Here is a 72,089-nt window from a genome sequence, read left to right on the forward strand (position 1 = left end):
TAGCTTCTTTATGCTATCGCAGGTAAGGGAAAGGAAAAGGCTACCGAATGAGAGACTTGAAAGTAGTATTTTGGTATTGTTTGTGGGTATTTACGTTAGGTATACCCTTGTGATTCCTTTGGATGTATTTTGTACCTATATGTATGGATGTACGGACATTGAGCAGTTTGTATTTAAAAGCATTGCATCGCTATCACATTTTGAATTTGTAACTATTTTGTATTTTACTTTGAGACTTATGAAAATGTAATTTTTGCAATATTTAGTCTATCATTATTTTTCAATGAATGTTTACATGGAATTTTAACTATTCTCATGCAGTTTTCTGCAAATGAATTGATAAGATAAAAAGTTATGGTTTGTTTTAAAATCCTTTATAGCATAAATAATGTATTATCGGTAGGTGGAGTTCAGTAATTCATTAGGTATGCTACGGGAACATGTTGTGTGCAACACCCCTCACTCAACTACAGTTTAGCCGAGCAAAGTGTGCTACAATTGGTGCCGGAGCATCCTATCTTATCTTACTTTATTCCTTTAATAATTTGATCTCGTTATATTTTAATATCAATTATTTTTAGATGGAGAAACCAGCAGAATTTCTCCTATTTTATTATCAGTTGGCATACTTTACTATTCACCTGCTTGAAATTTTCAATAATATTTTACAATAAAAATCTCATCAATTATCCTCATAACCATCTCATAATTCACATCTTATTCATATATCTCAATTTCATATTCATTTCCATGCATTTCCATTCATGCACAATTTATATATATAAATTCTCAAGTTTCATTAATTTACATGATTTACAGACTGATTACATAAATTCATAATTTACATGATTTATAAATTAATTACAGTTTCATAATCTATATTTCAACATACAATTCATAGTTTACATTACAAATAATAACTAATTATAATGTACAAAATACATAATATGTTTACATGGGCCCTATCTATATGCATTGCTGAGGAGGTGACAACCTTGAACACTCTGCAGATCAGACTCCAAAAATTTCTTTTTAGTATTCGTTGGGCTTTAACTTCAGTACCTACGCGAGGAAACAAATCCATCGTGCTAAGCATTGCTGCTTAGTGGTGCAATAATATAATAAGAAATAATGTATACAAATAAAAATAATTGGAGCATATTTTCTATACTCAAGAATTTTACTGGGTTCATATGAAATTTGCCATACAGTATATTTTTCATCATTTATGTTGCTCTCTAGAATCTCTTTTGTCATAAGTTTACAATAATCATCTATATAATGTAACACCCTTATTTGTATAGCCTGGTATATTTCACTGTTCCGGTGATCAGAGTCGGTCCGGACAATTAAGGAGATTAGAACCACACTTAAGACAATTAGATAAGCCATAAACACAAATAATTAGTAATTATCAATTAGTTAAGTATAAATAAGAAAAACAGAACATAAGAAGTTAAACGAGCTGAGAGTCACAGCGAAGGGTGACCTTCTTGGGAAGGATTGCGAAGTCGATTTAGACTCGAATTTTGAACCGTAAAATGTGATGCTGCAGTCCTTAAGACTATTGCAAACACAGTGGAAAAGAAAAAATCACGAAAAAAAATTGTTAAGCCAGTTAAATAATTAGGTCAGGGAGCCAGAAAAAATATTAAATTATTTGCAAACCAGGTCGAACCGGCGAGGGGCAAATTGGTCAATTGACCGCTGGAGCTGACTCCTGACCTGACTGTCAAATAAAATCAGAGAAAAGAAAATTTCATAATCGAGAATTAAATTAAAAGAACTAAAGAAAAATAAAAAAAAATGAAAAAAGAAAGTTAAAGCAACTGATGACATCATCATAATGATGCAACTATGACTTTATAATTAATTTTAATTTAAATAACTAATTGAGTAAGTCAAATTAAAGAATAAAAACAAAATTAAAAAGCCAAATTTTTATCTTCTTCTTCTTCTTTTTTTCTGTAGCTTCTCATCTCTCTCCCTTTTCTCATTAAATCCTCCATAGCTACTTAATTTCAAGCTTTTAAAGCTTGAATCAACCCTATAAATCCCACAATTTTCCTAAATAAAACTTGTTCTTGGATCCTGAAAAGCCTATTGAGAAGGAAATTTGAAGGAAAATAAAGGGAAATTGAAGCTTTGGGAAACTTCACAAGAGGTTAGTGACAAATTCTTCAAATTATCTATTGAACTCTTGTTTAAGTAATTGATGTAAGTTAGAAATTAACTTTAAATGAAAAGAAAACAATTATTGAGGGACTATATATGAATTCAACCAGCTAGGGTTTATGTTTGAAATGGGTAATTTGATGCAAATTAGAAAGTAGTTAAGTGAGAATAAGTGAATGAGAACTAAATATGCATTTATAATTCAACAAATGAACTAAACATGGAAGTTAGGGTATTAGACCTTGGGTTTGGGAGACAAAATTTGGAGAAATGGTGAAATGATGTGTTTGACCTAGTTTGAGGTGAGAAATGGTCATTTGTGACCAAATGAAGTGTGTTGGAAGTGTTGGAATTGAGTTCAAATTCGGATTGAATGTGGTCATGCTGCAGGTAGCAGGACCAAGGTCCCTTTGAGGGATAAAAACTGAAAATTTACAAGTCCAATTGGCATTAGACCAATTGGGAATGAAAATAGACACAAAATGACATAATTTTCATTTGGGAATCATGGCCAAAAAGTGACCAAAACCTAGTGAACAAATTGACCAAATACGGATTTTCTCAGTCTGACCTGTACAAAAATGACCAAATGAATAGTGTCTGTTCATTTAGCCATAACTTGAGTTAGGCAGGTCTAAATGACTTGAAATTTTACCAGTGGACAGATAAGATATAGACCTAAAACTTTCATGAAGAACACAAACCCAAATTATGCCATTAACCAAGTCATTTGGCCACTAAAAATTGGTGACCTAAAACCGCCTGAACCAAAATTTGCCCAGAAAATCTGGGTTAAGTCTAATCCAGCAGCCATGATTCAAATGGCTATAACTTGAACTACAAAACTCCAATTGGAGTGATCCAAAAATGAGAATAAAGTTAAGACAATAGGGAACATTTTCTATGAAGGAAGTTTTGCCAAATTCTAAAAGAAAAATGACCAATGGAACAGTCCAACTTAAGACACCAAAACTAAAAATTTACAAATTTGCCTAAAAGACTTAGAATTTGAGTAAACAACCAAAACCAACAAATTTAGTGACCAAAATGTGATATGTGCGCGAAGTTGGAATTCCTATACCTATTAATCCTTAGAAAGTCAACAAATTAACTTGAATAGTATAGTGAATAGTAACATCGAAACACAAAAATTTAAAGAACGTCAAGTTTAGCACATTAGAACTAGGTAAAAGTGAATTTAAATTTATTTTTTGATTTATTCTAAGTTATGATACTGAAACACTATGAAACTGTGTGTTTCAGTGGAAAAGAACATCGGGAAAGAACCCGAGGAATCGAGTTAAGGCCAAGAGGCAACTCGCTTAAGGTTTGTGCACAACGTATAATTTTTGTAAATTATCTTCTGCATATTGTTTTGAATAATTTTAACTATTGAATTGTGACATTACTATGATGAAGTATTTATGATGTTTTTGATTTAAATTGTTGAAAGTTATTTGTGTATATTTAAAATGGCAATGTTTAGTAAATTGTTAAGATAAGTTTTGAAACCACAGTGTCATGACCATATATTTGAACACCTCACTAGCATCACTAATGGGGGTAATCAATTTCGAATTTTGATTCCTTCTCTGGCTGAAGTGTTGAGGTGTGTGCCAGTAGAAGAAGAAATTGAATGGATATCCATATATTTGAGCTAGCTAGCCTTGTGATGTGACTTCTCTTTAGCCTCTGGCTATTGAGATTATATTTGTTTCGAATGGCATGACATAACTATGGGTTTTATGAAATGTGTTTTGATACTTTGAAATGAAATTGTTTGGATTAAAATCTCATAATTCATGTTTTGTATTTAATTATCATGTTTAGTCCAATTTTTGAATAAATATGATTTAAAATCTGCATAAAGATTATTTTAGTATGTTGTACACTGCTCAGTCCTAGTACTCAGCGATGGCTATTATTGCTGTCGCAGATATAGAGACTAGAGGAGCAGCAGACTGAGCTGTTGAGGATTGAGGACCTACCTACTTGAAGTTATCGGGTATAATTTATACTCTGACTGTAAATATTTATTTTGATGTATGTAATGTACATAAATGTATGGACATGTAAAATTGGTCTTGAGCAGCTTGTATAAAGTTTGTATAAAGTTTGTAATAAATTTTAGTTTGGATTTTCCTAATGTAAATTTTTAGTATGAAGTATATAGATTGTCTATCTTTAATGAAATATGAATGAATGATAATTGATAGTATTTTTATGATTATTGGAATTTTTGGAAATTGAGAAATGAGGATTGTTGAATTTTGAAAGATGAGAAATTGGTTGAGATTGATTGTGAATTTGAAGAAGTTGTTGAGAAAAATTATTGGAAGTGTTTTTTTTTTACAGGTATTTAAAGAACTGTTTTCTCAAAATACAGACGGCACTCTGCCGAAATTTTTATAAAATTTGTGAAAAAATAAAATGGGACAAAAATTTTAACAAGTTTTCAACTTTAATTAAATGTTTTAACACCTATTAGAAAATGCTCACCACTTATCAAAAGTAAAAAAATTGTTTTAAAATCCCTTATAGGGTACTTAATGAGTTATCGGTAGGTGAAGTTCGGTAGTTCATTAGGTATTCTACGGGATCATGTTATGCCTTGCAGTGGGGTAAGGTGTAATATGTTTTAGTGCTATCAGAGCAAAATTTTTTATGTATGTTTTAACTTGAGAATTTGTGTCTTTCCTTGTTAAGTACAACTGTTCAATGTCTATATTTGTTACATACAGTGCATTACATCATGAATATGAACTAACGGAGAGAAATCTCCATGTGTTACTTGTTCAGGAGATACCCTAACTTCAGACTGAAATGGAAGAAGGGGATCACTCAGTCGAGCAATCTATTGAAGCTGAGGCACAAGGGGAAGCCCCAGCTCTACAGAATGTCAGTGGATTAGTAGCACCAGCCCCACAAATGCCGCAGTTCCCTGCACAGTTCACACAACAGATGGCTGCGATGTTTCAACAAATGGCTGGGGGTATGCCTGCTCAAGCTCCACCCCAGACACCTATGGCACAACCACTACCTCCAGCCAAACAGTATGATAAGTTATTGAAGTATGGAGCTACTGAATTTAAGGGTATAGTAGATCCGCTTGAGGTAGAACAATGGCTTAAAAGGATGGATAGAGTATTTAAGAAGCTGCATTGCCAAGATGAACTGAAGTTTGAATATTCTGTGTCATTACTGCAAGGGGATGCATATGATTGGTAGAAGACCATCCCCCACAGTTTAGCTGAACCACCAGTACTGACCTGGGATGACTTCATAAGAGAATTCAGATAAAAATATGTCCCAGACGCATATGTGGATCAAAAGTTGCAAGAATTTCTGAGTCTGAAGCAAGGGAGTAAATCAATGGCAGAGTATGTGAGGGAGTTCTCCCGTTTAAGCCATTATGCAGGGAGTCTCCTTTCTACCAGCAAGGAAAGGTGCAAAAGATTTAAGACTGGTTTGAAGCCCAGTTTGAGGATGCAAGTTGTGGGATTCAGACACGGCAACTTTTCAGAACTCGTGTCTCAAGCACTTGAGCTAGAAAAGATTGAATCAGAAGAGACCCCAACAAAAGAAAAATCAGAAAAAGTTGAAAAATCAGAGAAAGGCAAAGGGCAAAAATCAGTTAAACAAAGTTCTAGTGGTACTTCTGGGAAGAGAAAAAAATTTAGTGGACTTAGTAGAGGTTGAAGTGGAAGATTTGGAAGGGACCGGTTCTCTGGACAGAGACCCCCTAGGTCTGGTCAACAGTCGAGCAGGGGTTCATATCCTGCCCGGCCCTGTGAGACTTGTGGCAAGATTCATGGGGGAGAATGCTACTGGGCCACTGGAGCCTGCTTTAACTATGGAGGCAAGGGCCATTTAGCTAAAGACTGCACTAGTGCTCCTAGATACGGTCCAGCTCCTACGACTGCAGAAGGATCTATTCAAAGTCCTGCTCCCAAAGGTTCACAATCAATTGGCAGAGGAAGAGGCAGAGGTAGAGGCACTACTTCTGGTAGTCAAGGCACTGTTGGTCAGTCAACACAAGGAAGTGCGTCAGCCAGAGTCTACACAATGAGACAGCGAGAAGAGGTTGAGACTTCTAATGTTATTGCTAGTACATTTTCTATCTCTAATCAAGAAGTATTTGTGTTGTTTGATCCGGGTTCAACCCATTCATATGTTAGTGCTAGCATAGTCGGTTCACTTGCTATTCCATGTGTCCAAATGGGTTTTGAAGTGCTAGTAACTAGTCCGTTAGGACAAGAGGTCTGAGTCAACAGAATTTATAGAGATTGTCCTTTGGTGATCCAAGGACATGTTTTTCTGTCAGATTTGATTGAAATGCCCTTCAGAGATTATGATATCATCTTGGGCATGGATTGGTTAGCCAGGCATCACGCCATGATTGACTGTAGACTGAAGATAGTCACTTTTGGTCTCCCTCTGTACGGTGATGTGGTAATACATGGGGAGAGGCATTTACTGTAATCAAACATTATTTCGGCTGCACTAGCCAGAAGAATGATTAGAAAGGGGTGTGAAGCATACTTGGCACATGTGATAGACACCTAAGTGGGAAGTCCAGCGCTGAGGGACATCCCTACTGTATGTGACTTTTCGGATGTGTTTCCTGATGAATTGCTATGATTACCTCCAGAAAGAGAGGTGCAGTTTGAGATTGATGTTATGCCTGGTGTGGACCCAATCTCCATAACGCCATATAGAATGGCACCAGCAGAATTGAAAGAGTTGAAAGTACAGTTGCAAGAGCTACTTGACAAGGGCTTTATCCGCCCCAGTGTGTCACCTTGGGGAGCGCCAGTATTGTTTGTTAAGAAGAAAGATGGCACTCTTCACTTATGTATTGACTACCAACAGTTGAATAAGGTGACAATAAAGAATAGATATCCATTAACCTGCATTGATAACTTGTTTGATCAGTTGAGGGGTGCAGCTGTGTTCTCCAAAATTGACCTGAGATCAGGTTATTATCAGTTGAAAGTACAGGAGCAGAGTATTTCTAAAACTGCCTTCAGAACCCGCTATGGCCATTATGAATTCTTGGTCATGCCATTTGGGTTAACTAATGCTCCGGCTGCTTTTATGGATCTGATGAACACTATCTTTAGACCATACCTCGATCAGTTTGTTGTGGTATTCATAGATGATATATTAGTCTATTCAAGGAGTGCAGAAGAGCATGATAGACATCTGCGGATTGTACTACAGACTTTGAGGGAGAAACAGCTATACGCCAAATTGTCGAAATGTGAATTTAGGCTGAAGGAAATATCTTTCTTGGGGCATGTAGTATCAAAAGAGGGCATCAAGGTAGATCCAAGTAAGATAGAAGCTGTCCTTAATTGGAGGCCACCCAGAAATATCAAGGAGATTCGTAGTTTTATGGGTTTAGCTGGATACTACCATCGGTTTGTGAAGGGATTTTCAATGTTGGCATCTCCATTAACCAAGCTGCTTAGAAAAGATGTGAAATTTCAGTGGACGGATAAATGCCAACAGAGTTTTGATGAATTAAAGAGATGTTTGACTGAAGCAACAGTCCTTACTTTACCTACTCCGAGTAAAGAATATACAGTTTATAGTAATGCTTCTCACAATGGGTTAGGTTGTGTATTGATGCAAGATCGAAATGTCATTGCCTATGCATCACGCCAGCTAAAACCGCATGAGAGGAATTATCCGACACATGATTTGGAGCTTATAGCTATAGTGTTTGCTCTTAAGATTTGGAGACACTATTTGTATTGGGAAAAGCGTTACATCTACACAGATCATAAGAGTTTGAAGTATTTAGGCACTCAGAAGGAGCTGAATTTGAGACAGAGGAGATGGTTAGAGTTGATAAAAGACTATGATTGTTTAATAGACTATCAGCCAGGGAAAGCTAATATTGTGGCTGACGTCTTAAGTCGCAAGACTATGGTAAGTCTACGGGTTACTTCTTTGTCAATGGTACATGAGTTAAGATCATTCGATGCCAACTTAGAGATTAATGATGACGGGCAAACAGTAGTTGAATGGCATGTACAGCCAGTGTTGATTGATCAAATCAAAATGGCTGCTCAGAATGATAAAAGGTATCAGAAGCTGTTGGAAGAAGTCCGGCAGGGCAAGAAACCAAAATTCTCAATAAAAAATGATGGTCTATTGCTATACTAGGGCAGAATATGTGTTCCTAATGATGTCCTTTTGAGGTAAATCATTTTGACGGAAGCACATGAGTCTCCTTTTGCCATGCACCCTGGTGGTACAAAAATGTATAGAGAGCTAAAGGAGCATTACTGGTGGATGGGTATGAAAAGAGATGTGGCAGAGTTTATTTCCAAATGCCTAACTTGTCAGCAAGTGAAGGCAGAGCATCAAGTACCCACTAGGTTATTACATCCACTACCAGTACCAGAATGGAAATAGGAGAGAATAACGATGGATTTTTTTATGGGACTTCCGAGGACACAGAAGAGTCATGATGCAGTATGGGTCATTGTTGACAGACTGACCAAGTCTACTCATTTTATGCCAGTCCGGATGGACTACAGTTTAGAAAGATTAGCCAAGTTGTACATTGATGAGATTGTGAGACTGCATGGAGTGCCAGTATCCATCGTATTAGACAGAGATCCTATGTTCACTTCTAGATTCTGGGGTAGTCTTCAGAGAGCCCTAGGAACTAGATTGAACTTCAGTACTGCATTCCACCCACAAACAAATGGCCAATCCGAGAGGGTAATTTAGATCTTGGAGGACATGTTACGGGCTTGTGTGATTGAATTTGAGGGCAATTGGGACACACACTTGCCTTTGATTGAGTTTGCTTATAACAATAGCTACCAATCAAGCATTAGGATGCCTCCATATGAAGCTTTGTATGGCAGAAAATGTAGAACCCCATTGTGTTGGGATGACGTGGGTAAAAGAAAGATGATTGGACCTGAAATTGTTCGGCAAACTGAGGAGAAGATCAGGGTAATCAAAGATCGACTTAAGACTGCATCAGACCGTCAGAAGTCCTACATTGATTTAAAGAGAAGGGATATTGAGTATGCAGTGGGTGAGAAAGTATTCCTCAAGGTTTCTCCTTGGAAGAGAATTATGAGATTCGGCAAGAAGGGGAAACTGAGTCCTCATTTCATTGGGCCATATGAGGTTCTGGAAAGAGTGGGTCCTTTGGCATATCGTTTGGCACTACCTCCAGAGTTGGAGAAGATACATAACGTCTTCCATGTGTCTATGTTGAGGAGGTATCGATCAAAACCATCTCATGTACTACCAGTAGAGGAAATTAAAGTGAATCCATACCTCACATATGAGGAAGAACCCATAGAGATTCTGGCTTATGAGGTGAAGCAGCTACGAAACAAGCAGATACCGTTGGTAAAAGTGCTGTGGAATCATTATTCGGGCTAAGAAGCTACTTAGGAACAAGAGAAGGACATGAGGAGACAACACCCACAGCTGTTCAGAGATTGATACCAGATAAAATTTCGAGACAAAATTTATTTAAGGGGGAGAGAATTGTAACACTCCTAATTGTATAGCCTGCTATATTTCACTGTTCCAGTGACCGGAGTCGGTAGGGACAATTAAGGGGATTAGAACCACACTTAAGACAACTAGATAAGCCATAAACACAAATAATTAGTAATTGTCAATTAGTTAAGTATAAATAAGAAAAACAGAATATAAGAAGTTAAATGAGCCGAGAGTCATAGCGACCGGTGACCTTCTCGAGAAGGATTGCGAAGTCGATTTAAACTCAAATTTCGAACCGTAAAATGTGATGCTACGGTCCTTAAGACTATTGCGAACACATGGAAAAGAGAAAATCACAAAAAAAAAATTGTTAAGCCAATCAAATAATTAGGTCAGGGAGCCAGAAGAAATATTGAATTATTTGCAAACCGAGTCGAACCGGCGAGGGGCAATTTAGTCAATTAACCCCTGGAGCTAACTCCTGACCTGACTGTCAAATAATATCGGAGAAAATAAAATTTCATAATTGAGAATTAAATTAAAAGAACTAAAGAAAAATAAAAAAAATGAAAAAAGAAAGTTAAAGCAATTGATGGCATCATCATGATGATGCAACTATGACTTTATAATTAATTTTAATTTAATTAACTAATTGAGTAAGTCAAATTAAAGAATAAAAACAAAATTAAAAATCCAAATTTTTATCTTCTTCTTCTTTTTTTCCGTAGCTTCTCATCTCTCTCCCTTTTCTCAATAAATCCTCCATAGCTACTTAATTTCAAGCTTTTAAAGCTTGAATCAACCCCATAAATCCCACAATTTTCCTAAATAAAACTTGTTCTTGGATCCTGGCAAGCCTATTGAGAAGGAAATTTGAAGGAAAATAAAGGGAAATTAAAGCTTTGGGAAACTTCACAAGAGGTTAGTGACAAATTCTTCAAATTATCTATTGAATTCTTGTTTAGGTAATTGATGTAAGTTAGAAATTAACTTTAAATTAAAAGAAAACAATTATTGAGGGACTATATATGAATTCAACCAGCTTGGGTTTATGTTTGAAATGGGTGATTTGATGCAAATTAGAAAGTAGTTAAGTGAGAATAAGTGAATGAGAACTAAATATGCATTTATAATTCAACAAATGAACTAAACATGGAAGTTAGGGTATTGGACCTAGGGTTTGGGAGACAAAATTTGGAGAAATGGTGAAATGATGTGTTTGACCTAGTTTGAGGTGAGAAATGGTCATTTGTGATTAAATGAAGTGTGTTGGAAGTGTTGGAATTGAGTTCAAATCCGAATTGAATGTGGTCATGCTGTAGGCAGCAGGACCAAGGTCCCTTTGAGGGACCAAAACTGAAAATTTACAAGTCCAATTGGTATGAGACCAATTGGGAATGAAAATAGACACAAAATGACACAATTTTCATTTGGGAATCATGCCCAAAAAGTGACCAAAACCTAGTGAACAAATTGACCAAATCCGGATTTTCTCAGTCTGACCTGTACAAAAATGACCAAATGAACAGTATTTATTCATTTGGCCATAACTTGAGCTAGGCATACCTAAATGACCTGAAATTTTACCAGTGGATAGATGAGATATAGACCTAAAACTTTTATGAAGAACACAAACCAAAATTATGCCATTAACCAAGTCATTTGGCCACCCAAAATTGGTGACCTAAAACTGCCAGAACCAAAATTTGCCTAGAAAATCTGGGTTAAGTCCAATCCGGCAGCCATGATTCAAATGGCTATAACTTGAGCTACAAAACTCCAATTGGAGTGATCCAAAGAGGAGAATAAAGGTAAGACAATAGGGAACATTTTCTATGAAGGAAGTTTTGCCAAATTCTAACAGAAAAATGACCAATGGTGTGACACCCCTTACCCGTCTACAGTATATCCGAATAAGCTATGTCACACGGTGTACCGGAACACTCCATTTTATCTTAATTATTTTTATTCCTCCTTAATTAATTTTTAAGATAGTTTTGAATATAACTTGTGAAATATAATTCATTTAAGTCATTTATTGAAATTATAATTTATTTGAGGTTCCGAAAATTTTATAGAAAATCCGGCAGAGTACCGGCTAAAAATGGAGAAAACAGTTCTTCGGAACCTATGAAAAACACTTCCAATAACCATATTCAATCATTCTCAAACTCCAATATCAAAATCTCAATATAATTTTTATTGTCAACAACATCTCCATTTCTCAATCATTCATTTCTCATGGTACTCATATATAAGCAATAAGTAAATACTCAAATTTTCCATTCATAATCACAATTTTTATTATTTACATGAACATCAAAATAAATTATATAAGCTTCATTTACACAAAAGAAAATAAAAGTTAGTTACAAAATACCAAAATGAAACCTAGTGTCCTACCAATGCACTGAAGATGGTGAGGTGACACGGACACTATGCAGAGCTGCAGGAGGTCTCACCCAGTCTGTGGTCTACCGAGCTCTCGGTCAAGATCTCCAGAACTTACGCGTGGCAAAAGCAACGCGCTAAGCAATAATGCTTAGTGGTGCCAATAATATAATAAAAAGAAATAACAGAAAATAAATATGTAGTTAATGTATTAATGTCTCATTGTAATATATTTTCTTGGAATATTTGTTGTCATACTTATTTTGTACTGGTTATATTCATTATTTCATTACATTTATCCACTTTCATTTTTGGTTGCCTAAGTAAAATATACTGGACGACTGGACTGGATAAACGGGTAAACTGGCACTGGGTATCAAGTACCTCAGGCCGTCACACCATCGGTCACATATGTATCTCCCGGTGTGCAACAGAACAGCTAATAAGCTGTAATGACATCAGGCACAAAGCCAAATCTCAATACAAGGTCAGAATGGCTAAAAGCCATGAAATCATAGAATGGCATAATGCCATGTGCAGTACTGCTAACTGAACCCTATTGGCATGCCAAACTATCCAAACCAATCTTGTTAGGTATACTAGGGCATTTGATACTTTTGAATTTTGTAATTTTTGAATTTCAAGCTTTGGTGTTACTATTCACTTCATTAGTTAACAAAAATGTTGACTTTTGCATAGAAAATAGGTACATTGGTTTTAACACTCCCAACATACCACATTTTGTATTCAAAACTTGTTGGCATTAATCACCAATACCATTTCTAAGCTTAACACTAATAGAGCAGAATTTTCAGTTTTTATACCCTAATATTACTGTTCCATTAGTTACTGTTTCAGTGGAAATTTGAGAAAATGATAAACATGAAAGTTGTTCCTTATTTTGTCTAGTTGAATTTCTTTTTTTTAATCACTCCATTTGGAGTTTTGTAGCTCAAGTTATGGTCCAAAAATCACAATTGGCCGGATTGAAAAATTTCAGAACTGACCATATCTACAGTGCAGTGAACAGTGACTGCAACTGCCTTGTTGAATAAGTTCTGGTCATAATTTTGGGTAGGTTTCTTCATGAAAGTTGTTGGCCTATATCTTAACTTATTGCTGTAAAACTTTCAGGTCAATTGGGCCATTCTACAATGAGTTATGGCCAAATGAACAATCACTGTTCATTTGGTCATTCTGCAGAATCTGGTTGCAGGACATCCGGATTGGGGCAAGTTTTTGGTCCACTTGCTTTGGTCTTTTGGGCATGGTTTCTTCACCAAAATTGTGCCATTATGTGTCTAGTTTCATGTTCAATTGGCCAAACACCAATTGAATCTACACAGCCAAAGTTATGGCTGTCCAAACAGGCTGGACTCACAGCCACACCTGCTGCTCTCACTAGGCAGCTACAATAATCCTAAATCCTATCACTAAACACACTTCAATTCTTGTTTACCAATACCCAAATGGTCACTAATTGACCATTAAAATGTTCCTACACCATTATAGGAGCTAAACTCCAATTTGCTCAAAACCCTAAATTTTCAATTTCTCTACTTTTCCATTAACCTACAATTCAATGAGCTAAATATTAGGTTCATATCAAGGGCAGCTTATATACTCATTCAATCCAAAGAAATCATCAAAACTCTAATAAATCCATGGCTGCCAAAAATATAAAGTGAGTACATCAAAGGTTTTCATTTGAATTTCTTATAAATTTCAAGTTAAATCAACTTTCTAGTCATGAATTTAAACTTTCTAGTCATGAATTTAAAGAGAGAGGAAAGTATTGGACACTAACCTTATTAAAGCTCCCACTTGAGCTTGTCAATCTTCAAGATTTCTCCCTCTAATGGCTGTCTAAATATGATTTAGGATGTGAGGATAAATTTTAGTGAAGTGAGGATTAGGTTTTATGGTGTAAAGGGTGAGGTTTTAGCAAGAAAAAGAGGAAGTTTTAATGGAGATAGTGAGGGAAGAGAGGCTGCCGGAAATTGAAGGAGATGAGCAGAAATTTTTTTCAATTTTTAACTCTTTTTTGTGCTTTTTAATTGATTTAAAGGTGCTTGTTAGATGTTGATTGGTGGAGCTCTTTTAAAGACATCATATGATGTCATAATTAAGTATTTTCCTTCATTTTCTTTTCTTCTTTTCTCTACTCATTTTCAATTCAATTTTTAGCAATATTTATTTACATTTTATGTTATAATAATTATTTACTTAACTGGACAAGTCGGCCAAAAATCACCTCTGAAGGCGAAATGACCAAAATGCCCTCCATTTGGCTTAATAGATCAAAATTGTCTGTACCGATTGAAAAATTTTTCTAAATATTTTCTTGGCATTCTAATGCCATAGGAACCTCAATGACCCTTCTCTGGAGTCTCAACAATTATTTTATGAATTTTCTCTTGGGTCTAGGGCTCCTAGTTGCGAGAACCGCAACTTCCCACTAGGTTACCCATCGCTAGGGCACCGGCTCATTTAACTTGGTTGTATTTTATTTCTAAAATTTTTACTAAATTTTTCTTATTAATATTTGAGTTAATTATGGTTCCTCACTTTAGTTTAAATATTTTTCCGGACGTTCTAGCTGTCCGGACCAACACTGGCCGCCGGAACAGTAGAATGTACGGAGTTGCTACAGGGAGGGTGTTACAACTCTTCCCCTCTAATTTAAATTTTGTCCTCGAAATTTACCTGATGCAAACAGTTGAGGGAACTGTTGCCTCATCGTCTCTTCATTTTCCCATGTTGCCTCTTCGGTATTGTGGTGCCTCCAAAGCACTTTCACCAGTGGAATCTGCTTGTTCCTCAACTCTTTCACTTCCCGAGCCAAGATCCGTATGGGTTCTTCTTCATATGTCAAATCCGGTTGTACTTCAATTTCGTCCATGGAGATGACATGTGAAGGATCTGAGCGATATCTTCTTAGCATAGATACATGGAACACATTGTGGATCTTGTCCAGCTCTGGTGGTAAAGCTAGCCTGTAGGCTACTAGTCCCACACGTTCAATGACTTCATATGGGCCAATAAACCTAGGGCTCAACTTACCTTTTCTTCCAAATCTTAGTACCTTCTTCCACGGTGACACCTTGAGGAACACTTTGTCGCCAACCACATATTCTATTTCTTTTCTCTTCAGGTCGGCATAAGATTTCTGCATGCGAGGCAACCTTCAGATTGGCTTTGATTAGTTTTACTTTCTCCTCAGTCTGTTTCACCAGGTCTGGCCCTACCAGTTTGTCTTCGCCCAATTCAGTCCAGCACACTGGAGTTCTACATTTCCTCCCATACAGTGCTTCATATGGGGCCATTTGGATGCTAGCTTGGTAGCTATTGTTGTATGCAAATTCTGCCAGTGGGAGGTATCTATCCCAACTTCCCTCAAACTCAATGACACAACCCCTCAGCATATCCTCAAGGACCTGACATATATTTCATGTTATTATTATCATTTTAATTCAATATTTGTATCAATTCCATTGGTTTCAATTGTTTACCTGGATTACTCTTTCTGATTGCCCATCCGTCTGAGGATGGAAAGTCATCTTGAAGTGGAGTTGTGTACCATATGTCTCATGCAACTTCTTCCAAAATCTCGATGTAAACCTTGGGTCTCGTTCAGATATGATGGAATGTGAAATTCCATGCGATCTAACTATCTCAGCGATATACAATTACGCTAACTTCTCCGGTGAGTAGTCACCCTAATCGGTGAAAGTGTCTCGACTTCGTCAATCTATCCACTATCACCCATCTTGCATCATGTTTCTTCGGGTGAGAGGTAAACCACTTACAAAATCCATGGTGACCCGATCCCATTTCCATTCGGTATGCGTATAGGTCAGTAGCAAACCCGATGGAACTTGATGTTACGCCTTGACTTGCGACATGTCAAGCATTTAGTCACATAGTCGGCTATGTCCTTCTTCATACCAGTGCCACCAATATCAAGCTTGGATCATGATACATCTTTGTACTTACTGGGTGCATAGCATATACACTGGTGTGTGCCTCTTTTAGAATACTGGCCTTCAATTCCCCATCATCTGGTACACACAGTCTTCCTTTGTAGTACAGACACCCATCTGCTTTCACCTCATAGTCAGTTGCTTTTCCCTCTGAGATTTTGCTCATAATAGCCATTAACTTTTCATCTGCCTTTTGCCCATCTAAAATCTGTTGTAGCAAGTTTGGCCTCACTTGCAACTCAGCCAAAATAGCTCCATCTCGAACCAAAGATAGACGGGCATTCAATGATCTCAAAGCTGTGATGGACTTTCTGCTCAAAGCATCAGCAACTACATTTGCCTTCCCAGGATGGTAGTCAATTACACAATCATAGTCCTTCAGGAACTCAATCCATCGCCTCTGTCTAAGGTTGAGCTCCTTCTGAGTTGGCAAATATTTTAGACTTTTGTGGTCCGTGTAAATGTAGCACTTTTCACCATATAAGTAATGCCTCCATATCTTTAGTGTGAAGATAATTGCTGCAAGTTCTAGATCATAGGTAGGGTAATTTTGTTCATGTGGCCTTAGCTGCCTGGAAGCATAAGCGATCACCTTCCCCTTTTGCATCAATACACACCCTAACCCATTATGAGAGGCATCACTGTAGACCACAAAGTCCTTTCCTGACACTGGCTGTGTTAACACCAGTGCCTCTGTCAACATAGCCTTCAACTTCTCAAACCTGGTCTGACACTTGTCATTCCAGTCAAATCTGACATTCTTATGTAACAACTTGGTCATTGGAGCAGCTATTAAGGAAAATCCCTTCACAAATCTTCTGTAATACCTAGCTAGCCCCAAGAAGCTTCTGACCTCAGTTGTATTTCTGGGAGGTTTCCATTCCATCACTGCTTCTATTTTCTTGGGATCCACCCTAATCCCATCAGCTGAAACTATGTGTCCAAGGAATGCAATCTCATTCAACCAGAAGTCACACTTTGACAACTTAGCATACTTCTTTTCTCTCAGGGTTTGCAAAACAATCCTCAAATGTTCATCATGTTCTTCCCTGGTCTTGGAATACACCAAAATATCATCAATAAAGACCACTACGAACCGATCTAAGTATGGATGGAAGATACGGTTCATAAGGTCCATGAATGCTACTGGTGCATTCGTTAGGCCAAAGGGCATCACCAAAAACTCATAATGCCCATACCGGGTCCTGAATGCAGTCTTTGGCACATCTACATCCTTCACCCTCAACTGATGATACCTTGATCTGAGATCAATCTTAGAAAATACTCCTGCTCCCTTCAACTGATCAAACAAATCATCAATTCTAGGCAACAGATATTTGTTCTTCACAGTCACTTTATTCAACTACCTGTAATCGATGCATAACCTCAAAGTCCCATCCTTCTTTTTCACAAACAGCACTGGAGCTCCCCATGGTGACAAACTGGGGCGTATAAATCCCTTATCAAGCAACTCTTGCAACTGAGTTTTCAACTCCCTCAATTCAGTGGGTGCCATCCTATAAGGAGCAATGGAAATAGGTGCTGTACCCGGCAGTGTCTCAATAGCAAATTCAACTTCCCTTCTGGTGGCAAACCAGGCAACTCTTCAGGAAATACCTCTGGGAAGTCTTTTACTGTGGGTATATCACTCAGGTTTGGCTTAGCCTGCCTAGTATCCACCACATGTGCTAGGTAGGCTTCACAGCCTTCTCTCATCAGTTTTCTTGCAGCTGTGGCTGAGATAACATTGGACAGGAAATATGTCCTTTCACCCACAACAGTGATTTCATTACCCTCAGAAGTTTTCAGAGAAATTCTCTTCAATTTGCAATCAACTATTGCCTGATGACGTGACAACCAGTCCATTCCCAAAATCACGTCAAACTCATGGAAAGGCAACTCAATCAAGTCTGCCAAGAATTCATACCCCAGAATCCTTAACGGGCAACCCTTGTACACTTTGTTCACTACCACACTGTGGCCCAATGGATTAGTGACCAGAATGTCTTGGTCACTCTCCCCTACTAGTATCCCCCTTTCTACGGGTAAGTTGATGCGGATGTATGAATGAGTGGATCCTGGATCCACTAATGCATGCACAGATGTATTGTAGAGGGAGAATGTACCCCTGATGACATATGGGGCATCTTGCTCCTCCTGAGCTCTCATGGCATAAGCTCTGGCAGGTGGTGCATTATCGAGCCTCTCTGGCTCAGATGCTGAGCCTCTGTGATGGTTCCACCGCCTCATTTGCGGATTTCCTACCCCTTTGTGGTCTGGGCCAGTGCATGCGCTTGTGTTGGAGCAGCTGTAGTAGTTCTGCGTGGACAGTTCCTCAACTGATGCTCTGTTGACCCACACCTTAAGCAGGCACCAGTCACTCTCCAACACTCCCCCTTATGCCACTTCAGGCAATGTGGACATGCAGAAGATGCTGGGGCTGGTCCCCTGAACCCCATCCCTGGAGAGCTGCCCACTGATGGTGTGGACTGACCTCTCCTAGGGGTAAACTGTTGCCTGGGCCCCTGAGACTGACCCTGACCTTGACCTTGTGGTTGACCTGAACTCTGTGCAGGTGGACCCTTGAACTTCTTCCCAGATGCAGGAGATGAACTAGACTGACTTGGGCCCCTCTTCTGCTGTCTCTCTCTTCTGGTCTGCTCACTTATTCTTACTTTTTCAACTTTTATTGCAGCTTCCACTAACTTGGTGAAGTCTATGATTCCCAAGGCAGTGATCATGATCTTTATATTGTCATTTAATCCCTCTTCAAATCTCTTACACCTTTCGGCCTCATTAGGGACTATCTCCCTTCCATAGCGGCTTAATCGGACAAATTCCTTTTCATACTCAGCCACTGTCAGCTGTCTCTGCCTCAGATTAATGAACTCTCTTCTTCTCTCTTCTAGGTATACACTACCCACGTATTTCTTCTTAAATTCGGAGAGGAAGAAGTCCCAAGTTATTACTTCTGGTTGTACTTCACTGGACACAGTATCCCACCATTCATATGCATCATCTTGCAACAGAGATACAGCAGCTTCTAGATTTTGCTCTGGAGTGCAGTGGAGTTGTTTTAAAACTCTGCCTGTTCTGTTCAACCAATTTTCGGCTGCAACAGAATCATCTTCTCTCTTGCCAAAAAATTCCACTACTCCAAATTTTCTCAATTTTTCCAGGTGTGATTTCTGCTGTGGAGGTGGTGGTGGTGGTGGTGCTGGCATTACCCCAGCCATTTGTTTGAAGAATTCGGCCATTTGCTGAAACATGGCCTGTGGAGGCCGAAAGGTGCTCGCTGAGCCGGGTGGAGCAGATTCTCCCCTACCCCCGCCTCACTGCACAGTGGAGCATGACTCTCCACTTCCTTCTCAACCGCCTCTCGAGATGTAGGGTCCATATCCTATTCAAAATAAGAAAGACAAACAGATTCGCATTAGTGTCACCGACTCTTTCATATGTAATGCTTGGTATTGACTCATTCTAGGCCCAGAAAAGACTAAACCGTGCTCGATACCACTAATCGTGACACCCTTACCCGTCTACAAGATATCCGAGTAAGCTATATCACACTAAAATTTTGGAACACTCCATTTTATCTTAATTATTTTTATTCCTCCTTAATTAATTTTTAAGATAGTTTTGAATATAACTTGTGAAATATAATTCATTTAAGTCATTTATTGAAATTATAATTTATTTGAGGTTCCAAAAATTTTATAGAAAATCCGGCAGAGTATCGACTAAAAATGGAGAAAATAGTTCTTCGGAACCTGTGAAAAACACTTCCAATAATCATATTCAATCATTCTCAAACTCCAATATCAAAATCTCAATATAATTTTTATTGTCAACAACATCTCCATTTCTCAATCATTCATTTCTCATGGTACTCATATATAAGCAACAAGTAAATACTCAAATTTTCCATTCATAATCACAATTTTCATTATTTACATGAACATCAAAATACATTACATAAGTTTCATTTACACAAAAGAAAATAAAAGTTAGTTACAAAATACGAAAATGAAACCTACTGTCCTACCAATGCACTGAAGATGGTGAGGTGACACGGACACTATGCAGAGCTGCAGGAGGTCTCACACAGTCTGTGGTCTACCGGGCTCTCGGTCAGGATCTCCAGAACCTACGCGTGGCAAAAGTAAAGCGCTAAGCAATAATGCTTAGTGGTGCCATTAATATAATAAAAAGAAATAACAGAAAATAAATATGTATTGAATGTATTAATGTCTCATTGTAATATATTTTCTTGGAATATTTGTAGTCGTACTTATTTTGTACTGGTTATATTCATTATTTCATTACATTTATCCACTTTCATTTTTGGTTGCCCAAGTAACCTATACTAGACGACTGGACTGGATAAACGGGAAAACTGGCCCTGGGTATCAACTACCTTAGGCCGTCACACCATCGGTCACATATGTATCTCCCGGTGTGCAACAGAACAACTAATAAGCTGTAATGACATCAGGCACAAAGCCAAATCTCAATACAAGGTCAGAATGGCTAAAAGCCATGAAATCACAGAATGGCATAATGCCATGTGCAGTACTGCTAACTGAACCCTATTGGCATGTCAAACTATCTAAACCAATCTTGTTAGGTATACTAGGGCATTTGATACTTTTGAATTTTGTAATTTTTGAATTTCAAGCTTTGGTGTTACTATTCACTTCATTAGTCAACAAAAATGTTGAATTTTGCATAGAAAATAGGTACATTGGTTTTAACACTCCCAACATACCACATTTTGCATTCAAAACTTGTTGGCATTAATCACCAATACCATTTCTAAGCTTAACACTAATGGAGCAGAATTTTCAGTTTTTATACCCTAACATTACTGTTCCATTAGTTACTGTTGTAGTGGGAATTTGAGAAAATGATAAACATGAAAGTTGTTCCTTATTTTGTCTAGTTGAATTTCTTTTTTTGAATCACTCCATTTGGAGTTTTGTAACTCAAGTTATGGTCCAAAAACCACAACTGGCCGGATTGAAAAATTTCAGAACTGACCATATCTACAGTGCAGTGAATAGTGACTGTAACTGCCTTGTTGAATAAGTTCTGGTCATAATTTGGGGTAGGTTTCTTCATGAAAGTTGTTGGTCTATATCTTAAATTGTTGCTGTAAAAATTTCAGATCAATTGGGCCATTCTACAATGAGTTATGGCCAAATGAACAATTACTGTTCATTTGGTCATTCTGCAGAATCTGGTTGCAGGACATTCGGATTGGGGCAAGTTTTTGGTCCACTTGCTTTGGTCTTTTGGGCATGGTTTCTTCACCAAAATTGTGCCATTATGTGTCTAGTTTCATGTTCAATTGGCAAAACACCAATTGAATCTACACAGCCAAAGTTATGGCTGTCCAAACAGGCTGGACTCACAGCCACACCTGCTGCTCTCACTAGGCAGCTACACTAATCCTAAATCCTATCACTAAACACACTTCAATTCTTGTTTACCAATACCCAAATGGTCACTAATTGACCATTAAAATGTTCCTACACCATTATAGGAGCTAAACTCCAATTTGCTCAAAACCTTAAATTTTCAATTTCTCTACTTTTCCATTAACCTACAATTCAATGAGCTAAATATTAAGTTCATATCAAGGGCAGCTTAAATACTCATTTAATCCAAAGAAATCATCAAAACTCTAATAAATCCATGGCTGCCAAAAATATAAAGTGAGTACATCAAAGGTTTTCATTTGAATTTCTTATAAATTTCAAGTTAAATCAACTTTCTAGTCATGAATTTAAAGAAAGAGGAAAGTATTGGACACTAACCTTATTAAAGCTCCCACTTGAGCTTGTCAATCTTCAAGATTTCTCCCTCTAATGGCTGTCTAAATATGATTTAGGGTGTGAGGATAAATTTTAGTGAAGTGAGGATTAGGTTTTATGGTGTAAAGGGTGAGGTTTTAGCAAGAAAAAGAGGAAGTTTTAATGGAGATAGTGAGGGAAGAGAGGTTGCCGGAAATTGAAGGAGATGAGCAGAAATTTTTTTGAATTTTTAACTCTTTTTTGTGCTTTTTAATTGATTTAAAGGTGCTTGTTAGATGTTGATTGGTGGAGCTCTTTTAAAGACATCATATGATGTCATAATTAAGTTTTTTCCTTCATTTTCTTTTCTTCTTTTCTCTACTCATTTTCAATTCAATTTTTAGCAATATTTATTCACATTTTATGTTATAATAATTATTTACTAAACTGGACAAGTCGGCCAAAAATCACCTCTGAAGGCGAAATGACCAAAATGCCCTCCGTTTGGCTTAACAGACCAAAATTGTCTGTACCGATTGAAAAATTTTTCTAAATATTTTCTTGGCATTCTAATGCCATAGGAACCTCAATGACCCTTCTCTGGAGTCTCAAAAATTATTTTATGAATTTTCTCTCGGGTCTAGGGCTCCTAGTTGCGAGAACCGCAACTTCCCACTAGGTTACCCATCGCTAGGGCACTGACTTATTTAACTTGGTTGTATTTTATTTCTAAAATTTTTACTAAATTTTTCTTATTAATATTTGAGTTAATTATGGTTCCTCACTTTAGTTTAAATATTTTTTCGAACGTTCTAGCTGTCCGGACCGACACTGGCCACCGGAACAGTAGAATGTACGGAGTTGCTACAGGGAGGGTGTTACAAATGGAACAGTGCAACTTAAGACACCAAAACTGAAAATTTGCAAATTTGCCTAAAAGTCTTAGAATTTGAGTAAACAACCAAAACCAAAAAATTTAGTGGCCAAAATGTGGTATGTGGGTGAAGTTGGAATTCCCATACCTATTAAGCATTAGAAAGTCAACAAATTGACTTGAATAGTATAGTGAATAGTAACTCCGAAACACAAAATTTAAATAACGTCAAGTTTAGCACATTAGAGCTAGGTAAAAGTGAATTTAAATTTATTTTTAGATTTATGCTAAGTTATAATACTGAAACACTGTGAAACTATGTGTTTCAATGGAAAGAACATCGGGAAAGAACCCGAGGAATCGAGTCAAGGCCAAGAGGCGACTCGCTTAAGGTTTGTGCACAACGTATAATTTTTGTAAATTATCTTCTACATATTGTTTTGAATAATTTTAAATATTGAATTGTCACATTACTATGATGAATTATTTATGATGTTTTTTATTTAAATTGTTGAATGTTATTTGTGTATATTTGAAATGGCAATGTTTAGTAAATTATTAAGATAAGTTTTGAAATCACAGTGTCATGACCATATATTTGAACACCTCATTAGCATGACTAGTGGGGGTAATCAATTTCGAATTTTGATTCCTTATCTGGCTGAAGTGTTGAGGTGTGTGCCAGTAGAAGAAGAAATTGAATGGATATCCACATATTTGAGCTAGCTAGCCTTGTGATGTTACTTCTCCTTAGCCTCTGGCTATTGAGATTATATTTGTTTCGAATGGCATGATATAACTATGGGTTTTATGAAATGTGTTTTGATACTTCGAAATGAAATTGTTTGAATTAGAACCTCATAATTTATGTTTTGTATTTAATTATCATGTTCAGTCCAATTTTTGAATAAATATGATTTAAACTCTGCATAAAGATTATTTTAGTATGTTGTGCACCACTCAGTCCTACTACTCAGCGATGGTTGTTATTGCTGTCGCAGATATAGAGACTGGAGGAGCAGCAGACTGAGCTGTTGAGGATTGAGGACCTACCTGCTTGAAGTTATCGGGTATAATTTATACTCTGATTGTAAATATTTATTTTGATGTATATAATGTACATAAATGTATGGATATGTAAAATTGGTCTTGAGCAGCTTGTACAAAGTTTGTATAAAGTTTGTAATAAATTTTAGTTTGGATTTTCCTAATGTAAATTTTTAGTATGATGTATATAGATTGTCTATCTTTAATGAAATATGAATGAATGAAATTAATTGATAGTATTTTTATGAGTATTGGAATTTTTGGAAATTGAGAAATGAGGATTGTTGAATTTTGAAAGATGAGAAATTGGTTGAGATTGATTGTGAATTTGAAGAAGTTATTGAGAAAAATTATTGGAAGTGCTTTTTTTATAGGTATTTGAAGAACTGCTTTCTCAAAATACAGACGGCACTCTGCCGAATTTTTTTAAAATTTGTGGAAAAATAAAATGGGCTAAAAATTTTAACTAGTTTTCAACTTTAATTAAATGTTTTAACACCTATTAGAAAATGTTCACCACTTGTCAAAAGTAAGAAAATTGTTTTAAAATCCCTTGTAGGGTACTTAATGAGTTATCGGTAGGTAAAGTTCGGTAGTTCATTAGCTATTCTACGGGATTATGTTATGCCTTACAGAGGGGTAAGGTATAACATATAATGTACGATTAAATCTAAAATTTATACTTATACGTATATTCTTATGAAAGTCACATTTGTAATGTTATTTAAGTTATAATTCTTCTACTAGTCTTTTTATCACTTCCTTGATATTTTTTTAGTTATTTATAATCATTTCGTAATATTTAAAATTTTTAATACTAATTTCATTTACTTCAGACCATTCTAAGAAATAAATTTTTTGAGCTAAACTAATTTATTTCAGAACTTCTTACTCATTTATTTGCTTTTTAGTATTTTTAATTGCTAATATTCATAATTTATTTTAATAAATTAGACTACCCAATTAACCTATGATAGGCTAACTAAACTGGATAATGGGTCGTTGGCATTGGACACCGCGGTGCCTCGTGCCGTCATACCATGGGACGCAAAACATCAACCACGTATGCAGTCAATATGGCTAAAAAGCCATGATAACACATAATCGAGTATAAAAGCCATAAATAAGAGCATAAAAGCCATGAATACGGGCATAAAGCTATGAATACAGGCATAAAGCCTTTCGCAGTACTACTAAAACAATACCCTATTGGCATGCTAATCTATCCAATCTGAAACATATGTCTAGGCAATACAAGGACACATAATATCATTAATATTAATATATTGTGTTTTATGACTTCATTATTTCATAATAAATTTCAATTATAATTTATATATTCATTTGATCATTTATATGATCATAATTCACATCAATTATCCCTTTGTACTATTGTACTCAAAGTACTTTTACTTTCTACAATAATGAGAACTAATGTCTCATTCATACATTAATATAATTCACTTATTTATTCATTATGTCATTCATATTGATCACAATTCAAAACAATGGTTCACATGTACCATTATATATAAAACATTTTCCCTTTCTCATTTATACATTAAAAAATCTACTTATGTAATTACAAATTTTATATTTCAAGTTGAATTACTAACATTTTATGAATTCTATTTGTGATGGGCATATAAGTCCTAACTATATATTCACATCAATTAGGTGACTTACCTTTCATGTTTCAAGCAATCCATGAACATTTCATGGATTTCAAAATTATGGCCTTAATTTCCCTTTAACAATTTTGACTAGGATGCATAGTCCACATTTGTCATACAATTCTAAGCATTTAAGCTTAGAATTGGTTCTAGGTCTTCATCTTAATTTGCTAATCATTTTGATTACTATTCACCTTACTAGTTAACCAAAATGTTGAATTTTTCATACTTAATGGATATGTTAATTGTAAATTACACCAAGATCCCACATTTTGAGTTTTACATTTGCTAGTATTAATTGCCAATTGCAATTTAAAGTCCCTTAGATGCATTTCTAAATTTTCAGTTTTGATTACCTAAGTTTTCTATTCCATTGGACAATTTTACAGTGGAAACTGGGCTAACCTTTCTTCATCAAAGTTGTTTCTTATTGTGTCTTCTTTAATTTCCTTTTTGAATCACTCCATTTGGAGTTTTGTAGCTCAAGTTATGGTCATTTTACCATAACTGGCCGGAGTGACCTGTACCCAAAATTTCTAGGCAATTTGGTTCTGCCAGATTTGGTGTCCTAAATTGGACTAGCAATTTGAATTAGTTAGGCCCAGAATTTGAGTTTGTGTTCTTGATAAAAGTTGTAGGTATATGTCTCAGCTTTTTACTGGTAAAATTTTAGATCAATTAAACTTTTCTACACTGAGTTATGACCATTTGAATAAATACTGTTTATTTGATCATTTTCCAAGGATAGTATGTTGGTCACCCAGATTAGGGTAATTTTTAGGTCAACTTGGTTTGGTTTTCTGAGCAGGGTTTCTTCACCAAAGTTGTGCCATTATGTGTCTAGTTTCATGTCCAATTAGCCTTGCACCAATTAAACCTATAAAACTCCATTTATGGCTACCCAAACCTGCTGGACTTACAACCAATCCTGTAAGTCACCAAGGGCAGCATGCGTAAACTCAACTCCATTATCCTTACTCATTTCAATTCCTCCTCACACACATTCAAATGGTCACTAATTGACCATTACAATTTTAATATACTATTACATGAGCAAACCCTAACTTCATGCCTCAAACCCTAGTTTTCAAATGTCCATTCATGCACATACATCAATTAAACATACTAATTCATTATCACTCTACATATACACTTCAAACACCACCTCTAATCCACTTTAATCCATTAAAATAATCATAACTACTTCCCCCTATACAGCTGCCAAAATTTGTAGAGGCCCAAACATGCACATATTTATTCAATTTTCTCAATTTCCTAGCATAAATAATGTCACTAGCACAAAATCTAAAGAAAAAGAGAATAAATAGGCACTAACCCTTGTGTGAGCAGAATATTCCCTCATCCAATCTTAAATTTTCCTTCACTTTCTTGGCTTTTCTTAGCAGCCAAACAACTCCTCAAGGTATAAGAATAATTTTTTATGAAAAGGCCTAAGGATTTTGGAGTGAAAAACTTGGGGAAATCAAGCTTGCAAGACCAAACAATGGTGGAAACCCTCTCCTCTCTCTCTCTACATTTTGGCTGCCCAAAGGATGAAGATGGGAGTGCAGATTGGTTTTTCATTTTTTCTCTTTTTAATTAGTTTTTATCCCTTTTAATTAGTTTGTCAAGTTGAGATTGGGTGGAGAGTGTTTAATGACATCATGTGATGTCATAATTCCTAATTTCTTTCATTTTTCTTTCCTTTTCTTTTCTACTCATTTTTAATTAAATTTTTAGCAATATTTATTCATATTTTATGTCATAATAATTATTTACTTAACTGGACAAGTCGGCCAAAAATCATCTCCGAAGACGAAATGACCAAAATGCCCTCCGTTTGGCTTATTGAGCCAAAATCGTCTGTACCGATCGAAAAATTTTTATAAGCATTTCTTTGGCATTATAATTTCATAGAAACCGCAATGACTCTTCTCTGGAGTGCCAAAAATTATTTTATAAATTTTCTCCGGGGTCTAGGGCTCATAGTTGTGAGAACTGCAACTTCCCACTGGGTTACCCATCGCTAGAGCACCGGCTCATTTAACTTGGTTGTATTTTATTTCTAAAATTTTTTCTAAATTTTTCTTATTAATATTTGAGTTATTTATGACTCCTTACTTTAGTCTAAATATTTTTTCCAGACATTCTAGCTGTCCGGACCAACACCGGTCACCGAAACAGTAGAATGTACGGAATTGCTACAGTGAGGGTGTTACATCGTGCCTTACAAGGGATAAGGTGTGACAAATTTTCTAATATTGTCCTATTATATTTTCATAATTAATATGTCTATGGTTAAGAAAAAGAAAATACCCTTTAATACACGACTGCCTAATGATATCTGTCACGACCTGACCAAGGGGTCATAACTGGCGCTAGGGAATGAGTCAGCTTAAGGCTGCCAGAACCCCATAGCATGCCTAAAACTATAGACTTTGATCTTCTAGGGCTCATTGTACTGATTTGAAACTTTTTTTAAAGTTAAAGGGAGGTTCTTTCCTCCACTAAGACTCAAACTCAATAGAAAGAGCTTAACACTTTAAGTGCATTATGCTGAAATTTCTTTTTCTATTTCTATTTTACTTTATCATTACTTCCGTACAATACTTTGTTTTTCCAAAACTAAACTCTTTCTATACCTTTTGTAAGACTACTATGAGCCACATAACTTTCTTTTGTCAAACAAAATATTACTTAAAATTGTTTCCCTAGGAAAAGCATGCTTACTTTACTTTCTTATTTCTTTTACAACTATTCAAAACATTTGATACATTAACTATGGAAGTGTTCCTTTAAGGAACTTCTTTTACATAATCATATCATTTTAACTTTAACTACATCCTATTAATCACGCTCAACTTTACTTTTCTTCTATCATTAAGTTTACCTTTAGTATCAAAATACATAAGAGGGTCTTTGATTACCCCAATAGACTTCCAATACATGTGTTTCATATTTAGTGTGATTAGTAGGACACTACTTCCTCTCATAAGTTATATCATTTATGCAACATAATTCAATTAATTAAGGAGAAGACTTGACCAGTTAGTCTTGCTCTCTTGGCCCTATCATTTCCCTAATTACTTCTATTTACATTTAGGAACTCCACATTCCCCTTCTTATACTTATGAAATTATATTTTATGCTTTTAGAGATCATTATGCTCTTCTAATTTAATTCTAGAGGAAACAACTCGCTTACTCATCCATATAGTCCTACTAGCAAGCACATGCACATTCTAACATACATTAGAAATACATGCCTACAACACTAACATAAAAGCATACATCCACTAGACTATCACTTACTTTAACATTACATAATTACAAAATATGATATAAATACATACTCTTATGCGCTTAAGACATAAACATATTTACATAAACATATCTAAGTCTATCACTATTACATGGATTATCTTTTTAACATGCCAAAGCCCTCCTAGATTCTTGCACATCTACTACCTACAAAACCTATTTTGGTTGGGGGAGTGAGTTGGGAGGCTCAGTAAGCATAAACCACTTTAAACAATTATAGTTTCCATTTATCACATACACATGAATATAACAATCAAATGAATGCAGCAAATCACAAACATTTGCACACAAGGCAGTCATGTCACCAGTGACTCCCCTATAAACCAATATGTCCAGCTTATATAGAAGCTCCTCGAAAATTCCTCTTACTATAAACAATGCTCTCAACTTATATAGATGTTGTTCAAGACTTCCTTTTCAAACATGACATGTGTCATGTATTAGGGGCCTTGTAGGGTCCCTACTTAGCCTTTCAAATCCCAAACATACATATCATAACATCACATGATCTCATATGCCATTTGGGAGTCAGTTGGTCATCCATAATCCACCTCACATCATAGACATTATGCAATTGCAACAAAGTATGGTTCTAATGCTTTACATCCTAATATTAATGCATTTCATGATGCATGATTATGCTTAAAGCATAAATTCAATAAATAAAAGCATTTAAAATCCAACTAAGCAGTTTATACTTACCTCTTGTACATCTTATCAATTATTTTTACCCCTAGATCTGGCAGATAGATTTTAACTTCATTATGTGTTTCCTAGGGTACTCTGACACCAACCTGACTCAGGGCTTGACTTCCTTAGACATTGGTTACCAATTTTAAACAAGTGGTGAATCAATAAACATATGAATTCTATATAAAATACTCTCTAAAAACATTCTAAGAACCTTTAATCTTAAATTCTATGTCAAAATAGTACATAAAATAGGATTCTAGAGCCTTAAAAGCAAAAGCCATTTTAGCTGCCAGCAAAAGCCACTATAGCTGCCAAAGTAAGGAACTTTGGCTCTCGAAGTGCATAACATAAACTTCCTTTAAGAAACAATAGCGACTTCTGATGTTGAAATAATGGTTTTTGACACTTGAACTTGAGAATTTCCAAAATTCCCAATTCAAATTCTGCAGAAAAACCATTACCTAATCACCAACAACTCATTTATAAACTCCAAAACTCAAAACAAACATATATTTAGGCCTCAAACTAACCAACTTCATGAAACCTAGAATCCTAACATGCATCTAAGAATTACAAATACCATCAAAACCTAAAACAAGAAAATCAGTTCTATTACATGAATTAAAATCCCAATCAAAAGTTAAGGATTTAGAAAATATGAGGTTATTAATTAATAATAACTCGCCAAGAACACATGCATTCCAACTATAACAAAAACTTAGGTAAAATTGAAAACATTTCCCACTTTATATAAAACTCAAAGATCCTATCTCCCTCCTTAACTTGGCATCATAATTTTTATTAATAAAAACCCTCATGTGGGATTAGAATTTGAAGAATCCAGTTTTAAACCTTACAAGCAACTAGAAAACAGTTTATCGCTTTAAAGATTTGAACCTTACACTTTATTAGTATGAATTTTCCTTCTTGTGTAGTTCAAACCCCACTAAGTTTTAGCAAAACAAATATTCAATTGATCAAATATAACTCAAGAAGAAGAAGGAATGGAAGGAAACAAAGACTTGGGTTATAAATCATACCTAACAAAGAAAATGAGAAAGTTTTTATCAAATTTCAGTCTATCAAGTCTATTTACACCCATAGATTCAGAGGCACTTTTGACAACCAAAAGCATGAGTTTCAGTAGCTGGAAGTATGACTTTCGATAGCTGAAAGTCCTACTATTCCTAAAGATACTTTGCACTTCCCCCTCCCCCTAAAAAATATATATATCCTTAACACTCCAACTTTCTCTAGACATGTATTCAATACTAGTATCACCCCACCCACTCATCCTTAAAACCCTAGAATTTGCCAATGTTCCTAGTCAAGGCAAGAACTTCTGACACCGGAACTTGGTGGATGTTATAATATCCTAACAATAATGCTAATTATCTTGGCAAAATTAGATATAAATGCATATTTTGTAATGTCAGCCAGGTATTAATCTCTATCCCAATCTATTCTCTATTACATTTTCTATAATATTATCTTATGCTACTATTATTTTGATAACCTTTTTCTCTAACAAATAGTTGCAAGGAATTTAATCATCTTGCAAACAAACCATGCATATTAAAAGAAATTGATATATATCAATTTATCAACAAAATACCAAGCTTAAACCAAGAAGGTGGAGACAGGTTGGAATGATTAGTTACAATTGAAAATGAGTCGGCCATTTTAATAAGTGAGATAGACTTATATTTCAATTCAGTAAATAAGAAAAGAGGTCTCTAATTGCTTAAGCAATTAGCTACAACATCAAAGCCACAATCACTTTACAACTATACCTTAGCTTTACTCACTTAATATTCCTACAAAGTAGTGAATGTATGTAAAAGCCTTTTCAATGATGATTTATGTATAATAACAATTTAAAAAAAAAAACTCGTCCAACGTGTAAGCAATTGCCTAGTTTCCTACATGTTACTTATCTCTATAAAAAGTTTGAATCTTAATGAAAATGCTATATCCATTTGAATGAAAGGTTGCGATTGTGCAGTTTAATATCAAGGATACCTAAACCTCCGTTCAATTTAGGTGTCATAAGAGATGACCAACTAACCAAATGTAATATCCCTATTAACACCTAACCCAAAGAAATCTCCCATAAATTTATTGAGATGAGCCACCACCTTGCTTGGAATTTTGAAAAGTGAAAAGCCATACAGTGGAAAATAAGAATTACAACTTTTGATGAAAGCTACACAACAAGCTTAGGAAATTAATTTCCTTTTCCATAGTGCTAATTTTTTTCTCCACTTTTTGTATTATGGGATTTTAGGTATCTAAGTGCCCATGTCAAAACCAAAACGAAAGCTAAAGTTTTTAAAAGGAAGTGAACCTGTTTTGCATAGAGCTAAGTTGGATACTTCTTTCACAAGTGAATTTGGCACTTTTCTTCCCACTAGAAGACTCTTATGAAAGTTAACTATTATTTTATATGGCATGAATTTTGAATATGTCTTCATGGACTCAAATTGTCAATCGATCTAAAAATTTCATATTGCAACTTGGTTAGAATAAAAAGTGAGGTCTATAGTGGTAGCGAAGGGTACGAGTCGATAAGAGAGCAACCCATCCCCCCCACCTCCTCCCGCGCGGTATGGACTAGTATAAATATTGTATTTTTCACTCTTTGTGATAGATTTGTAAGATATTCAAGAAACATATTGGGTTAGGGTTTGAGAGTTTTGAATGATTATATCTTGCTCTTTTTTATCATAGTGATCTCATCTTGCTCATGGATATAAACCTTATGGTCAAATCATGTAAATATTGTATTATTCTTGTTCTTTTTTTCAAATTGTGTAATTGTGTTATTGTGTGTGTGCTTTAAATTTACGTGCCTACTATAACATTTACTTTAAGCTTTGAATCAAAAAGCATTTAAGCAACCTTATATAGTTGAGTAAAGAGTGTTTAAATACCTAACAAAATATGAAAGTATCATTTATGAATTAAAGATTTGGGATTACAAGCCCCTATTTAAAATAGGAACTCCATGAATTAAATTTAAAGAACATGCTTTATTAATAAGAGCACTCAAGGGTAGGAATGGGAAGATTGACAGTAGGTCAATTTACCTAAGGCCCCTGCTTATAGAAAATTCTTTTGTAGGTGAGCCATTTACAAGGACTGAAGCTCTATTATTGGAATTAAATTAACTTTCTCATCGCCTTTTAGTTTCTTCCTTATGAAGAATTACAACTCAACAAGTAGGTGATGAACATGGTCAACATTTAAAGTTACAAATAGGCATTAAATGATAAATCAAGCTTAAGCCAGCAAATTACTAGCTAATTGAGTTGGTTAATTTTGGTTTTTCCTTCTTTTTTACCACCACTATTGTACTATAAATAGGAACCAAGTATTAGGAATTGTAATATAGAATTGTAAGAGAGAAGTGAGACTAAAATTTTAGAGAGAAAATTGTGAGGAAAAATTATAAGTTAGCTCCAGTGAATTAACAAGTGAGAAGCTCTTACGAGCTGAATGGGTGAGAAGTGTTTGTACTATTTTTTATTAATAAAATTATTTAAGTGTTTGTGTAATTAATCCATTTCATATAGGCAATTATATTCTCTTTTAATTGCCAATATCTGGTATCAAAGTCTATCACAATGAGATGGCTTCAAGTTTAAACACAGGAGTATAACAATTCCAGCAGATGTAAGCAACAATTTTCAAGTTCAAAGGAAAAAATAATTTTGTTATGTGGAAGCATTTGATGGGATCATTTTGGAAGAGCAATGGCTATGGAGAAATTTTAGAAAAAGGCTTCGTTAAAAAAGAAAAACCATCAAATGAAGAAACACAATAACTGGTTCATGATCGTTCGCTTAATGAAAAAGCCTTATTCTTGATCTGTCAGTCCATTGAATTGACCATTCCTTAAAAAAAATTTCATGCCAAAATAGCAAAGAAAGCATGGTGTATTCTACTCAAAACATATGAAGGTGTAGATCCAGTTAAATAAACTACACTGAAAGGTTTGAAAAGATAGTATGAGCTAATAGAGCAAAGCAAAGATGAAAATATTCATGATTATTTTTCTTGAGTGCAGAGACTAGTCAACAAGATGAAAGATAATGGCGCCAAATGAAGGAGGAAAAAGTAGTGAAAAAAGTTTTACAAACATTGATGAATTGATTCGATTATGTGGCAATGGCTATTGAGGAGTCCAAAATCTTAAGATTATGACTCTGAGTGATCTACAAGCATCATTGGAGGCACATGAGACGTGGATGAATGAAAGGTTGCAAAACTTAATGGAGCAAGCATTGAAGGCTTATATGAATTTAAGGAATGAAAAGAAGGCTACTTCAAACAGAACAGAGCATAATCAAAAGGGCCTAGACAACAGAGGCAGGGGAGCTAAAAATTTTAGAACCACTACTAGACAAGGGGCAAGAGGCGATGAATCTTCTTTACATAAATCTAATATTTAATGTTGTAAATGCAAAAAGTATGGTCACTATCAATATGAATGCAAATCACATATCCAGTGCCATAACTACAAAAAATATGGCCATTATAGTAGAAAGTGTCATGGTTGAAGACCAGAAAATAAAGAATATCATGCTAGAGTTGCTCAAAATGATGATCCAGAAGCCTTATTATTGGCCAGTCAAAAAAATGGTAGCAACAATGATAACCTGTGACATCCTTACTTTGGCTAGTCAGTACGTTCTACTGTTCCGGTGACCAATGGCTATCTGGACCATCAGGAAGTCTGGAACTACACTTAAATGATAATGAGGAGACATAAAATGATGGAATACATGGTAAGAAAATACAAGAAAAATTAAGAGAAAATAAAAGAAAGGAAATGCAACTAGGTTAAACGAGCCGTAATCAGAGCGATGGTGATCAGATCGGGAAGTCATCACAGAAAGCGATTAACAACCCGGATCGTGAGGAACCCTACAAAATATTTTCAGGACTTAATTAAAGGTCTACTGACGTACAAATGACATTGAAAATGTCAAAGAAAATTTAGTGAATCGATACATAAGAAAATGAAAATTAAAGGAACCATCGAATCAGGAATTAAATCGATATTACCGAAAAATTTAAAATACAACCCGAAGAGGGGTATTTTGGTTATTTGACACCTAGAGTTGACTTTTGACCTAAATGTCCATTAAAAATGAGTGTATTAAATTTTGAAAATCCCATAAAAAATGAAATTACATGAATAAAGTAATTAAAGTAAACATGGGGGGGTGTAACTTGAGATATGGAAACTTTAAATTTTTATAATGTTTAAATAAATTTAGTGGAGGTATATAAGGCACATAAGGACAAGAGAACAACCACTTCATCATCTTCTTCCCATTTTCATTCCCTTAGCCGAATTGTTCTCTCCCTAAATCCTCCATGGCTGGTCACCATGCAAGCTTCCATTTCTCCATTTCATGCCGTGATTCTTGCAATTATCTTCATTAAACTTGGTCCTCACATCTTGGGAAGGATATAGGCAACAAAAAGAATGGGATTTGGTGAGGTTTTATCAAGCTCAAGAGAAGGTTAGTGTCAATTTTCCCTTCCTTTCTTAATTAGACATTGAATTAAGGTTCTAATGAGTTGATATGTTGAGAAATTTAGAGAATTTGATGAGTAATTAATGTGCTTGAATTCGACAGCCATGGAAACTAAAGGAGTTTGAGTTATTTTTACATGTAAAGGATGGGTAGTGATGGTGATTAAGGTATTACATGTGTTAGCAAATTTATTTCGTGTATATGTTTGAAGTTGACAAATTAAAGTAGGGTTTGAACAATTATTGAAGACCTTGGGTAATTGTCCAATTCGGCAGCCTTGATGAACTTAGAAGATTGATAATTCCATGAATTTAAATGTTGAATTATGGTGTTGATGGATTAGTGGAAGTGTATTATGTGTTGCTGGTTGAAGTTACAAGCATTAGCTAATTGTTTTCATGTATATATTGTTGACTTTGACCATTTGAATTAGGGTTTTGTATTGAATATTGAGGACTTGTGTAAACTGCTGGAAATTGACCAATTTGAGATTTGATGAATGAAATTAGAAGTGCTATGAATGCAGAATTTTAGTTTGGGAGATGGAGAAATTTTATTGGAAGCGTAATTTTCTTGGCAAGTTGCGTAATTGTTGATGGCAGTGTATGTTTTGAGTCATAACCTAAATTGTGTGACCCCAATTGGTATGAGGCCAATTAGAGGGAAAACTAGACCTAAAATGGATCAACTTTCATGTCAAAACCATGCCAAAATTCTGCCTAAAAGGTGACCTAAAATTTTGCCTAATCCGGATTGCCAAAATGTAAACCCAGAATTTTGACCAAATAAATAATGTTCATTCAATTGACCATAACTCACTGTAGACAGGCCCAAATGACCTGAATTTTATACTATTTGAAAGCTTAGACATAGGGATACAACTATTATGAAGACACTACAGAACAAAAATGCCATTAACCAAGTCAAATTGCTTGCCTAAGTAGGGACACCAAAACTGTCTAGAATTGAAACTGCCCAGAATTGCTAGACAAAAGCAAACTGACCAGTTTTGGTAAAGAGACCATAACTTGGTCCACAGAACTCCAAATAATATAAAATTAATGCCAAAATTTCAATAAGACATAGACCTACAAAATTGGTATCTGAACCAAAATGTCACACCTTATCCCTTGTAAGGCATGACATGTTCCCGTAGCATGCCTAATGAATTACCGAACTCCACCTACCGATAACCCATTAGTTATGCTACAAAGGATTTTAAAACAAATCATAGCTTTTTATCTTATCAATTCTTTTGCGGAAAACTGTATGAGAATAGTTAAAATTCCATGCAAACATTCATTGGAAATAATGAAAGACTAAATATTGTAAAAGTTACATTTTCATAAGTCTCAAAGTAAAATACAAAATAATTACAAACTCAAAATGTGATAGCAATGCAAGGTTTTTAAATACAAACTGCTCAACGTCCGTACATCCATGCATATAGGTACAAAATACATCAAAAGGAAATTACAGGGGTATAACTACAATATATACCCACAAACAATACCAAAATGCTGCTTCCTAGTCTCTCACTCTGACCTTCTCACATCCCTTACTGCGACAGCATAAAGAAGCTATCGCTGAGTATATCACTCAGTGGTGCACAACTAATAACTTTAAAACTTAAAGTAAAACATAATTTGTCAAAGCATAATAAATCATATTTTTCTTAAGCATGAAAACTTCACAATAGTTCTAAGTTCATAAGAGCCATTTATTGGAATAACATTTCAAATGAGAAATCACACTTCATAAATCACAATTCACAAAGCATTAGTGTTGCCAACATCAACACACAGTTCAGGCCATGACACAAAATTTCACGATCAGTGCCGTGTTGTACACCACGACAAAGCAATCTCAACCTCACTAACCATTATTAATGAGGGAAGGGCTAGCTAGCTAATGAGTACTCATATAGTCTTACCCCACTAACCGCTATTAATGGGAGACATAATCAATATCAATTACCAACCCCAAGTAGCCGCATTACTGGGGAGTTCCGAAAGGGACTGTCATGCTAACTGTGGTTTCAAAACAGTTTCCAAAAATTTTCCATTCAATAATCACATTTATAAACCAATAAATACATTTAAATTCATCATAATATCCAAATAAAGGTAGCAACACCTAAATTTCTTAAATGCAAGAGAAAAACCATATTTCAGTCAAAGTAAACTTGTTCAAAGCAAACTCATTTAATTTAACACATTCCAAGCAATTTACAAATTTAAAAACGAAGAAAATGTTAGTTGTGCACAAACCTTCAATGCTCTCCTTTATTGTTACCTACTTCTCCTTGTCCGTTCCAACTTCTTTTTCTACTGAAAATACACAAATAGAATACCTCAATACCAATCTCAATTGCTGCCAAGAACTCATTATATGCATGTCTAATGCATCTCAAGTTAGCTTTGAAAATTTTAGAATATTTTGGTTTTGGGACAGCTTGGTGCCCCAATCTTTGAACCCAATTTTTACCTAGTTTCAATCATAATTTGGTGAGGTGTTCCTCATGAAAATTGTTCATTTAGGTCTTAACTTTATTTTTGTTTTTGAATCGCCTAATTCGGAGCTGTGTAGCTCAAGTTACGCCCAAAACACCATTACTGTTCACGTCACTGTTCATGCTGCAGATTTTGTTCTGGCAGATTTATTGAACCAACTTCATTTAGCAATTTGACCAAGTTAAGTCCATAATTTGGTCTAATGTTCTTCATATGAAATATTCTACTATGTCTTAGGTTTCCATCGGTTTAAGAATCGCCTAAATCGGAGTTTTCTAGAGAGAGTTATAGCCTTGCAAAGTTTACTGTTCATTTGGTCAATTTTAGGTGCCCAGATTCTGGCAGATTCGGTGACCCAAATTCGTTTCACAATTTGATTGAGTTAAGTTCATAATTTGGCCTAACATTCTTCATATGAAATATTCTACTATGTCTTAGGTTTCCATCGGTTTAAGAATCGCCTAAATCAGAGTTTTCTAGAGAGAGTTATAGCCTTGCAAAATTTACTATTCATTTGGCAATTCTACAGTTTTGTAGATTCAGTAACTCAATTTTGCTCAATAATTTGATTGGGTTAATGGCATAATTTGGGTTTGTATTCTTCATGAAAGTTTTAGGTCTATATCTCATCTAACTACTGGTAAAATTTCAGATAATTTTGACCTGCCTAGCTCGAGTTATGACCCAAACACGATTATTGTTCATGTGTACTGTTCATACTGCAATTTTTCAAGTTTGGTCAGTTTGTTCACTAGGTTTTGGTCACTTTTTGGGCATGCTTCCTAAATGAAAATTGTGTCATTTAGTGCCTATTTTCAGTCTCAATTGGTCCCATACCAATTGGACTTGTAAAATTTCATTTTTGGTCCCTCAAAGTTGACTTTTGGTCATGCTTCATACCCAATCCAAATTTGACTTTGATTTAAACACTTCTCACACACTTAATTAGGTCACAAATGGCCATTTCTTTCCTTAAACTATGTCAAAGACATCATTTAGCACTTCTTCACATTTTTGGTCTCTAAACTCTAATGTTCAAAACCCTAATTTTTCTCCCATTTGGCCAAAACCCTAGTTTAGGTTTCATATATGTTTTCTTTCATTTTCTTATGAAATTTCATCATAAATTAACTTTATTCAAAGCTTATACAACTAATCTAAAATGAAAAGAAAATTACTTCTTGTTGATTTCTTTCCAACTTCACTTTTCTTTCAATTCTTGTTCTCGTTGCTTTTAATCTCTCAATCAAAGATCTCTTTGATGTTTTCTTTTAGTGGGCTATGGAATTTATGAAGGGAATTAAAACTTGGGAGGGGAAATCAATGAGGGGAAGAAGTGGAAGAAGAAGAGAAAAAGAGAGAGAGAGAAAGAGAGAGGAGAGGGTGGTGGCCTCTTATGAAAAAAAGAAATGAAGAAGACATTTGTCTTCTTATTTATATATATATATTTATCCCCAAAATTAGCTTATTAAAATTATAAATTTTAATTGTGCCATAAGGATAATTAAACTTAAATTTTTATTCCCTTTTTTTTTACTTAATTTTTCCTTTTAATTAAATAATTAAATTTAACTATCAAAAGCCCATAAGTCTTTCATTTTAATTTTGTCATAATGGAAATGAAAGTTTAAGTTTTCATTTCTTAAATTTTCCCTTACATATTTTTTCTTGAATTTTTCTTCAATTTTTACCCCAAAATTCAATTCATTAATTTCATTTAATTTAATTGATATTTTGGTCAAAAGTCAACTCTTGAGGTAAATTAATCAAAATGCCCCTCATCGGGTCATAATTCTTCTTTTTATAATACCCGATGAGTCCTTAGCTTTTTTGTTCACTAGAATTTTTATTGTGTCTATCTCAATTAATTTTCTATTTATTTTTGGTCCTCAAGGTGTCTTTGAATAGTATTAGTCACGAACCAAAAATGGTACTATTCATAACTCGGAGGTTTGGGGTGTTACAATTCTCCCCTCCTTAAAAATAAATTTCGTCCTCGAAATTTACCTGGTCTCAGTCTCTGAATAGCTGTGGGTGCTGTCTCCTCATGTCCTCCTCACCCTCCCATGTAGCCTCTTGGCTTGAATGATGGTTCCACAGCACTTTGACTTGAGGTATATGTTTGTTCCTCAGCTGCTTCACCTCATGTGCCAAGATCTTTATGGGCTCTTCATCATATGTCAGGTCTGGATTCACCTCAATCTCCTCTATTGGCAAAATTTGAGAGGGGTCTGATCTGTACCTCCTCAACATGGAGACATGGAAGACATTGTGAATCTTTTCCAACTCCTGAGGCAATGCAAGTCTATATGCCAATGGACCCACTCTTTCTAGAACCTCATACGGCCCAATGAAGTGAGGACTTAGTTTTCCCTTTCTACCAAACTTCATGATCCTCTTCCATGGGGAAACTTTCAGGAACACCTTGTCACCCACACTATACCGAATATCTCTTCTCTTTAGGTCAATGTAGGACTTCTATCTATCCGTTGCAACTTTGAATCTGTCTCTAATGAGCTTAACCTTTTCTTCTGTCTGTTGCACTAATTCTGGACCAATCAACTTCCTCTCGCCCACTTCATCCCAACACAAAGGAGTTCTACACTTCCTACCGTAAAGTGCTTCGTATGGAGGCATTCCGATGCTTGACTGATAACTGTTGTTATAGGTAAATTCAATTAAAGGCAAGTGTGTGTCCCAACTCCCTTCAAACTCAATCACACAAGCCCGAATCATATCCTCCAAAATCTGAATGATCCTTTCAGACTGGCCATCTGTCTATGGATGGAATGCTGTACTAAAGTTCAATCTAGTCCCTAGGGCTTTTTGGAGACTACCCTAGAATCTAGAAGTGAACCTAGGATCTCTATCAGACACAATAGATATTGGCACTCTATGCAACCTCACCACTTCGTCAATGTATAGTTTGACCAATCTTTCTAGGTTGTAATCCATTCTCACTGGCAAAAAGTGTGCAGACTTGGTCGATCTATCAACAATAACCCAAACTGCATCATGATTCTTTTGTATACGTGGAAGTCCTGTCACGAAATCCATAGTGATTCTTTCTCATTTCCATTCGGGAATTGGCAATGGCTGTAGCAACCCTGCAGGCACTTGGTGTTCTGCCTTTACTTGCTGACAAGTTAGGCATTTGGCAACATATTCTACAATGTCTTTCTTCATTCCTCTCCACCAATAGTGCTCTTTCACACTTCTATACATTTTAGTTCCACCAGGGTGCATTGCAAAAGGTGAATCATGTGCTTCCTTTAAAATAGTCTGCCTCAGTTCAACATTCTCAGGAATGCACATTCTGCCCTTATATAATAACAAGCTCTCATCATTTACTGATAATTCTGGTTTTTTGCCATCCCGAGCCTCTTCCATCAACTTCACATACTTATCATCCTTCTGTGTAACTGCTTTAATTTGTTCTGCCAGCATTGGCTTCACTTGCCAAGTAGCTACCATCTGCCCATCTTCATTAATCTCCAAATTAGCATGCAATGCCCTTAATTCATGCACCATGGACAAAGGAGAAACCCTCAAACCAGCCATAGTCTTGCGACTTAAAGCATCAGCTACAACATTAGCTTTTCCAGGCTGATAGTCTATCAAACAATCATAATCTTTTATCAGCTCTAACCATCTCCTTTGCCTCAAATTTAACTCCTTTTGTTTGCCCAAGTACTTCAAACTTTTTATTATCTGTGTATATATAACATCTCTCCCCATACAAGTAATGTCTCCAGATCTTCAAGGTAAAGACAATGGCTGCTAGCTCCAACTCATGTGTAGGATAATTCCTCTCATGCGGTTTAAGCTGGCGTGAAGCATAGGCAATGACGTTTCTATCTTGCATCAACACACAGCCTAATCAGTTATGAGAAGCATCACTGTGTATGGTATACTCCTTACCCAAAGTGGGCAAGGTTAAGACTGGAGCTTCAGTTAAATGCCTCTTTAACTCATCAAAACTTTCCTGGCATCGATCAGTCCACCGAAATTTTACATCCTTCCTAAGTAGCTTGGTCAGTGGAGATGCTAATATGGAGAATCCCTTCACAAACCTTCGATAATACCCAGCTAAACCAAGGAAACTCTGAACTTCCGTGACATTTTTGGGTGGCTTCCAATTAAGAATGGCTTCAACTTTGCTTGGATCCACCTGGATCTGCAGATACAATATGCCCCAAAAATGAAATCTCCTTTAGCCAAAACTCACATTTCAACAGTTTGGCATACAACTGCTTCTCCCTTAAAGTCTGCAATACTATCCTCAAGTGCTTGTCGTGTTCCTCTGCATTCTTTGAGTACACCAAAATATCATCAATGAACACCACAACAAACTGATCCAAATATGGCCTGAAGATAGTGTTCATTAGGCCCATAAAAGTAGCTGGAGCATTAGTCAACCCGAATGGCATTACCAAGAACTCATAGTGGCCATACCGAGTCCTAAAAGCAGTTTTAGGAATACTTTGCTCCTGCACCCTCAATTAGTAGTAGCCCGATCTCAAGTCAATTTTGGAGAATACAGTTGCATCCTTCAACTGGTCAAACAAATCATCAATCCGTGGCAGAGGATATCTATTCTTTATGGTCACCTTATTCAACTGTCTGTAGTCTATGCATAGGCGGAGAGTACCATCCTTTTTCTTCACAAATAATACTGGTGCTCCCCAAGGTGACACGCTAGGGCGGATGAAACCCTTATCTAACAATTCCTGCAATTGTACCTTCAGCTCTTTCAACTCAGCAGGTGCCATCCTATAAGGAGTGATGGAGATTGGCTCCACACCAGGCATAGTCTCAATTTCAAACTGCACCTCTCTTTCCGGAGGCAATCCCGGTAATTCTTCCGGAAAAACATCCGAAAAATCCCATACTGTAGGAATATCTTTAAGATCTGGACTCCCCACCTGGGTGTCTATCACATGAGCTAGATAAGCTTCACATCCCTTTCTAATCATCTTTCTAGCAAGTGCAGCTGAAATGATGTTGGATGGCAATAACTGCCTCTCCCCGTGTATCACTACATCTACATACTCGAGAAGACCAAAAGTGACTGTCTTCAGTCTACAGTCGATCATGGCGTGATGCCTGGCTAACCAATCCATGCCCAAGATGATATCATAATCTCGGAAGAGCATGTCAATTAAGTCTGACAGGAATGTATGTCCTTGGATCACCAAAGGACAATCCTTATACAATTTGTTCACCCTAATCTCTTGTCCTAAAGGACTAGTCACTAGCAGATCATAATCTAATTTCACATAAGGAATAGCAATAGAGCATGTAATACTGGCACTAGCATAAGAATGTGTAGAACCAGGGTCAAACAACACATATACATCTCTATCAAAAATGGAGAAAGTACTAGCCACAACATCTGATGTCTCAGCTTCATCCCTCTGGCACATGGTGTACACCCTGACCGGTGCACCACTCTGCTCTGGTTGGCTCACTGTGCCCTGACTACCAGAAGTGTTACCTCTACCCCTGCCTGTGCCTCTACTAGTTGTCTGTTGTCCTCTAGAAGCAGAACCTTGAACAGATCCCTGAGTGGTAGTAGGCGGTCCAGATCTGCGGGCACTAGTGCAATCTCTAGCAAAATGCCCACTTCCACCACAGTTGTAACAGGCTCCTATGACCTTATAACATACTCCTCCATAAGTCCTGCCATAAGTTTCACAAGCACGGGTAGGAAAGGAACCCCTAGATGTCTACTGTCCGGATCTAGGTGGCCCCTGCCATGAGAATCTTCCCCTACTAGATCCTCTGTTACTTGGTCCCCCAAAGCTCTTCCTCTTACCTGAATTGTTACTTGGACTCTGACCTATAGGCATACTGCTCTTCTCTTTTTCAGTGGTTACCTTCTCAGATGCCCCTTCCAGTTCTATCCTTTCCAATTCAAGGGCCTGTGATATCAACCCAGAGAAGTTGTCATGTCGCAACCCAACCACTTGTAATCTCAAACTAGGCCTCAAACTAGCCTCAAACCGTTTGCATTTGTCTCTACTAGTAGTGAATAGGCTACCAGCATAGTGGCTGAGGCGAGAAAAGTCTCTCTCATACTCGGCTACAGTCTTGTTCCCTTGCTTCAAACTAAGAAACTCCTGTAGCTTCATATCCACATAGGCATCAGGAACATACTTCTGTCTAAACTCCCTTAGAAAGTCATCCCATGTCAGCACTGGCGGCTCAGCCAAACTGTGGGGAATGGTCTTCCACCACTCATATGCATCTCCATGCAGCAAGGAAATTGAATATTCAAATTTCAACTCATCTATGCAGTGCAATTTCTTGAAAACCCTCTCCATCCGTTCTAACCATTGCTCAGCTTCCAATGGGTCCACTGTACCCTTGAACTCTGTTGCCCCATACTTCATTAACTTGTCATATTGTCTGGCTGGGGATGGTGGTTGCACTGGAGGTGCTTGCAGAGGAGCTTGGACTGGTATATTGCCAGCCATTTGCTGAAATAGTGCAGCCATCTGCTGAGCGAGCAGAAAGCGCATGGGTGGGATGGGTGCAGTGATCCACCGCATTACGAGGAGCTGGGGCTTCCCCTTGTACCTCAGCTGCTACTGATTGCTCTATTGTGTGATCACCCTCTTCCATATTGAATCATAAGGAATTCTACTCCCTGAGCAACCAACACAAGGAGATTTCCTTCCATTAGTCCATATTTATGATGTAATGCACTATATGTATCAATAATGACAATTGAGCAGTTGTACTTATCAAAAATTTTCAAACATGCAATTTCAAAACTTGTATAAAAACCAAAGCTCTGATACCACTAAAACATGTCACACCTTATCCCTTGTAAGGCATGACATGTTCTCGTAGCATGCCTAATGAATTACCGAACTCCACCTACCGATAACCCATTAGTTATGCTACAAAGGATTTTAAAACAAACCATAGCTTTTTATCTTATTAATTCTTTTGCGGAAAACTGTATGAGAATAGTTAAAATTCCATGCAAACATTCATTGGAAATAATGATAGACTAAATATTGTAAAAGTTACATTTTCATAAGTCTCAAAGTAAAATACAAAATAATTACAAACTCAAAATGTGATAGCAATGCAAGGTTTTTAAATACAAACTGCTCAACGTCCGTACATCCATGCATATAGGTACAAAATACATCAAAAGGAAATTACAGGGGTATGACTACAATATATACCCATAAACAATACCAAAATGCTGCTTCCTAGTCTCTCACTCGATAGCCTTCTCCTTTCCCTTACCTGCGACAGCATAAAGAAGCTATCGCTGAGTATATCACTCAGTGGTGCACAACTAATAACTTTAAAACTTAAAGTAAAACATAATTTGTCAAAGCATAATAAATCACATTTTTCTTAAGCATGAAAACTTCACAATAGTTCTAAGTTCATAAGAGCCATTTATTGGAATAACATTTCAAATGAGAAATCACACTTCATAAATCACAATTCACAAAGCATTAGTGTTGCCAACATCAACACGATTCAGGCCATGACACAAAATTTCACGATCAGTGCCGTGTTGTACACCACGACAAAGCAATCTCAACCTCACTAACCATTATTAATGAGGGAAGGGCTAGCTAGCTAATGAGTACTCATATAGTCTTACCCCACTAACCGTTATTAATGGGAGACATAATCAATATCAATTACCAACCCCAAGTAGCTGTTACTACTGGGGAGTTCCGAAATGGACTATCATGCTAACTGTGGTTTCAAAACAGTTTCCAAAAATTTTCCATTCAACAATCACATTTATAAACCAATAAATACATTTAAATTCATCATAATATCCAAATAAAGGTAGCAACACCTAAATTTCTTAAATGCAAGAGAAAAACCATATTTCAGTCAAAGTAAACTTGTTCAAAGTAAACTCATTCAATTTAACACATTCCAAGAAATTTACAAATTTAAAAACGAAGAAAATGTTAGTTGTGCACAAACCTTCAATGCTCTCCTTTATTGTTACCTACTTCTCCTTGTCCGTTCCAATTTCTTTTTCTACTGAAAATACACAAATAGAATACCTCAATACCAATCTCAATTGCTACCAAGAACTCATTATATGCATGTCTAATGCATCCCAAGTTAGCTTTGAAAATTTTAGAATATTTTGGTTTTGGGACAGTTTGGTGCCCCAATCTTTGAACCCAATTTTTACCTAGTTTCGATCATAATTTGGTGAGATGTTCCTCATGAAAATTGTTCATTTAGGTCTTAACTTTATTTTCCTTTTTGAATTGCCTAATTCGGAGCTGTGTAGCTCAAGTTATGCCCAAAACACCATTACTGTTCACGTCACTGTTCATGCTGCAGATTTTGTTCTGGCAGATTTATTGAACCAACTTCATTCAGCAATTTGACCAAGTTAAGTCCATAATTTGGTCTAATGTTCTTCATATGAAATATTCTACTATGTCTTAGGTTTCCATCGGTTTAAGAATCGCCTAAATCAGAGTTTTCTAGAGAGAGTTATAGCCTTGCAAAGTTTACTGTTCATTTGGTCAATTTTAGGTGCCCAGATTCTGGCAGATTCGGTGACCCGAATTCGTTTCACAATTTGATTGAGTTAAGTTCATAATTTGGCCTAACATTCTTCATATGAAATATTCTACTATGTCTTAGGTTTCCATCGGTTTAAGAATCGCCTAAATCGGAGTTTTCTAGAGAGAGTTATAGCCTTGCAAAGTTTACTGTTCATTTGGCAATTCTGCAGTTTTGCAGATTCAGTAACTCAACTTTGCTCAATAATTTGATTGGGTTAATGGCATAATTTGGGTTTGTGTTCTTCATGAAAGTTTTAGGTCTATATCTCATCTAACTACTGGTAAAATTTCAGGTCATTTTGACCTGCCTAGCTCGAGTTATGACCCAAACACGATTACTGTTTATGTGTACTGTTCATACTGCAATTTTTCAAGTTTGGTCAGTTTGTTCACTAGGTTTTGGTCACTTTTTGGGCATGCTTCCTAAATGAAAATTGTGTCATTTAGTGCCTATTTTCAGTCTCAATTGGTCCCATACCAATTGGACTTGTAAAATTTCATTTTTGGTCCCTCAAATTTGACTTTTGGTCATGCTTCATACCCAATCCGAATTTGGCTTTGATTTAAACACTTCTCACACACTTAATTAGGTCACAAATGGCCATTTCTTTCCTTAAACTATGTCAAAGACATCATTTAGCACTTCTTCACATTTTTGGTCTCTAAACCCTAATGTTCAAAACCCTAATTTTTCTCCCATTTGGCCAAAACCCTAGTTTAGGTTCCATATATGTTTTCTTTCATTTTCTTATGAAATTTCATCATAAATTAACTTCATTCAAAGCTTATACAACTAATCTAAAATGAAAAGAAAATTACCTCTTGTTTATTTCTTTCCAACTTCACTTTTCTTTCAATTCTTGTTCTCCTTGCTTTTAATCTCTCAATCAAAGATCTCTTTGATGTTTTCTTTTAGTGGGCTATGGAATTTATGAAGGGAATTAAAACTTGGGAGGGGAAATCAATGAGGGGAAGAAGTGGAAGAAGAAGAGAAAAAGAGAGAGAGAGAAAGAGAGAGGAGAGGGTGGTGGCCTCTTATGAAAAAAAGAAATGAAGAAGACATTTGTCTTCTTATATATATATATATATATATATATATATATATATATATATATATATATATATATATATATATATCCCCAAAATTAGCTTATTAAAATTATAAATTTTAATTGTGCCATAAGGATAGTTAAACTTAAATTTTTATTCCCTTTTTTTTTACTTAATTTTTCCTTTTAATTAAATAATTAAATTTAACTATCAAAAGCCCATAAGTCTTTCATTTTAATTTTGTCATAATGGAAATGAAAGTTTAAGTTTTCATTTCTTAAATTTTCCCTTACATATTTTTTCTTGAATTTTTCTTCAATTTTTACCCCATAATTCAATTCATTAATTTCATTTAATTTAATTGATATTTTGGTCAAAAGTCAACTCTTGAGGTGAATTGATCAAAATGCCCCTCATCGGGTCATAATCCTTCTTTTTATAATACCCGATGAGTCCTTAGCTTTTTTGTTCACTAAAATTTTTATTGTGTCTATCTCAATTAATTTTCTATTTATTTTTGGTCCTCAAGGTGTCTTTGAATAGTATTAGTCACAGACCAAAAATGGTACTATTCATAACTCGGAGGTTTGGGGTGTTACACAAAACCCAAAAATTAAGAGAGATAGGTCAATTGGCTAGGTCAAATTGATGCACAAAATTTGGAAATTTGCATAAGTGACCAATAACTCCAGAATACTCTTTCATTCATATCTCTCACTAGAGAACTTCAATTGAGATGAGTCATATAGTTCTGGAAAGTTAAGAAATAGAAATAAAATGTTGTTTTAGATAGCTTCCTCAAATTATGAATGTATAAACCCTAAATTACAAACCAAATCTACTGACCTAAAGTGAGATCATGCGAAACTGGACACTTGAGTCCAGTTCAGAATGTTGACTATAATTAATTCTATAAAGTTTGAAAATTTGCAACTAAAATTTTTGATTGACCATAAGACATAGGACAACATATCCTATGAAGAATACTAGACCTAAATATGGCAGCAACCCACTCAAACAAAATTGGCAAAGTTCCATACAAAAGTTGTTTAGGTAAGGAACCAAAATTCAAAATTGACCTAGTTATGGTTATTTGACCACAACTTAAGTTATACAAATCCAAATGGAGTAATTCAAAAAGGAAATTAAAAAAAAAAAAAACACATTGAGGAACAAATTAGATGAGACAAGTTAGCTAAATTTTTACTGTAGCTTGGTCCAATGGAACAGTACACATTGGACATGAAATCTAAAAATTTGAAATAACATGTAATGAGCCTTGAATTAAGATTGGCAATTGATGCCAACAAGTGTTAATCTCAAAATGTGTGAATGAGACATTAGTTCTCATTATTGGAGAAAGGAAAAATGCTTTGAGTACAATGGTACTTGAGAACAAATGATGTGAATTGTGATCATTATGATTATATAATGAATGTAAAAATTATGAGGATTGCAATAACTATATATAATTGTGATTTAGAAATCTATGCTTCCACTAGGAACAGAATCAATTGTTACAAATTGTAATTGAAACTTATAATTAAATATGATATTGTAATACATATTAATGTTTAATGGTACTTATGTGCTCATGTATTACCTAGACACGTGTGTCAGATTGGATAGATTAACATGCCAATAGGGTATTATTTTAGCAGTACTGCGTAAGGCTTTATACCTGTATTTAAGGCTTTATGCCCACATTTATGGCTTGTATGCCTGATTATCTATTTATCTATTATCATGGCTTTTTAGCCATACTGATTGCATACATGGTTGACGTTCTGAGCTTACACGTCCCATGGTATGACGGCCCGAGACACTGCGGTGTCCAGTGCCCAGGACCCGCTTATCCAGTTTAGTCAACCTATCATAGGTTACTTGGGCAGTGAAATTTATTGAAATAAGTTAAGAATATTAGCAATTAAAAATATTAGAAATTAACTAAATGAGTAAGAAGACCTAAAATAAAAAAAAATTAGCAAAATAATTATAACTTAAATAAATATTTCAAATGTGACTTACATAATAATATAAGCATAGACTTTATATTTAGATTATTTTTGATATTGTACATCATTACTGTAAACTTATGAACTAAGCACCTCCAAGAAGAACATAGCTGGATAAAGGATGGTTAATATTAAAAATTTCATGTAACACCCCTATGTTCGGTGGTGCATTCTACTGTTCCTGTGACCAGTGTTATCTGGACAGCTAGGATGCTTAGAACTACACTTAAATATTGGTGAGGAGACATAAAAAATGAAATACAAGAAAATAAAATACAAGAAAAACAAAGAAAAAATAATAGCAATGAAATGTAACCAAGTTAAACGAGCCGAGAACCATAGCGATGGGTGACCGCACCGGGAAGTTGCAGCGTGGACCGTTAACTAGCCCTGGACCACGGGGAACCCTGAAAAATATTTTTAAGACTTAAATAAACATCTATTGAAATATAAATGTCATTAGAAATATTAAAAAAAAAATTAATTGATTACTACAAAGAAAAATAAGAAATCGAGAAAACGATAAAACTCGGTGTTACCGAAAAATCGGGAATGCAACCCGAATAGGGGCATTGTGGTCATTTGACACCCCAAGTTGTCTTTTGACCTAAATTTTCATTAAAAATAAATGATATTACACTTAGAAATGTCATGAAAAATAAGAAATATGGTACATAATACAAATAGTGGAAGTTTGGGGCATAAATTACAAATTGTGAAACTTGGGAATTAATTAATCCTAAACTATGGTTAGTGCTCCACTAATTATATTATAAGGGACATATATAAGGGTTTAGTGGATAGAATTGAGCTCATCTTCAACCTCCTCATAACCAGCAAAAAATGAATCTCCATGGAAACTTCATGGCCAAGCTTGGAAACATCACCATGCACCCATGATTTAAGCCTCATTTCACTGTACTTTCTTCATTAAAGCTTGTACACTCAACTTGAGGAAGCTTTTGAGAGCAAGAAAGGGAAGTTTTGGTGGAGTTTTGATGAAAGTCCATAAGAGGTAAGTGAGTATTTTTCAATTCTTGTTTCATTAAAAGTGTAACCAAGGTTGTGGATAATTGATTTATGGAAGAATTTTTGAATTTTGATGTTTTAGTGGAAATGTACATTTTGGCAGCTATGGAACTTCACTATGAACAGTTTGTTCTTGCATATAAATAGTGGTTTGAATAATGATTTAAATGTTTGATTGTATTGTAGTTGAATTCCATGAGTAAGGTTTGATTTGTAAGCTTGAAAATTGCAAATGGAGGTTGATGGGTATGTGTAAACTTATGGCAGCCTCATGAAGAAGATTGAAGTGTTTGAGTTCATGAAATATTGTTGAATTATGTTGTCATTGATGGCAGCATGTATATATAAATAATTGTTTGAATTTAGACATGGAAATGAGGTATGTTCATGTGGTTGAATTGTTGTAAATGGGACTTTAATTGTTGTAAATGGGACTTTGGAAAATTCTGTATTATAGTGTGTATGTTGAGAGTGGTTACAAGCTGCCAAAATGACCAAAGATGTGAAGTAAAATGTGTTAATGGTATGGTACAACCAGAATTGGCATGGAAGAGTTAACTTGGTAAGTGTTAGATGTGTAATTAGTTAAGGATGAACAATGTGTAATAGGGCAGTGTATGTTTTGGATTAGAACCTTAGGTGTGTGACTCCAATTGGTATGAGACCAATTGGAGGTGAAACTAGGCACAAAATGTGCCAACTTTCATGATGGAAGCTTACCAAAATTCTACCTAGAAGGTGACTTGAAAAATGACCAAATCTGGATTAGTGCTTTGAAAGCCTAAAAATTTACCATTTGGGCAGTAGTTAGTGTTTTAACCATAACTTACCCCAAACAAGTCCAATTGACCTAAACTTTTTACCATGAATAGTTGAGACATATATCTACAATTCTTGTGAAGACACCAAAGCCCAGAAATGGCTAGAACCAAAAGTTACTATTTTGGTACATTCTGTCTAGCATTGGTAGATTGACCATAACTTGGTCTACACAACTCAGAATGACCTAAAATTTTGCCTCGCATGCAATAAAACATAGACCTACAAGTTTGTAGTTTGGGCCGAAACCCAAAAACTGAGGAAACTAGGTCATCCGGTTAGGTCAAATTAGCATACCAAAACCCGATAAATTGCAATAAAATGCAATATACTTGAAAATGAAATTGGTAACATGTACCAACACTAAAAGGCTATTAAATGTGACATATTGTTAACATTAAACCTAATTCACCTAGAGTGCATCAAGGGTCAACATTTTAGGTTGACTAAGGAAAATAATATAATTCAATAAATTAATTATTAAACCTTATTGTTAGAGACAGTTTAAATGAGTACTGAAATACTTTAAATTATGTGTTTCAGTTGGCAAAGACTCAAGGAAGGGGAAGGAAACACTGAGTCAGGGCCAAGAGACATTTATCAGAGGTTTGTGCACAACAGTTATTTCTTTTGAATTTTTCAATTGAAATCAATTATGACTATTTGTATGTTATTATTTTAAATTGTGAAAAATTGTTTGAATGATATTTGATGGATACTTATTGATTGAAAATCATTGTAAATGGTTTGAAACCACAACTATCATGTATATTGATTGAATTCCTCGTTAGCTTGTCTAGTGGGATGAATTGACTTTGAATTCCCTCTCTGGCTGAAGTGTTGAGGTGTGTGCCTGTTGAGGACGAATAGAATGAGTACTCATATTATTGCTAGCTAGCTATGTTATTCCTCACTAGCCATCGGCTTTTGGGATGAATTGGACTTTGGAACATGATTAAGCTGTGTGTGTGATTTATTGATATTCATTGTTATATTGTGAAATGGAGTTTAAATTCTTTATGACATTCACTGTCTTTGAATTTAACTATGGTTTTAAGTATCCACTATTTATATGACTTATTATTTGTGATTTAAAGTAGCATTTTGTTAATGTTGTGCACCACTGAGACATTGGCTCAGCGATAGCTTTTCATTGCTGTCGCAGGTAGACAGACTGACAGGGCAACAGACTAGGCTGCTAGTGCTTCATTGAGAGTTCATCGGGTATATTGAGTATACTATATTTTACATTTTGTATTATAATGTATGTTACACTGTATGTATATATTGTTCTTGGTTTTGAGCCGTTATAAATTAAAATTGCACATTAAAATTGTACATTAAAGTTGTAAACTAAATTTGTAAATTATTTTGGCTTGTAAAATATTATGATATATTTCTTTTATCTCATCTTTTGAAAACACTGGAAAATCGATTGTTGAACACAGTTGATAAATGTTGAGAAAATTATTGTGTTGAATTGTTATTAGAGTTTTGTGATTGAGAAAAATATTGGAAGTGTTTTTTACAGGTTTTTGAAGAACTGTTTTATTCAAAATACATATGGCACTCTGTCAAAATTTTTATAGAAATTATTAATACTTTAAATTTGTTATTTGGTTTTACTTCAGTAAAAGAAAATTTTTAACACCTATCAATAGTGCTCTCCAATGTAAAAAAGAAGTAAGAAAAGGTTTAAAATCCCTTGTAGTGTATTTAATGGGTTATCAGTAGGCGAAGTTTGGTAATTCATTAGGTATACTACGGGATCATGTTATGCCTTATAGAGGAGTAGGGTGTCACATTTCAACCAAATTAAATTAATTATAAATCTTAATTATCCGAATTATGTTTTATTTCTACCTTTATTTGTATATTACTTCTTTGTTATATTATTGCACCACTAAGCAGCAATGCTTAGCGCGATGGATTTGTTTCCTTGCGCAGGTACTGAAGATAAAACCCAGTGATTATTTGTCTGGGATTTTTGGAGTCCAGATCTGCAGAAGTGTCAGAAATATTCAAGGTTGTCACCTCCTCAGCAATGCATGTAGATAGGGCTCACATTAATCATATTATGTATTTTGTGCATTATAATTATTTCTTATGGGCAATGAAATTTATTGAAATAAGTTAATAATATTAGCAATTAAAAATATTAGAAATTAACTACATGAGTAAGAAGACCTGAAATAAAAAAGATTAGCAAAATAATTATAACTTAAATAAACATTTCAAATGTGACTTACATAATAATATAAGCCTAGACTTAATATTTAGATTATTTTTGATATTGTACATCATTACTGTAAACTTATGAACTAAGCACCTCCAAGAAGAACATAGCGGGATAAAGGATGGTTAATATTAGAAATTTCAACCAAATTAAATTAATTATAAATCTTAATTATCTGAATTATGTTTTATTTCTACCTTTATTTGTATATTACTTCTTTGTTATATTATTGCACCACTAAGCAGCAATGCTTAGAGCAATGGATTTGTTTCCTCGCGCAGGTACTGAAGATAAAACTCAGTGAATATTTGATTGGGATTTTTGGAGTCCAGATCTGCAGAAGTGTCAGAAATATTCAAGGTTGTCACCTCCTCAGCAATGCATGTAGATAGAGCTCACATTAATCATATTATGTATTTTGTGCATTATAATTATTTCTTATGTTGTAATGTAAATTAGGAAATTATAATTAATTTGTATATCATGTACATGATGAACTTATGTAATTAGTTTGTAAATATTGTAAGTTAATAACATTTGAGACTTTTGATATATAAATTGAGCATGAATGGATACCCATAGATATGAGTGGCAAGAATTGAATGTGATGTGACTGTTGAAATTATTTGATCATGAAGAACATAGATGAAATTTTATTAGAAAATTTTTGCTGAGATTGTTGAGATTGAGTTGTAAAAATATATTAGAATTGTTCTTTTACAGGTTAGAAGAACTGCTTTGTTAATTTTTAATCGGCACTCTGCCAAATTTTTGGTAAAATTTTTAAAATTTCAAATTAAATTAAATTTTAATAAATAGCAAAAATGGCCTAAACCTTACTTAAAGATTTTTGAATAAATAAATCAAGAACTAAAGTGAAATAGGATAAGAGAAGGTGCTCCGGCACACTATGTGGCATGCCTTGCTCGGCTACACTGTAGACAAGTGAGGAGTATTACATTTAGTGGTATTAGAGTATGGTTTAGGCATTCCTAGGCATAGATAGGTAGAAAGAAATAGCGTGCATAACATGCATTGCATTCATAAGAGTCAAGGTGACACCAATGCAGATCTATTTATTTTTTGTTATGTTAGGTTAAGATATGGACCTTGAGTCACAGAAGGTAGTAGAAGAAGAAATAGAAAATCATCCCCCAACTGAGAGTGATGTTAGAGATCGAAGAGTTCCTACTGTGCCAGTGTTAGAGGGACTTGCACAACCCCAACCACAGCAGAAGTCACCTTTGGAAAAAATTAAAAAGTATGGAGCTGTAGATTTTAATGGCAGAAAGGAAGACGATTCTTCAACTGCGGAGTATTGGTTAGAAAGGACAGAAAGAGTCCTGCAGCAATTACATTGCACACAAGAACAGAGTTTAGAGTGTGCAATTTCACTGTTATAAGAAGCTGCCTATCATTAGTGGGATGCTACGACCAAGGTAGTACCGCCAGCTAAGGTGACTTAGGAATTCTTTCTGATAGAGTTCAGAAAGAAATATATTACCTGTGTCCATGAAGAGAAACAGAATAGGAGTGGCGATCAGCAAAAGAGGGTATTTGGACAATATAGTAACATGTCATACCTTACCCCTCTGTAAGGCATAACATGATCCCGTAGAATACCTAATGAACTACCGAACTTCACCTACCGATAACTCATTAAGTACCCTATAAGAGATTTTAAAATAATTTTCTTACTTTTTAAAAGTGGTGAGCATTTTCTAATAGGTATTAAAAATATTTAATTAGAGTTTAAAAACTAGTTAAAATTTTTATCCATTTTTATTTATCCGCAAATTTTAGAAAAATTTTGGCAGAGTGTCGTTTGTATTTTAATAAAATAATTCTTCAAATACCTGTAAAAACACTTCCAATAATTCTTTTTCATCAAACTCACGACTACCTCAACACAATTCAACATCATTTTTCAAACTTTAAAATTCAAATCAATAATTCACAACTCAATTGTCATAAAAAATAGTACTCAATAATTCTATTCATATTTCATTATAGTAAATTCACTTTATATTAATCAACCAAACTTTATATTAATAAATCCAAAATATTATTATTACGAACTCTATACAACTGCTCATGACTAGTTATTACATGTACATACATTTACATACATCAAAATAAATATTAAAAACAGGGTATAAAATATACCTGACAGAACTTCAGGGGGTATAGCTCCAAGATCTTCAGCAGCTCACTCTGCTGCTCCTCTAGTCTCTATTTCTGCAACAACAATAACAGCCATCGCTGAGTACTATGACTCAGTGGTGCACAACATACTAAAAATAATAGTTTATGCATAATTCAAATCACATTTATTCAAATATTGAACTGAACATGAAAACAGATACAAAACATGATTTATAAATCTTTAGTCCAAACAATTTCATTTAGGAAATCTCAAAATGAATTTCATAAAAACACACAGTTATATCATGCCATTCGAAACATATTCATCTCAATAGCCAGAGGCTTATGAGAAATCACAAGGCTAGCTATCTCAAATATATGGGTACCCATTCAATTTCTTCTTCTACTGGCACACACCTCAACACTTCAACCAGAGAAGGAATCAAAATTCGAAACTATTTCTTCCCACTAGTCATGCTAGTGAGGTATTCAAATATATGGTCATAACACTGTGGATCCAAAACTATATTAACAATTTACTAAACATTTATTGTTATTTCAAATACATATAAGTAAACTTTCAACAATTTAAGTCAAAAGCATAATAAACTTTTTGTACTATAAGTAATTCATTACATGCACTTTGCAAATGAATTTTAAAGAATATTAATGTTGTGCACAAACCTTAAGTGAGTCGCCTTTTGGCCTTGACTTGATGCTTCGAGTTCTTTCCCAGTATCTTTTTCAACTGAAACACACAATTTTATAGTGTTTCAGTACCACAAATTATTATAAGTCCAAAAATAATGTCAAATCTATTTATATCTAACTTTAATATACTTAACTTGACATTCTTTAAAATTTATATTTCGGGGTTACTATTCATGATACTATTCAAGTCAATTTGTTGACTTTCTAATGCTTAATAGGTATGGGAATTCTAATTTCACCCACATACCACATTTTGGTTACCTAATTTGTTGGTTTTGGTTGTTTTCTCAAATCTTAATTCTTTTAGGCATAAATTTCAAATCTTCAGTTTTGGTGTTTAGTTTTACACTGTTTCATTGGTCATGTTACTGTGAAAATTTGACTAAGTTTTCTTCATAGAAGTTGTTCCTTATTTTCTTAACTTTATTTTCCTTTTTGAATCACTCCATTTGGAGTTTTTTAGCCCAAGTTATAGCCATTTGAACATGGCTGGCTAGATTTGGTTTTACCCAGAATTCTAGACATTTACTGGTTAATGGCAGTTTTTATGAGTCGACTGCAGGTGAGTTTTTGGGTAGCTTATGGTCAAATTTTGGGTTTGTTTTCTTCATGAAAGTTGTAGGGCTATGTCTCACCTTTCTACTAGTAAAAATTCAGGTCATTTGGACCTTCCTAGACCAAGTTATGGTCATTTATGTGACTACTGTTCATTTGGTCATTTTTGTACAGGTCAGTATGCCAATTCCAGATTTGGCCTAACTGTTCACTAAGTTATGGTCACTTTCTGGGAATGATTCCTAAATGAAAAATGTGTCATTTTGTGTCTAGTTTCATTCTCAATTGGCCTCACACCAATTGGATTAGTAAATTTTTAGTTTTGGTCCCTGAAAGGGACCTAGGTCAAGCTGCCTGTAGATTGACCCTCACCAATCCAAATTTAAACTTGTTTTCAACAATTCATACACACCACAAATGGTCATAATTGACTATTTCTCAACTCAAATAAATTTTTGTTCAATTTTTCATGTGACACCCCTTACCCGTCTATAGTGTAGCCGAGTAAGATATGTCACACAGTGTACTGGAATACCATATTTTATTTCAACTATTTTATCCTTCCTTAATTTACTTCTTCATAGTTATGAAGTGCCATTTTGTTAAATTTATCTCATTTGAGTCATTTATTTAAATTATAAATTTATTTGGGTTCCGAAAATTTTATAGAAAATCCGGCAGAGTACCGGCTAAAAATGGAGAAAACAGTTCTTCAAAACCTGTGAAAAACACTTCCAATACGTTTTCAATCATTCCAAACTCCATTATATCAACAAAATCTCAATATTTCTCAAATATACTCCCATTTCTTATTCATTCATTTCATATGATATTCATATGAAAGTCATAAATAAATATTCACTTTTCATTCATAAACACCATTTCCATTATTTACATCAATACCCAAAATACATTACATAAGTCTTAATTACACATGAGAAAATAAAAGTTAATTACAAAATACCAAAATAAAACCTAGTGTCCTACCAATGCACTAATGACGGTGAGGTGACACGGACACTATGCAGAGCTGCAGAAGGTCTCACCCAGTCTGTGGTCTACTAGGCTCTCTATCAGTCTTTCCAGAACTTACGCGTGGCAAAAAGCTACGCGCTATGTAATAAAGCTTAGTGGTGCCAATAATGGAATAAAAAGAAATAATAGAAAATAAATATGCAGTGCATGTTCTGATGTCTTATGCAAATAATTTTTCGATCATTATTGGTAATCTTATTTATTATGTACTTGTTATATTCATAATTTCATTAAATTTATCCACTTTCATTTTTGGTTGCCCAAGTAACCTATACTGGATGACTGGACTGGATAAATGGGTAAACTGGCACTGGGTATCAAGTACCTCGGGCCGTCACACCATCAGTCACATATGTATCTCCCGGTGTGTAACAGAACAGCTAATAAGCTATAATAAATATTAGGCACAAGGCCAAGTATCATCACAATGTTAAAATGACTAAAAGCCATAAAATCACAGAATGGCATAATGCCATGTGCAGTACTGCTAACTGAACCCTATTGGCATGCCAACCTATCCAAACCAATCTTGCTAGGTGTACCAGGGCATGTTACACTTTTAAATTTCACAATTCTTGAAATTGAAGTTTAAGTGTTACTATTCATTTCATTAGTCAACTAAAATATTGACTTTTGCATAGATAATAGGTACATTGGTTCTAATATTCCCAACATACCACATTTTGCATTCTAAAATTGTTGGCATTGGTTGCCAATACCATTTCTAAGCTTAGTGTTGGTTATTCACAATTTTCATATTTCAAGCACTAAGTTTACTATTCCATTAGTCATTTGTACAGTAGGAATTTGATAAATTTGTCTTCATGAAAGTTGTTCCTTATTATGTCTAGTTACATTTTTTTTTTAATCACTCCATTTGGAGTTTTGTAGCTCAAGTTATAGCCTAAACACCATAACTGGCCGAATTAGACAGAATCCAAAATTCTGGGCAAAACTGGTTCTGCCAGATTTGGTAACCTAAGTTTGGTTGGCAATTTGACTAGGTTATGTTCAGAATTTGGATTTGTGTTCTTCATGAAAATTGTACGTCTATGTCTCAGCTTTATGCTGGTAAAATTTCAAGTCAATTGGACTTTTTTACACTGAGTTATGACTAAATAAATAAACACTATTTATTTAGTCATTTTGCCCAGGCAAAATGCAAGTCACCCAGATTAGAGCAATTTTTAGGTCAACTTGGTTTGGTTTTCTGGGTAGGGTTTCTTCACCAAAGTTGTGTCATTATGTGTCTAGTTTCATGTCCAATTAACCTTGCACTAATTGAACCTCTACAACTCCATTTATAACTGCCCAAACCTGCTGGACTCATACTCAATCCTGCAAGTCAACCAAGGCAGCTTACGCCAACTCAAATACCAAGCCTCAACTCACTTAATTTCCTCATCATACACATTCAAATGGTCACTAATTGACCATTATAAGGTTAATGAACCGTCACATGGGCAAACCCTAGAATTGTTCGAGTGTCTATATTTTTTCATATTTATACATGCCTAATCTTTGCATTTCACCTACATAACTAAGTTCAATCATTCATTTAGCACCAAGGGCGGCTCCTCAACACTTTGCTATCAAGCAAAATCACCAACCCTAACTAACCCTAGCTGCCTAAATATGTAGGGTGCACACATACACTTATTTGTTTCATTTTCTTATATTTCCTACACATTTCATGCCATTAAACATGAATTAAACTAAAAATAGCAAAAGTTTGGTCACTTACAACTTGGAGTAGAATTTTCTCCCTTCACAAACTTCTTTTTTTCTTCCTCTTTTGGCTGCCTAGAGGATATTCAAGTTGTTAGGTTAATTTTTTGTGAAGCTAGGCTAGGGTTTCAAGTGAGTTTTCGGTGAGTTATAAAGCTTGTGTAAGCTTTAATGGTGGAAGGGCCATGGAGAGGTATTTCGGCTGGTTGAAGGAAGGAGAAGAGCAACTAATTTCTTTCTTTTTTTTTTACCCATTAAGACATTTTAAATGAGTTAGTGCCATGTGTCAAAGTTTGATTGGGTGGGAGGATGTTTAATGACATCATAATGACGTCATAATTCCAATTTCTTTCATTTTCTTTCCTTTTCTTGTCTACTTAATTTCAATTTAATTTTTAGTAATATTTATTCATATTTTGTGTCATAATAATTATTTACTTAACTGGATAAGGAGGCCAAAAATTACCTCTGAAGGCGAAATGACCAAAATGCCCTCCGTTTGGCTTAACAGACCAAAATTGTCTGTACCAATTGAAAATTTTTTCTAAGTATTTTATTGGCATTATAATGCCATAGGAACCTCAATGACCATTCTCTGAAGTCTAAAAAATTGTTTTATGAATTTTCCCCTCGGTCTAGGGCTCCTAGTTGCGAGAATCGCAACTTCCCATTGGGTTACCCATCACCAGGGCACCGGCTCATTTAACTTGGTTGTATTTTATTTTTAAAATTTTTTCTAAATTTTTCTTATTAATATTTGAGTTAATTTTGGTTCCTCACTTTAGTTTAAATACTTTTCTGGATGTTCTAGCTGTCTAGACAGACACTGGTCACCGGTACAGTAGAATGTACAGAGTTGCTGCAGGGAGGGTGTTACATTTCACATGCTCAAAACCCTAACTACACACAAAGCTCAATCTAATGCAATTTAAAGTGTGTATATGAAGTTCTACAAACCTAATTTACCTCAAATAGCCATTCAAAACTATCAAACTCATTCATAACAAACTCTAACTCTAGCTGGACGAATTTCCTATTTACTCCCCCAATAATTGTTTGTTTTGATTTTTAAGTTGAAATCTAAGTTAAATTAACTCAAAACATGTGTTTTATACTAAAAATTCCAATTTAAATTCTTACCTCAACTTTGGAGTTCCACTTCCTCAATTCTTTCCTTTTCTCCTCCCTTTTTCTTCTTCAATCTCTTTCTCAAGTTGATCTAACAAGTTTTTATGGAAGAATTTGGAGCAAGGTAGGGTTAGGTGGGAGTTTATAAGCTTGAACTCAAGCTTCCATGGTGGTTTGTGGTGAGACAAGTGGGAGAGAGAGAGGTGACGTTTTTTTGGAGAAGAAGAAGTGAATTTTTTTCTTTTTTTTTTTGTCTTTGAATTATTACGATTTATCCCCAAAATTTCAATTATTTAAATATTAGATTTATTACATCATGCTTATGTCATGCATGATGTAATTAAACTTTTCTTTTCCTTTTTCTTTTTCATTTATTTTTCCATTAGTTCTCTAATTTAAATCTTAATCCCGAAATTTTCTTTTCTCCAATTTTATTGGATAGTTAGGTCAGGAGTCAGCTCTAGGGGTGAATTGACCAAATTGCCCTCGCTGGTTCAATCCGATTTGCAAGTTATTCAATATTTCTTCCGGATCCTTGAACTAATTATTTGACCTGCTTAACCACTCTTTTTCATGATTTTCTCTTTTCCACTGTGTTCGCAATGGTCCTAAGGACCGCGGCATCACATTTTATAGTTTGAAATTTGAGTTTAGACTGACCTCGCAGTCATTCCCGAGGTCACCCATCGCTGTGACTCCCGGCTCATTTAACTTCTTATGTTCTATTTTTCTTCTTTATACTTAACTATTTGGCAATTACTAATTATTTGTGTTCAGGGCTTAACTAGGTGTCTTAGACATGGTTCTAATTCTCTTAATTGTCCAGATTGACACCGGTCACCGGAACAGTGAAATATACCAGGCTATGCAAATAGGGGTGTTACATAATAAGAGGCCTAGAGAACCCTTAAGTCATACATCTTATCAGAGTAAGAGACAAAGGCCTAGGCCCATATCTAGAAGGGGTCAACTAGAAACACCAGTAATGAGCACACCACGACTAACAGTAGAAAGTTCTACCCCAAGAAAATGTGGCCATTATAAAAAGTGGTATAAAGGTGAATGCAGGGGGTTGACTGGAGCTTGTTATGGATGTGGGGCCATGGACCATCATCTGAAAGATTGTCATAAGAGGAACTTTCCACGGACATAGACAGAGAAATTACCTTCCACCGCACAAAGTGATAGTAGTTTGGAGGGATTTGAGGCAACTGGAGTACTGTGAAGTTTGCAATTGAGACTGTAGATAGGGCTCACATTAATCATATTATGTATTTTATGCATTATAATTATTTCTTATATTGTAATGTAAATTAGGAAATTGTAATTAATTTGTATATCATGTACATGATGAACTTATGTAATTAGTTTGTAAATCTTGTAAATTAATAACATTTAAGACTTTTGATATATAAATTGAGCATGAATGGATACCCATAGATATGAGTGGCAAGAATTAAATGTGATGTGACCGTTGAAATTATTTGATCATGAAGAACATAGATGAAATTTTACTAGAAAATTTTTGCTGAGATTGTTGAGATTGAGTTGTAAAAATATATTAGAATTGTTCTTTTACAAGTTAGAAGAACTGCTTTGTTAATTTTTAGCTGGCACTCTGTCGGATTTTCGGTAAAATTTTTAGAATTTCAAATTAAATCATATTTTAATAAACAGCAAAAATGGCCTAAACCTTAATTAAAGATTTTTGAATAAATAAATTAAGAACTAAAGTGAAATAGGATAAGATATGGTGCTCCGGCACACTATGTGGCATGCCTTGCTCGGCTACACTGTAGACGGGTGAGGGGTGTTACATAACCAGTGGTTGCTGGATTTGGGTTGCAGTGATCACTTAAGTGGCAATAAAGACGTTTTTTCTCAGCTAGATGAATCCTTTCGCTCTTTGGTGAAACTAGGTAATAACTACAAAATTTCAGTCTTAGGGAAGGGGAGGATTACTATAAAAGTCAAGGATGGTTCCTCAAATTATATTTATGAGGTGTACTATGCTCCTAGTATTTTTCAAAATCTGTTGAGTGTGGCACAGCTAGCTGATACGAGCACGGGTGCACTGTAAGTAATATAAAAAAAGGTGTGATATTGAAGACAAAGATGTCAACCAGCTATCTATTTCCAATGCATATCAATTGTGGTAATTCTTCTTACTGTAATTCCATAATTGTTGATTATAATTGACTATGGCATATGTATCTTGGAAACTTGAATTTTGGAAGCATTAAATTCCTTGCAAATAAAAAGTGGGTTTCAGGCTTGCCAACTAATCAAGTTCCTGACTAGATTGGTTAAACTTGTGTTGTGGGGAAGAAGCACAAAGATCCATTTCCTATATGGCAGGCATGGAGAGCCAAAGGGCTGTTTGAGCTCATGCATTCAGACTTATGCTATGTGGAGGTACCATCAAATAGAGGTAACAAATACTTCATTACTTTCATTGATGATTTCAGTAGAAAGGGTTTATTTCTTAAAGCAAAAGTCCGATGCATGTGAAGTGCTCAAGAATTTTATGGCAATGTTAAAAAGAAAAATGGTCATTCTGTCAAAATTTTGAGAACTGATAGAGGCACTGAATATATCTTTTGCGATGATTACCTAAGAAAGCATGGAGTTAAGCATCAGTTGACGGCTAGGTATACTCCTTAACAAAATGGAGTAGCAAAAAGGAAAAACAAAGCTATCATGGATATGGTGAGAAGTATGTCACACTGTAAGAAGTTGCTTAAAGGTTTATGGGAGGAGGCTATGGCTTGTGTTATTTACATCCTGAATAGGTGTTTTGTTAAAAATGTTTATGATAGAACTTCACAAGAAGCATGGAGTGGAGGAAAGCCTAATCTCAATCAATTTAGGGTGTTTGGTTGCATTGCCTACTCACATGTACCTGATGAGTTTAGAAAAAAGTTGGATGACAAAGCGGAAAAATGCATCTTTACTGGTTACAGTTTAAAAACAAAGGGTACAAGTTGTACAATCCAAATACTCAAAAGGTGATTATCAGCCAAGATATCACTTTTGTTGAAGATGAAGTATAGGATTGGTTAGAAGAATAAAAGAGATCATTACCAGTACCAGTGTTCATAAACAATGAAATAGAAACAATTAATCAGAGTGGTGAGTAGTCTTTTCCTCCAATTCTCGAAGAGTTATCTCCGCCTGCACCTAGAGGCTCACAATGTGAATGTCATCCACCAGCCCATTTACAAGATTATGAAGTTGGTGATGATAAAGATCCTGATGATGATGATGATCATGAGGACAATGTTACTAGTTATGTTTTCTTTGCATATTGTGATCTAGTAATGTTCGAGAAAGCAGCTAAAGATGATCATCCGATCAAAGAAATGAATGAAGAAATCCATGCCATTGAAAAGAATAATATATGGGAATTAACTACTCTACTAAAAGGAAAGAAGCCAATTGGAGTCAAGTAGGTATATAAGACAAAGTACAAGCCCAATGGAGAGGTGGAACACTTTAAGGTGAGATTGGTGCAAAAGGATACAAGCAAAAGCCAGGTATCGATTACTTTGAAGTATTTGGTCCTATTGTAAGGTTAGATACTGTATGTAACATCATTTCTCTTGCTACTCAAAACCGTTGGAAAGTATACCAACTAGATGTCAAGTCAGCATTCCTAAATGGTGTACTTGAAGAAGAAATTTACATTGAACAACCACTAGGCTTTGAAAAGAAGGATGAAAAAGATGAAATTTATCACTTGAGAAAAGCTTTATATGGTTTGAAATAAGCACCAAGCGCATGGTATACTTGTATTGACTCCTATTTTCTTAATCATGGCTTTCATAAGTGCCTATATGAGCATACTTTGTATGTCAAAACCAATAAGGATGGACATACAGCCATTTTCTATTTGTATGTGGCTCACTTGATCTTCACTGGCAACAATTCAAAACTGTTATCAAAATTCAGGGAGGCTATGATTGCTCAGTTCGAATGACAGATATGGGCTTGATGTCTTACTTTCTTGGTATTAAGGTGAAGCAAATAAATGAAGGCATATTTATCTCACAAAGGAAATATGCACAAAATGTTCTAAAAAAATTCAAGATGGAAGCAAACAAGCCAATTATAACTCCAGCTGAAGATAGATTAAAGCTTGTAAAAGATGGTAGTAGTGATTTGGTTGATGCAATAAATTTTCGAAGACTTGTTGGATGCTTGAGGTACCTTATAGTAACTAGACCTGACATTGTCTACATAGTTGGAATTACAAGCAGATTTATGGATTCACCACAGTAATCCCATTGGCAAGCTGCAAAGTAGATTTTGAGAAACATTAAAGGTACATGTCGCAAGGTGTTTTGCGGTCGCCTGAACTAACCCTCACCGAAATGGGAAAGAGTGAGGAGTCGCCACTTTAATTTTGAGAGAAATTAAAGAAAACCGTTTATGAAGATAAATTGAGATGAAACTACTTCTAGGCAGAGATTCTAGGTTCGGGGTCCGTAAACGGGTGGGGAAGGTGTTAGGCACCCCACCTCGTCCCTTAATAAGGGTAAGTAGATTTAACTTTGCATTAGTTAGGAGGGCTTGAATGGACATGTTAATCCTTTTGACTAAAGGAACATTTGATTTTTCACTAAATTTGGATCACCCAGATACACAAGTAAATGAGACAACCTTAGTGAGTTACTTTTGTATGTTAATTTTATTTGAAAGAAATAATTTATTAAAATTTAATTTAAGAATCGGATAAGAACTCTTCTCCGAACTCTTTGATATTTATTAAAATTCTGAGTTGAGACCGGATAAGAACTCTCCTCCGATCTCTATTTAATATTTATTAAAATTTTGAGTTGAGACCGGATAAGAACTCTCCTCCGATCTCTATTCAATATTTATTAAAATTTTGAGTTGAGACCGGATAAGAACTCTCCTCCGATCTCTATTAAGTATTCATTAAAATTTTGAATTGAGACCGGATAAGAACTCTCCTCCGATCTCCTTTCTGAATGTTTATTAAATTTTTAGTTTGAGAACCGGATAAGAACTCTCCTCCGATCTCTTTTAAATTATTTTGTTAAAAATTTTGTTTGAGGAACGGATAAAGACTCTCTTCTGACCTCTTCGAAATTTGGACACAGCCATATATCATAGGAGTCTAAGTTTAAGAGTTCTAGTATTTAAAGGTGCCAAAGGTCGAAATAAGACTTCTTTTAACTCGTTGGTACTTTGAGACTAAATAAGGGACGCCGGACTGAATTTTGCTGACCTCCCCTAAGGTCACTTTACCAGTATCCTATCTGTACCCTTTTACTCATCTGAGTTTTGATTTTTTATTCCGCCTTATGGCATAATGCCGGATCGCCTTCCATCTCAGCCTAGTGATTCAATTTTGCTATTTCCCTGACGTGTTATTTAGACCCTCTTTTTTTTAAAGAGACACTTTAAACACAGTTACCTACATTTTGCCTAGCTACTTCTACGTTACTCGGGACTAGATGACTTGCGTTCAGAAATAATAAAGATTAACAAAAGTGTGGGTTAGCCAGCACGGGAGTAAACTAGAGCATATCTTTCCTTTGTATTTTTTTTAGCGTGACATGAACTTAAAGAAAACAACAGGCATAAGAAAGAGGACAAAAGGAAATACGTGAAACGAGAACTAGATTTAATAAAATGGCGATATTAACACTGACCTGTAGGGAGTCGAGTCTATTGAACTAACTACAGAATCGCAAAAGTAGCAAGATTGCAAGTTGGCAGCCGGAGGACTATGGTTTGCCTCGAAATGAAGTATTCTTTGTTAAAATGTAAACAGGTCAAAATAACCAAGCTTGAGTGGAGTTGAGCTTAGACAATATGAATGGAAATAGAGGATAACAAAGACAGAAAGTGGGAGTGCCACAGGATAATGAACGAACTGAAAATGAAAAATTTCAGTATTCAAGAATCCCTTTTGCAAGAAAACACTTCAGAAAACTAGTTTCAAAAGTTTTTTTCTACGAAAACTCCAAAAAAAATAGCAGAGTAACAAACTGAATTAAGTTTCAGAGTTCTTCCACTATATTAACAACCTTCTTTCTTTTTTTTTTCCGTCCCTTTGAACAGTTTTCAGGCAGGTATTTATAGGAATCGGGTGCTCCCCATGAAGGGTCAGGATTTATTTTGAGGGAGATGGAGGGTCTGGATTTTGAAGGACATGATCGGATGCTTGAGAATTAAAGAGAACCAAAATGAACTGCTGAGATTATTCTTCAGAATATTCATCCTTTTCTTCTTTCAATCTGACGGTCTCAAATCCTCTTGTCCGGAGGGATCTGAGGGCTAAGAGCGAAAGACGCTGGTCTTGTCGTGTGACACCCCTTACCCGACTACAGTGTAGCCGAGCAAGTTATGCCACTCAGTGTGCCGAGCACTCTATTTAATCTTAATTCATTTTTATTCTTCCTTTTGAATATAACTTGTGAAATATAATTCATTTTAAGCCATTTATCGAAATTACTATTTATTTGAGGTTCCGAAAAATTTTTATAGAAAATCCGGCGGAGTACCGGCTAAAAATGGAGAAAACAGTTCTTCGGAACCTGTGAAAAACACTTCCTATATTCATTTTCCATCATCTCAACTCCATTTATCAAATTCTCAACAATGTTCAATCTCAGTTCTCATTCATCCATCTCATATGATACCATGCATAATTCATATATAAACATTCACTTTTCCATTTACAACCACACTTTTCATTATTTACATGAATATCAAAATACATTACATAAGTTTCAAATACATATGAGAAAATAAAATCAATTACAAAATACCAAAATGACATCTAGCGCCCTACCAATGCATCTTGACGGTGAGGTGACATGCATACACTATGCGTAACTATGAGTCGCTTTACCGAATCTGTGGTCCACTGGGCCCTCTGTCCAATCTTCAGTACCTACGCGTTGCAAAAGCAACGCGCTAAGCATAAAGCTTAGTGGTGCAAATAATAAAATAGAAAGAAATAATATGCCAATAAAAAAAAATCATAATTTCTTCGCCATTGTGCTCATAAGAACTGAATAATTACCAACTTAATGTTTAGTCGAGGGCTAATTACGTTTTATGATATTAACTTCTTCATGTATTTTGTTAATTATTTTCTTCATGATCTGAGTTTCTTTGTATTCTATCGTAATCATTCCTGATATTTAATTTTCGTATTTTCTTTAACAATCAGTTCAATTTACAGTTATACTTTTCCATGCCCAAGTAACCTATACTGGACGATTGGAATCGATAACGGGTCGTTGGCACTGGACACCGCGGTGCCTCGGGCCGTCATACCATGGGACGCAGAACGTCAACCACGTATGCAGTCAGTATGGCTAAAAAGCCATGATATCACATAATTGGCATAAAAGCCATGAATACGGGCATAAAGCCATGAATACAGGCATAAAGCCTTTCCTTTCGCAGTACTGCTAAAACAATACCCTATTGGCATGCCAAACTATCCAAACCAATCTTGTTAGGTATAATAGGGCATTTTGCATATTTAAGTTTCACAATTTTTGGATTTCAAGTTTTCATGTCACTATTCATTTCATTAGTCAATTAAAATGTTGACTTTTGCATAAACAATAGGTACATTGGTTTTAATACTCCCAACATACCACATTTTGTATTCAAAACTTGTTGGTTTTGGTCACTTTCTCAAAGCTTAGGTCATTTTGGCAAAATTGTCAATTTTTGGTTTTGATTTTACTATTCATCATTGGTCAACAAAAATGTTGACTTTTAGCATTAAAATGTGTACATTGACTTTGGCACTCCCAACATACCACATTTGGTGTTTAAAACTTGTTGGCATTAAGTGTTAATACCATTCCAAAGTGTAACTCTACTTAAACAGAATTTTCTGTTTTGGTGAGACAACTTCACTGTTCCATTGGACACTGTTACTGTTAGAATTTGAAGAAATGTAAAACATGAAAGTTGTTCCTTATTTTGTCTAGTTGAATTTCCTTTTTTGAATCACTCCATTTGGAGTTTTGTAGCTCCAGATATGGCTCAAAAACCCAAGCTGTCCGGATATGCATTCTGCAGAAATTTACCATATCTACAGTGCATGAACAGTAAATTGAATCACTTGGTTGAATGGGTTCTGGCCATAATTTGGGGTAGGTTCCTTCATGAAAGTTGTTTGTCTATGTCTTAACGTGTTGCTTTAAAAATTTCAGGCCAATTGACCAAATCTACAGTGAGTTATGGCCAAATGAACAGTTACTGTTCATTTGGTCAATTCTGCAGAGGCAGTTTCAGGGTATCCGGATTGGGGCCAAGTTTTGGTCCTCTTGCTTTGGTCTTTTGGGCATGGTTTCTTCAGCAAAAATGTGCCATTATAAGCCTAGTTTCATTTCCAATTGGCCAAACACCAATTGGACTAGCACAGCCCAAGTTATGGCAGTGCAAAGGGACTGAATTTTCAGTCCCTATGCTGTTATCCTAGGGCAGTTTGCAACCTCACTTTGCAATCTCATTTTTCAGTCCATTTGTTGGTCAATCTACCTAAAATGGTCACTAATTGACCATTAAAATGTTCTCTAATCAATTCATAATCCAAGTCCACACTTTACTCCCAAAACCCTAGCTCAAATTCAAGATTTTGTACAAGTTACCCTAGTTGACTAACTAACTCATTTCCTTATGTTTATATACTTTATTCATGATTTCTAATTCATTCCAAGTCCATTCAAAAACACTCAATCCTATTTCTCCCTAGGGCAGCCGAAACTTATGGAGTACATATACATAAATTTCATCCACTTAATTTACAAATTCTTGCTAAATTCAAGTTCCTATGCATGAAATTAAAGAGTTTTTGATATATAGTGCACTAACCTCTTGTAGCTTAAATCCAAGCCAACCCAAAACTTCAATTTCTTCTCCTCTTTTAGCTCCCAAAATATTAAGCAAGTTTCTAGGGTAAAATTTAGTGTTGGGAACTCAAGGAAATATGGTGGGAGTTTAGGGTTTCATGAGCTTGCCAAGCTCATCAATGGAGGGAGATGGGAAGAGTCACGTTTTGGGGAAGAGGAAGAAGAAGAATGGCTGCTGTAATTTGTGTTATTTTGGTCTTCATTTATGTCTTTTAATAGTTTAGTCAAATGGTAGCTTATTTGTGATTGGTCACAATTTGTAAATGACATCATCAAGATGTCATAATTGAGCTTTTTCTTCATTTTCTTTCCTTTCCTCCACTAATCATTTTCAATTTGATTTCTAGTAATGTTTATTCATATTTTATGTTATATTAATTATTTACTCAACTGGACAAGTCGGCCAAAAATCACCTCGGAAAGCGAAATGACCAAAATGCCCTCCGTTTGGCTTAACAGGTCAAAATTGGCTGTACCGATTGAAAAATTTTTCTAAATATTTTCTTGGCATTCTAATGCCATAGGAACCTCAATAACCCTTCTCTGGAGTCCCAAAAATTATTTTACAATTTTTCCCCAGGGTCTAGGGTTCCTCGTTGCGAGAACCGCAACTTCCCTCCAGTTACCCATCGCTTGGGCACCGGCTCGTTTGACTCAGTTGTATTTTATTTCTAAAATTTTTACTAAATTTTTCTTATTAATATTTGAGTTAATTATGGTTCCTGACTTTAGTTTAAATATTTTTCCAGACGTTCGACACCGGTCACCGAATCAAGAGATCTATGGAATTGCTACCGGGAGGATGTTACAACTCTTCCCCTCTAATTTAAATTTCGTCCTCGAAATTTACTGGATGTTTTTTTTTTTTTTTGGTTCTAAGATAATTCTTTTACCTTTCTATTACTCCATCTGTCTACTTCTTTTGTATACATGGTACCATTTAGTCTTTTCGAATCTATCATTATACACTTAGGCATATCATAAAAGAAATATTTTACCTCAAATTCACATCTGGGGCTTCTTGCTCCTCTCCGGCTTGGGTGACATTTGGAAGTGGTGTTACTGTTGTACTTGGTCCTTCCACGGCCTCTGTCTGGGTCCGTGGTAAATTCCTCTTAGGACAATCTTTCAGACGATGGTCTGTGGCCCCACATCTATAACAGGCTCCAGTCAATCCCCTACATTCACCTTTATGCCACTTGTTACAATGGCCACATTTTCTTGCTAATCCTGGCGCACTCACTACTAGTATTTCTGGTTGATCTCTTCTGGGTATAGGCCTAGGTCTAGATCTCCTACTTTGATCAGATGTCTGACTTGACTGTTCTCTCGGCCTCTTATTACTAGATTGTCCAAATTTCCTCTTTTGCTGATCACCACTCCTCTTCTGTTCCTCTTCGTGAACACAGCTAATATATTTCTTCGAACTCTATCGTAAAGAATTTCCAAGTTATGTCATTGGTGGCACTACCTTGGTTACGACATCCCACCATCGATATGCGTTTCTTGTAATAATAAACCGCACACTCCAAACTCGCTCGTGTGCAATGGAGCCGCCAGACTCTTTGATCCTTTCTAACCAATACTTAGCCGCAGAATCGTCTTCCTTTCGACCATTGAAATCTACACTCCATACTTCCTAATTTTTCCTAGAGGTGATTTCACTTTGAGACAATGGTGGAACAACCCACTCATCTGTCGAAAGAATCCACATCTGCTCAAACAAGGCCTGTTGGGGTTGTACAGCACCTCTTGCACTTTGGTGGAGCAGATCTCCCGATTTCCAATATCACTCCCAGTCGGGATATGACTTACTACTTCTTCTTCCACTGCCCTTTGAGATGAAGGGTCCATATCCTATTTAACAAAGACAAACAGATCTGCGTTAGTGTCACCTCGACTCTTACAAATGCAATGCATGGTATGGACTCAATCTAGGCCCAGAAACGCCTAAACCGTGCTCTGATACCACAAATGTGACACCCCTTACCCGACTACAGTGTAGCCGAGCAAGTTATGCCACTCAGTGTGCCGAGCACTCTATTTAATCTTAATTCATTTTTATTCTTCCTTTTGAATATAACTTGTGAAATATAATTCATTTTAAGCCATTTATCGAAATTACTATTTATTTGAGGTTCCGAAAAATTTTTATAGAAAATCCATGAGTAATCGGCTAAAAATGGAGAAGCAGCTTCTTGAACTCGTGAAAAACACTTCCTATATTCATTTTCCATCATCTCAACTCCATTTATCAAATTCTCAACAATGTTCAATCTCAGTTCTCATTCATCCATCTCATATGATACCATGCATAATTCATATATAAACATTCACTTTTCCATTTACAACCACACTTTTCATTATTTACATGAATATCAAAATACATTACATAAGTTTCAAATACATATGAGAAAATAAAATCAATTACAAAATACCAAAATGACATCTAGCGTCCTACCAATGCACTGCTGACAATGAGGTGACACAGACACTATGCAGAACTGTGAGCTGCCTTACCGAATCTGTGGTCCACTGGGCCCTCTGTCCAATCTTCAGTACCTACGCGTTGCAAAAGCGACGCGCTAAGCATAAAGCTTAGTGGTGCAAATAATAAAATAGAAAGAAATAATATGCCAATAAAAAAAAAAT

This window comes from Hevea brasiliensis, chromosome 4, assembly GCF_030052815.1.
Source record: "Hevea brasiliensis isolate MT/VB/25A 57/8 chromosome 4, ASM3005281v1, whole genome shotgun sequence".
In the NCBI taxonomy this organism is placed as follows: domain Eukaryota; kingdom Viridiplantae; phylum Streptophyta; class Magnoliopsida; order Malpighiales; family Euphorbiaceae; genus Hevea; species Hevea brasiliensis.